Source organism: Perca flavescens, chromosome 12 (assembly GCF_004354835.1).
Source record: "Perca flavescens isolate YP-PL-M2 chromosome 12, PFLA_1.0, whole genome shotgun sequence".
In the NCBI taxonomy this organism is placed as follows: Eukaryota; Metazoa; Chordata; class Actinopteri; order Perciformes; family Percidae; genus Perca; species Perca flavescens.
The window spans coordinates 2,256,298-2,328,386 of NC_041342.1; the positions used below are offsets into that span (position 1 = coordinate 2,256,298).

The following is a 72,089-nucleotide window of genomic DNA, read 5'->3' on the forward strand; positions in this document are numbered from 1 at the left end:
CCGAAAAAAGATCAGCTTCTCAAAACTAGCAGGACCCTGTGCCTGTTTCAGAGAGCCTCCCCGACAGACACCCAGTTTAAGCTCCCCACAAACAAAGTTGTGACAGAGTGTGTGTGATTTATTAGGGCCTGGTTCCCTGCCAGTGAGCAACGAAGGAATGCTGCCATATGTTGTTGGAGCTTCTTTGGAAAAGAAAGGGTTGTACAGTAAATTACAGCAATTTTTTTCGGGTTGAACGGTGGTCGTCTCGCTCCCCCCTAGCGCCTGTGAGCGGAAAAAACACCCTTGCAACTTTCAGTCGGCGAGCTGCCGGCCTCAGCGTCAGGAAGTATGGCGTGATATCAGGTCTAGCACTGAACACATCCACCCATTCAGGAACCGGCTAACAAGGTAGAGATGGTGTTTTTCACACTAGGGTCATGGCTGAGTCGGCTAAAAAGAAGCAGAAAGCTATGAAAGCATTGTCGGAGGAACAGAGAAAGAGGAAACGGCAGACTGACCGAGGGAGGAGTCAGACACGAGGAAACATAGGAGCTTCAGGGGGGGCTCTATAGAGAAACCTGTAGGGGGGGCTCTATAGAGAAACCTGTAGTGGGGGCTCTATAGAGAAACCTGTAGGGGGGGCTCTATAGAGAAACCTGTAGGGGCGGCTCTATAGAGAAACCTGTAGTGGGGGCTCTATAGAGAAACCTGTAGTGGGGGCTCTATAGAGAAACCTGTAGGGGGGGCTCTATAGAGAAACCTGTAGTGGGGGCTCTATAGAGAAACCTGCCAGAAAAAAGAGAGAAAACAGCGAAGAAATGGCCAAAACTGCATATCGCCCCTTTAAGACTAGCCAACAATTGTATATTCTGATTACAGTGTGGTATTAGTACTTTTACTTAAAGATCCAATGTGTAGGGATTTCTCCCATCTAGTGTTGAGATCATATATCCCAATCAACTCTCTTGCACCACGCAGTTCAAAGTAGGTATTATACAGATAGTATACATCTCTATATGTAGTTGGGAAGGGGGGGACTGGTATTAGGATGTGGGAACGGTTGAGCTACATGATCATTTTATTGATGCAACTTTACACATTTGTATTATTGTGAATGTGTTTGTAAAATTGTATATTCTGGTGTTTTGGTACAATGAATCTCTCCTTGTTCTTATACAAGGCTCATGGTGCATTGGGCCTGTTTAAATACAATTACATGACATTACTATTAGGGATCTACCAATTATGAGCCTTGCCGATTATCATGGCTGATATTTGGCAATTTGCAGATTATCTGTATCAGTCTTTTATTTTACTGATAACCAATGGAGTGAATTAACTATAAAGTGTGCTACTGTGGCTCCGCTACAGCTCTGTAAGCAGTCTGCAACACCTGCAGACAAACTGATAGCATGGTAAGACTTCAGGAAGCTAGTTCTCTTTTTATTTATTTATTTAATTCTTTTATTTTTTTTTACTGTGTATTATGTTTAGAGTTTCAGTTTTATTAAATAATTGCTCAAAGCATTTAAACAAACTTTTGTGTTGGAGTTTGTAACACACACAAAAAAAACCTGAATAAAACACCCAAATTCAATGAAAGTAGTGAACTGATCATTTATTTTACTTGTGGAGAGTGTTGTAGGGAACCATCCACGTTACTTTGTTTTGACAATTTGGTTGAAAGAAACCCAAATTCCTGATATAGAAACTTTTTGAATATGGGTCAGATTTTTTAGGGCTTTATGTCGACCAAACTGTAAGTGAGGAGACTATATGAGACAAGATATTTTACTTTTTTGATTAAATAAAGGCATGTCAATAAACTCTACATGTCTGGCCCTTGATGTGATTCTTATTTCCCAGTGTGGCCCTTTAGTGAAGTTGAGTTTTGCTGCATCGGTTCCATATATCGGTTATCGGGTTCATTAACTACTTATAATCAGTATTGGATCAGAAAAAAATCTGTATAGGTCGACCCCTAATTATTATATTTACAAGCTTCAAAGCCAAGAGCAGCAAACTGTTGATTTCATATGTAAGACTTGACTAAAAGCAGCTGTCTGCTTCAGAAAGCTGTAGATTACTGTACCGATGTCTCAACTGGTTTCCCAATAGCTTCCATTACTGGTGGAAGTGTTCATGGCGCACACACACACACACACACACACACACACACACACACACACACACACACACACACACACACACACACACACACCTTCCCCCTGTACTTTAGTGTGTGTTCTGGACATACTCCTTTCCTGTGACATCCTTGAGTGTGTTAGTTCAGACTGTACAAGCAGAGACTGGTGGTGCATTAAATGTGTTGTGATAAAGTCTGCAGCCTGTATCAAGTTACACATTCACTGAACCCCGTTAGAAATCCAGCAAATGTCAATATTAGTATTCAAAGTCTGACATTCAACAGTTCAATCCAGCAAATAATCCAAACAGCATGCACCATGTGATGTTTTTAAAATCAGCCCATTTCTGATGGGATGCGCACATCTATTCTGTTAGCCAGGCCTGAATCAATACCTCGATATCGGATCAATGAGAGTGAACGGCTGTTCTTCTCCTCCTCCTCTCCTCTTCCTCTCCGCTACTCTTCACTTCATTCTCCACTCCTCGGCTCTTTCTTCAGGTCGCACAAAGTTTTGGTCTGCGTGAAGACGCAGCATGTCCTCAAGTTTCCACAAAAGCTTCCTGAGTGTGAGGTCTGAGCGGCCACACTGCCAATGAAATAGGACCGAAGTCAAGAGAGCCACGGCACCGCGAGCACACTTCCGGTCTGACCTGTCAAAATAAAACAACCCTCTATATAATATATATAATATTTAAACATCCACATACACAGTAGGCTAACAGGCCATTCACCTACACATTACATACTTTATCATTCCAATATGCATCTTGCACACTACATTTGCACTACTACTTTGCACTCTACATTTATACAATATATTGTGTTAATGTGCCTATATGGATGTTGTCTCTATTGTACAGTAGCCTATGTGTCAATATATGGCCAATAAAACTGATTCTGATTCTTATATAAATATATATTTATTTTTAATTTTTTGGTACCATGGTTGTTAAAGGTTACTTAAAGGTTAGGGGAACGTTCTCTAAAGATTGCACCCATAGAGGTTGCACCGGTAGGGTAACGTTACGAAAGGTTGCAACGGTAGGGGAACGTTCTGAGAACGTTCGCTGTAACCAAAAAACTAACGTTCCTTAACCGTCAGGAAAACTTTCCATGGGAACCAAAAACTAACCAAAAACTAACCTTCAGGGAACGTTCCCGGAACCAAAAATGTTATGTAAAGTTGTATATTATTGCTAGTTACCACTTTAAAAACGCAGTGGTGTAGCCTAATGTAAATTCATTGTAGTGGGTATACTGTACTGTATATTGGAATCTGCCTTGGGGGTGGGATATATCATAGTGGGGGTTCTGGGTGTCCTCCCCCAGGGAAGTTTGGAGCATCAATGACTTCATATCCTGTATTCTGATACACTTATGCACCGTTTTACAGTGGAAATCCCTTTATTTAGCCTATGTGAAGAAGAAAAACACAGATGACAATTCAAAATATATCAAAAATATAATGGAAAGTATGTTGCATTTTTAAGTGGGTATATGGAAATCCTGGAGCTTTCTTAGTGGGTATACTGCGTATCACATAGACTGCACGTCTACACCACTGAAAAAACGCTAATGTTATAGTAGGAAACTGTGCTAGCATAACTACACCCTAGTTTGGATAGATTTGGTTGTTTCCTCAGTTTGCTCCTATACGTGTAGCCTATAATATATAGGCCTATTTTTTCAAGCTCATCGCTTTGTTCATCAATCTAAGTTAGCAGAGAAACATGAGCGATTGTTTGAATTCATTCCAGAGCAGACTCCAGAGCAGCTCACTCAAAAGACAAATGTTTCTAATTCTAAAAATATGTTTAATGTATCCATTAATACAAAATTGTTCATGTTATGTGTTCAATCCATTTTACACACTAAGATTCAAACCTGGACTTCATTTTCCTATCGTGATAGTTTTATTTTGAAGGCTGAAATGCTACAGATCTTTTTCGGTATTTGTGTAACTTGGCGCAGGGAAAACAATAAAAAGCTGTAATTCACCGTTTGTTTAAGGATGTACACTGCGTTCATTTGATTCTTGTATCTTGTGAGTAGTGTCACCGTTACAGACTGCCTGTTTGTGTGTGTGTGTGTGTGTGTGTGTGTGTGTGTGTGTGTGTGTGTGTGTGTGTGTGTGTGTGTGTGTGTGTGTGTATGTGTGTGTGTGTGTGTGTGTGTGTCTGTGTGTCTGTGTGTGTGTGTGATGCCGGACAGAACACCCGCTGGGCCTGTTTACAGCCAGGAGCCAGCTGGAACTCCGGAGGAATCCAGGAATTTCTCTCTTTACGCAACCAACTGTACAGATGAAGACCTGCATCACGGAGACTAACCAGGGGGAGACCGGAACTAGGTCAGAATAATTAAGAAATAAAAGCTCACATTATCTCTTAATGGGAAGTGGGGTAACAGACTACAACCAGTGGTGTCTCATGTATTGTACTGTATATGTATGGACCTATACTGTATATATGGGCCAGAATGGGCCTTTTGGCACACTTTTATGCACCATTTTGCAGTGGAAATACCTTTATTTTGCCTATGTGAAGAAGAAAAACACAGATGACAATTCAAAATATATCAAAATTACAATTCAGAGTATGTTGTTACGTTTCATTGTGCATTTTTAAGTGGGTATATAGAAATCCTGGAGCTTTCTTAGTGGGTATACTGCGTATACATGCGTATAACGTAGACTATACCACTGGCTACAAGTAACACAAACTCTTGACATTGTTAAGAATATGTTAATTAGAGATGTTTAAATATATATAAAAATGCCTGAGGAGTTGTAGTCACAGCAGTCAATGAGATAAAGATTAAAAAAAGATATATGGTCAATTGAGTTAGGCATATAGGCTACAATGGAAAATAGAAATTTTTTAAAGATATGAAGATACCCACGTGAAGTATAACATTACTCCACAGAAAGTCTTGTATCAGGACAGGAAGTGTCTGTGCAGATGTGTATAACATTGTTTAATCCAATTAGTTATATTACATTTATAAATGTAAAAAGTTCAGAGGGGGAAACACAGCATTAAGTGTCCACAGTTAGGCTATCTATTCACATGTATTGTCTCCATTTGGTTTAAGCAGCACAAATGGTGTTGGCAGGTTTCTCAGTCAGTCAGTGCTTTTATTTTGAAAGTTATGAACAGAAATCCTGATTGTGAAATCCTGTTTCGGACTCCTTTTAACTATGATGGATGGCTGGATGAATTGATGGGATGGATGACTGACAGTGGTTATTTAAAACACTTTAAACGTAAATTAGGCGGAAAGAATGAAGGAAAACTCGTTTTTTGTTCTGGTGAAAAGACTTCTTCTAACACCCTTAAAGGTCTTACTTATTCTGACTTGTTTTAGCTTATGGAACAGCTGTTGTTTACCCATACTTAAAACACAATATTTTAGCACTTAGATGTCCTTAATTTCTCTAATGAACCAATATTAATTGGTCAAATCTCTCTATTAAAGTAATATAAGTTGCTTATTTAAACGCCAATTGGCTTAAGAATTCATGGTTACATGGGGATTTAAGGAACCTATGGAGGCTATGGAAGCCCGTTTCTGTTAATAAAAATAACTATTTGAGTCAAAATTATAAGGCACAAATTAAAAAAAATAAAAGTACTTTCTGAGTCCAAATTATGAGCTACTAACTCAAAGTATGAGCTAGTACGTCAAAAATGTACTTAATAGCAATACTAAGGCAAAGTTTGACTAGTATGTAGATTCCCAGTGGGTGACATAGGCTATCATCAAAGCACAACTCATTATTTTGACTCACCATGACTATTCTTTCCATTCCCAACATCTCAGCATTTATTTATTTTCTCGACCAAAATGTGCATCCATATGGAGGTATTAGTATTTAATAGATTTTGTGTTTATGTATGGTGGGTGTAAGGATTGGCCAAGAGGTGGTAGAACACACAGAAACCGGAGTAATCTTCATGTTGTGTGTGATTTTGTTTGAAGTTTACATAACACCAACAATCAGTTCCGGCTGGTTTTGGGAGAGTTCAAAATAACTATGTACAAAAATGAATTAAACTAATATAAAATAAACTAATAGTAATAATAAAGTTATACTGATGCTTTTGTCCTGTAGCACTAAATGTAAAGTGCGTTATAAATGACATGTATTATTATTATTATTATTATTACTTATGGAGACCATAAGTCAACACAAAAATAATATCTAGGCCCACGGCTATTGGGCAGCATGCTTCCAGCAGGTCTGCACCTGAACTAAACCAACTTCACCAATAAACTACTGTTAATGAGGAGTGTCCAACCAGGAAGCCATTCTACAGAAAAAAACTAAATGTAATCTATTAAGACAATAAAATAACACAGATATGTAAAAACAACAGAAATCATCATTCTTATTGTCCTAACACAGAAATATTAATAATATCAGTTTTTAAGAGTACTTAAGACTTAAGACTATTCCCTGAAACAATGAGAACTCATACCCCTGCACTCTACTCAACATGGTACAGTCTCACTTCCCCTACTATAAAGACCATTGGAAGCTCTCAGCTCCAGTTTGGCAGTTTTGGACCGGGCTTTGGACCCATGACCGTTAGGTAAGAAGGGAGCGTCTCAACGAACAAGTTAAATATTGCCAATAACTGAATTTGAATGGAAATTATTGATACATTAATTGAGTTGTTCTGTAATTAGCATTGTGAATGATGACGGTAAGCATACTGAGATTACCAGGAGTGACTTTTGTTAGCAGGTTAGCATGCGATACCCACATGGATTTACTATGCTAACAGTTTTAAATAAATAATAGAACTGCTAACTAGAACGTGTCTGACCATTCTGTAATGTACTCTTAGGGCACATGTTAAAGTGGGTCAAAAATCCTGTTAAATGTTACCAAAGTCCATTAATTGGCTGCCGACTTACATTACTTTTAAAATGTAAATCCAATTAGAAGTGGGCAATTGCTTTTTGCTTCATTAGCAAAGAGCCTCACATTAAATATAGGTTATATATTATATGTAACAAACTAAAGCCATTTAAGGGGGTTTACACACACACACACACACACACACACACATATATATATATATATATATACATAGATAGATATATATTTTTCATCACACACTTTAAGATTTCATCATTGGTGCATCTCAGAAGATGCTGTGCTGCCATTTATATAAAGAAAACACCACTTCCCATGCTGCATTTCGAGGGGGGCGTCGTCACAGGCTCATGGCTACACGCTGCACAGCGAGCGTGAACTGGACTGTTAATAATCCCTGAATATTATTCCAGTTTTTGTCCCGTGTGCTAGCCGTGTGAGAGTGTGCAGTCAGACAGCATGGGCACGGAGGACGACGCCGCTCTGCTCTTCCTAATCTTCCAGCACCTGAAGGTTAACGGCTACCGGAAAGCTGCTAAGGTGCTGGAAAAACACGTTGCTCAGGTAACAACTTTGATCCCTTTCTTATCCAATAACAGCCTGATTCAGTGTACAACCGACCTCATTTCATTCTATTTGTTGATTTTATTGCAATTTATTTAGCTCTAATGTGCGTGTTGCATGTTATATAAGAACCTGAATGAAATATAAATCAGATTTCAATGTGTTTTCTTGCTCCAAGAGTTGTAAGTAAATTGCATGCAGCTTCTCTCTGTGTGTGTGTGTGTGTGTGTGTGTGTGTGTGTGTGTGTGTGTGTGTGTGTGTGTACACATTTGAAAGCTCATGGCTCCCTGTTCAGGCCTCCTGGAGGAAAAGAACATAATGTTACAGCAGCAGCATGGCTGTAAAAACAAGCCTGCTGCAGGCCTGCTGCTGCACACCCCCCTCTCAAAACCTCCTCACATTTGTTTGTTTAGTGATATAGGTTTTTCAATTTGTATCCTAGAACTGCCCATAATTAGTCGACTAATCGATTAGGTGATCAACAGTACATTAGTGGCAACTATTTAACTATAATTGATTTTTCACGCAGGAGTGCCCAACATGTGCTTGTTAGAGCTTCTCTAGTGTGACTAGTTGCTGCTTTCCTCTGTTACTGTATAGCATTGCAAACTGAACATCTCTAGGACATTGTGATGGGAAATATAAATGAACAGTAATAAGTTGATAACAATTGTTGTTGCAGCCCTAAAAGTTCTGAGTCATAGTCATGATTCACGCACTAGTAACAAAAGCTACACACTGCTCAATTGTCTTATTTTTTTCAGTATATTCAATAGATTTCAATCAAAATGTACTTAAAATCTGTACTGTTCAGGCTTGCTAAATAAGCAACCTATATACAAAGTCACTGTTCGGCACGTTTTTCATAAATGCTCCCTTTAGAATGTCACAATTATAGTATTGTTCTTCCACTTCCATGTCCTAATTTCTTGTGTCTGCTTTGGGGAAAGCTGAGCTGTGGTCAGTCACACGTTTTAGGTTTCATGCTGGTCGGCTAAAAATAAAGTCAAAAGCTCCTGATGACGGTTTTAGGAACAGAGAAAACGGTCTCAACGGCATTCTTTACCAGACATTCCCAAAATTCCAACCTGTCTTCACAGTTAGAGGAAGTTTCTCCCACAGATGCCATATTCTTTTAATATTGAGAGCGTCATCCCCTTCCCCTTTGAACTTTGAATTCATCACAAACTCTCATATTGCTAGCCTTGTATGTTTCTGCATGGATTCATTTCCGGGAGTGTGTGGAATCAAAGTGGAAGCATTCAGGAAATTAGCTTTTTCCCTTTCAAATCAGTTGGGTTACAGGGATATTGTCCAGCCGCTTGATTATAGATGGAACATTCAGGGAATCAGTCAGAAGTGATAAAATGTGCTTTTCACAACACATTTGGAGAACGTTTAGAAGGTTTTAAATGTATTTGTGTGTGTGTGTGTGTCTGTCTGTAGGTGGAGACACCCGAGGAGAGCTCCAACCTACATGATATCTACACAGGCTGGATGAAGTAAGTCTAACGTGTTCCTACGCCTTGCAGGAAGTGTGGACCTTTTTCTTGTTCGTACAATCACTCAAACAGTTCAAAGAGGCACCAGTAATGACAATAATTACATATTGCTCAGATATATATATGCTATATGTACAGAAAATAGTAACAAGTTTAAATACCTTATCATAAGAAATATTAGATGAATTAACATAGAATCAAAGCATTAATCCCAGTGGGAAAGTGCTGTGCAGTCGCATAATTCATGAAAATAAATGAAAATGTGGGGAAAAAAACTAGGGACCTACTCTGAATATACACTGTGCAATGATAGCGGCCAATAATTCACTGTACATTAAATGTGCAGGTAGAAAATAATGTTTACTATACAGTTAGGTGCTAGATGGAGTGTGCATAGCTTTATGGAAAGTTTGATGGTTTAAACTGGGCTTCAGCCAAATGCGTAAAGTGTATTTGCAGTAAATGTTTCTTAGCTCTCCATGGTTTTTATTTCGTACAAAATGATTGAATCGTCTTTTACTCCTGTGTTTTCTTTTATCGTTGGGTTTTATGAGCTGGCTTTGGCTCAGCAGGTAGCACAGTCCAAAGACACGCAGCTTTTAGGTGGATTGGAGACTCCAGACTGTCTCCGCAAACAGGATGTCACTGTTTGTGTGCGGTGTGTCTCTCTGTGAATGCCTGGCTCAGTGCATTCTGGGATTCAAATCCCTGCTACCCTGAAAAGGATTAAACAGGCAGCAGATGAATGAATGAATGACATTAGCCCATGTCTGTGATTTCCCACTGGGAATCTTGCACTAAAATAATACAAATCAAAGCCAGTCAATTATTCTATTGGTCTAAATGTAAGCAGATCCTCCTCAGAACTTTTTTTTTTCTTCCAACAGCTGTTTTTAAAAAAAAATACTGAGAAACCCTTTATTAGACATTTTCTTTCCGAGATACTATTCCGTGGTGCTCATCTTGGAAGTAAAAGTGAATTATGAAACGCTTAAATCAAAGCAGAATATGCAAACTCCACATTTGTGTTCTCTGTTTTCAAGATGAGCTAATTCTTCCTCCTGCTCATCAGTCACATACAAACACTCTTCCCCCCCCGTCAGAAGAATTTATTCTAACATCATCATCATCACGACATTCACAGACATCTGTAGTTCTTGGCTGCTTGACACGTCATCCGGAAACGCCTCAGACTCGTTTTCACTCGTCAGGAATTTATTCCCTCAAACGCGTTACACGATCTGTCAGAAAGGGTTTTCCAGAGGGGGATTTTGGATATCTTCGTTTATCACTGCAAAAATCCAAATATGGTGTCAACAGCTATGAAAACGAATCCTGTATGTGAGTGCTACTGAAGTGGAGATGTCTGGCTCAGAGTCAGAGAAAAACCCATTTCGAGAAAACGACCTTTGAAGATATGGATTATAAAATATTAAGACATTTTCCAAGACATTACAGGTGACTAGGGTAAAAAATGAAGCTAACCCGTATCAACATGAACCTTTCCTAGTTAATTACTTACATTAAGACATGTTTTAGTATTAAGTTTTCTGAAATGTTTTGTTAAAATATGCAAATGAGGTATTATCTAATGCTAACTTTCGCTGAATTTTTAGGAGATTGCAATTCACAGATGCAAATACACAGTGTAGTAAAATAAACACCTTAATGTGTATTTTGGGTGTTTTTTTCCCCCCAATAGTCTGAAAGAAGACATGCTATGGAAGTAAAATAGCCCCAAAAACTCAAAATTGAAAAATTATGGTTTCCTGGGGTGTCTCCCCTTAAGACTGCTAACTTGTTTTTGTGTACCAAGATCTTGGATCTGGAGCTTTTTTTTTTTACCACATCCACAATTTATTTAAATATTTGCCAGCTGTGAGCAGCTGGCAAAGTTCCTTTGTGCATTGCATTGTGGGAGAAAAGTATCCATCACACTCTAAAATAAATCGCAGTTTGTAAGCATTCTGTCTGCTCTGAGGTTTTCCAAACTTGCTCAGGATTAGTATGCAGTATGAATTTGAATACCTGATTCCAGGAAAATATGCATGCAGCATCACTTTCCAGTCTCTCTAAATACGCTGAAGGGTTTCCAAAATCAGCCAGAAATAAAGTGTGTGTGTGTGTGTGTGTGTGTGTGTGTGTGTGTGTGTGTGTGTGTGTGTGTGTGTGTGTGTGTGTGTGTGTGTGTGTGTGTGTGTGTGTGTGTGTGTGTGTGTGTGTGTGTGTGTGTGTGTGTGTGTGTGTGTGCGTGCGTGCGTGCGTGCGTGCGTGCGTGTGCGCGCGCGCGTGTGCTGTAGGCTGTGCTCTCTAGCCCAGCATGCCAAGCAGGAGACAGAAGACCCTACTTTAAAGAAGAAGAGCATTAAACCAGAACCTGCCACCAGCGAAGAAGAGGAGGGCGCAGACACTAAACCCTCCAACATCCCAGAGGAAAACAACGTGGATGCAAAACCTCCGCTTGGTAAGTGTTCCTTTGGCTATTTTTTTGGTTGTTGTTGTTGTTGTAAAAGTTTAAACTATAACCCTTTAACCGTTGTATGTATTGTGTGCCTCAGGGTCCGAGACAGATGGTGCTGAGTCATCCAACCCAGAGCCCCCCTGTGAGGGGAGAGATGCTGAGTCGGTCTCTGAGCAGCTGCTGCATCCTGCAGCTGAAACCAAAGCAACAGACGCAGACAGTGAAGAAAAGAGAGAGGAGGAGACCCAACCGGAGCCAGAGGTGAGCAGAGAGAGGCAGATATGAGCACCTTATCACAGATCATATCTGGGAAAAAAAACCATTGGCACATGACAGTGTATCGGCATGGTCACCGGTTTGGATCCCTGAACCATCTTAAGGCATTTAAACCGCTGCTGCTGCAGCTCTTACAAAAGAGAGAAAATGTAATTTCTTTTTAGTTTTCAGTTTTATTCCAGTTTGAACCAGAGTTTGATGGTATCCCTCTACCCCTAATCTTGCGTAGTCTTGTAGTTAACAAGGTGCAGCTGTTCACCATCCCTGCCAGGAGGTGAGATTGGCAAGAAAAATGGAGAACAATGAACGGGTGGTTGTGGCCATCTAGTGAAAACAATGTGTGAGACTTACAAGTCAAAGAGTCCTTTTTTGTACCTTTTTGTACAGTGTCAAATCGCCGGTAATGTGTTTTATACCTGCAAACTAGTCGCATTTTGGCGAAAATCGCAGTTTTGAATAGGAAAATGTCATCCACGTGAATCGTGTAGATCCAAAGAGTTTTTATTTTTGGGGAGGGGGGTGTTTAAAAACAGAACAAATGGTGCTGGGCTGGCTGCCACTCGCATGAGGCCAGAACTGGAAGTCATGATGGGGAAATTAAAAAAGTGGCAAATAGTAACTAGTCTTGAATGTTCCGCAGCAGCAGGAAACCAAACACCCACACATAGCTGTTGCCCAGTCACTGTAATAATGTGCTAATAGATAGACAGTAGCTCCAGTGTTGTTATATGCCTCTGAAATACACACAGACTTTTTTCATGTCTACTTGTCTCGTCTGTATCTGTTAGTTTGTGTTCGTTTGTTATTTCAAGTGTGTGTGTATACGCCAAGTCTTGTCTCTGCTCTTTTCTGTGGGCCCAGTGATGCAGTATGTAATGCTGTTTGAACAGAAACTGTGTGTGACAGAAACCTAAAAAAGACAAATTGTGTGTTTCTGTGGGTGGGTGTGTTAATGGCTCTTTGTGGTTGTGTCTACAAACCCCTGATTGCTTTGCTTTGTGTCTGACAGCAGAATAGTTGCGTTTTCTACAGATTTTTCTCTGTGTGCTAAAAACGAGTTCAGAACCACAACACTGCACTTTACTTTTAACAGAACAAATATGTTTCCACTAAACAGAATTCAATTAGTTTTTATTTGTGGTTAAGTTTTGTTCTCCAGCTGGTCAGATTACATCTGGCCCGCATGCAGAAGAGAAGATTAATACATTCTGCCAAAGATATTTGACGACATGACTAGGGTTTATTTTTTGTGATACTTTTTCGTATGCTTTTGATTTGTAGTTTCACAATGTTTAGTTAAAATGAATTGAAGCCTGATCTACTTTATTCCTCTGTGCCAGAGAACAGAGAACCATGAATACAGAGGCTGTAGTTTAACTCAATCCCACCTGCACCATCCTGCTGCTGAAATAAGTCACCAGGGCACCAAATCTGCAACAAATGCACCATTTAATGTAGGTTGAGTCACCTTTGCTAAACTACAGTACCCAGCTTTTGTGGAAAATTACTATACAAATCATGACCAGTTTTTAAAGGTACACATCTTCAGTAGGAACCCTCAGGCAGGGTAGGGAAGTCAGAGTATTGGGAGTCTGAAGGTCTTCTCGTGAGATTTGTTGGCATTAAAAAAAAAAAAAAAAAAAAAAATAAATATCGTCAGCCTTACCCCCCATTTTCCACTGGACGCGACTTTGCTGCGTTCCGGCTGTGTTCTGGTTTTGTTCTGTCCTTCGCCATACCACACTGGGAGGGTCCTCCTTCCCGACTCGCAGATTACCGTATTTTGTCTCTACAAGTACTTTACAGAACAATCGCATCTTTATTAAGCTAGTATCTACCTTCCACTCCAAGCACTCCTACAGTTGAACTGTGGTATGTCTGTGGCCAGGTTAGCTCAGTTGGTAGAGCAGGCGCACATATATAGAGGTTTACTCCTCGAATTTGCTGCATGCCATTCCCCTTCTATCTCCCCTTTCATGTCTTCATCTGTCCTGTGGAATTAAAGGCCTAAATGTCCCAAAAATAATCTTAAAAAAATACAAAATACTCCATGCCTTCTCTTTTCTGGTGTTGTCTTTCTGTGATGTCTATTGTGTTTTTCCGCCTCAAAGATGGCTCTCTCGTCGTCCGCAGTGTTGTAAACGATATTTGGAGGGGGGGGGTCTTTTGATAAACTGACTGGATACTCTCACTGTTTCACTTCCTGCCCAGCTGTCTGAACGCCCCGCAGCTCATCTGAAAATAGACCTGGGGCGTATCTTTAGCGGAGCGGAGAGCTGCTTCACGCATGCTGCTGGGACGCGCCGTGACGCGGCTGCTGGATTGTCAAACATTGACTTAAATGGCTGCGATTGCTCGCGGGGGTTGCGACTAGCCCAGAACGCAGCGCAGACGCGCCCGGTGGATAATAGGGGTTATCATCTCTATTCCCATTTTGCAGGGAGCAGTAAAAATATGCTCAAATGTTGGGATGAATTTGGCTTTCTGAAACCAGCAGAGATCCTTAATTCTGTGGGGAGAGGTAGCAGGGACACATGTCTTAGCCTTCCTGTGTGTTCTGACTGCCTGCCTGTACATATTCTGTAGCTAGCTCCTGTTGACGTGTCTGCTGAGGCATCTAACGAGGCAGAGAGTTCCAGCTCAGACTTTAAGGAGGAGGCTGGCCCCGGCCCGGTCGAGCCCGGACAAGCTGTCTCTGATCGGGCTGGGGATGGGCTCCCGGCCCCGGCCGCTGAGAGCAGCGCGGAGCACAAAGAGGACGACGATGAGCTGAAGCAGGTTAGTGACCTGAGGCTGAATCCAAACTATGTGACTGTGTAACATCCTTCCTCCAACAAACATAAATAATGCTTACTTTTAACTATTTTGCTTTCAAGTGCTGCCAAGATTTTCATCTTTCATTTTTGGCAGTTACATTTTCACGTAAATCTACTCACCTGTCCTTTTGGCCAAAGTTTCTCGGATCTTAATGCCTGCATTTTCTTTTTCCTGCCCTCGTACAGAAGAGAGGATGTCACTCCCAATTTTTCCATAAAGATATGCCAGCTAAATGTTGATCTTTATCATTAATAACTTTTCTGAGTTGCTGGTCTCCACTATTTAAGTTTGTCCTAGATTAGAGCCAGTACAGCTTCCAGTACTGTATATTCTCATATATATATATATATATATATATATATATATATACAGTGTATTCTCTACTCCACCAAACTGCTACATAAATGAGCTGAAATGTTCATCAGTTTTAACCCCAACTCATAAAAAGAGGAGTATTTGTTGAGTCCTTGCACAGCTTAGCCTTTTTTCCCCTCAGCTCACCCTGTGCACATCTGAATCTTATTTTGCAGAGGATTGTGAATGGCTGAAGTGCATTGTTTGTGCTGTTTAGCTTCCAGTAGGAAACAGTGCACGCAGTTCTCTGCTGAGTCAGTCTTTATATTCTGGCATGTGGAGGTTTGGGATTTAATGTCGGCAAACCTGTTGGTAGGAAAGAAAATGTTCAGATACTTACAGATACTCTTATCGATTGATACTACTATTTAAAAAATGGACATTAAAAAAATCTTTTTTTTTGCAGCAATAAGTTCAATTATTTCTTAATTATATATAATAAGGAAGGAGTAATTGCTATATGTTTGGTCTAACCCCTATAAGCAATACAAAATTAGTTTTATCTGGTGGTCAGAACAGCTCACACTACAGTAAGTTCTGCTGAGCAGCTTGTCACTACGTGAATGAAACGTTGTCGATATAGACTATGAAAGACCCAACTTATAAACTAAAAACACAAATAAAAATAAAATTATCCTTTTAAATTCTCCCTACAGGAAAAAGATAAATGAATGAAGTGGTGTATTACAGGTTTAGTTTTCCTTCCTCAGGAGACGGAAGCAGCCCCAGATGAAAGCTCTGCAGCTGAACAGACAGCTGTCAATCAAACCGAGGCCTCAGAGGACGAAGACAGCGCTGCCAAGGTACACTAATGGTTGACATGTCACATTTCTATAGGTTTCTAGATTTATTTCAAATGGCATGTTGGACACATATCTCTGGGTCTCATTTTGTAGCTAATGTCCACATGCCAGTCCTGCAACTCGGTGCAGCTTTTTGCTGTATACACTAGGGAGGATCCAGTCTGTGTCATGAATAGAAAAAACAAGAAATGAAGCAACATAGTAAGAGAAACTCTCCCTGTCTGCTGTATCAGAAAAGGGTTTATTGCCACAATAAGTTAGACTCATGTGGAATTTGCCTTGGTGAATGGTGCATACATAAACATATTAACCATTAATCTGAAATGAACAATGAATACAGAAACAAATATGTACATACAAAATAACTTTTGCATAAGAGAAAAAGTGGCTGAGGCACGGTTTGAGTGCAGAATGTGCAAAAAATACATAGTATGTGCTATGGGCAGGTCTGTTGTTGACCTGTTGATTTGTGTTGCAGGAGCCCGGCCAGGGCGAGCCCAGCACAGCTGACCTGACACCTCAGGAGACCAATGACCAGCAGACAGAGAGGGAAGCCCCGCCCCCCGCAGGTAGGAACAACCAATGAGACGTGTGTTGACCAGGTTGTTCTTTACATGTTATGCATGGCATCCTCTCCGTCTCTTTCTCACCGCGCTGACGAGAATCACACGGCGTTGTGAAGAAACTGCTCAGACCTCTTTTTTTTTCCTTTTATGGCCTCGGCAGCGCTTTACAAAGCCGCTGATGAAAGACCAATGGGATGGTTTTACATTTTATTATGAAAGTCTAAACTTAAGGATGCTTGGCAATCAGACAGTATCAGGTGTCCACGTTGGTTTCCACACTTAAGTTTTTAAAAATGGTATTACCAGTTGTTGCACACACATAAAAGTCATTGCAAGGTTGGAGATAAACAAAAAGTTAAAGCTTGTTTTGTCCTCCGTTAAGACTTTAACTTATTTTTTTTGCCATCAAATAAGATAACGTAAAGAATCAAATCCAGAACTGTTGGAGAAATTTGCACAAGCGCCGGCAACAAAACAACCGACCGCGGTGCTGTAAGATGACGTAGTATGAAGAGCGAGTAGTATGAAATAGAGAACTGCATTGGGATCCTGTGGGTCCCATGGGACCCAATACAAATATCATGGGAGCGGGTGGTTTTAACAAGGGCTGCGGCTGGGAGAAGGCGGTCCTGGGATTTAGGGCCGCTGCTCCTGATCAGTGCTGTAACCGACTGTTAGGTTCGCTTAGCTAGGTTTCATAAGAAAATCAGCAACACACGCGGTGCATCCAGTTAAACACCAGCCAAACGCTTTATTTACACCCCTCTACTCCCTCTCTCTCACTTCTTTCCCGGGGCACTTTAAGGTGTTGGGATGGTACAGACCAAATTTGAAGTCCATCGGATGAAATCTCTAGGAGGAGTTTGTTAAAGTATAGCACCTTGACTTTTAGGTCTACTTCCTGTTGCCACTACGGGGCGCTATGACTTTGAGCCAATATCGGTGTGTATATGTCGTCAGGGTTTTACACCCACTTCCTGTTTCGATGGCGAAACACACAAAATGGCCACCCCGCCACGGCCATGCCCTATGATGAAAAGTTTTTCTTTTAACAACTTTTCATCTTTAATGTCTTAAGATGGCACAGACCAACTTTTGAAGTCGATCGGTGGAAGTCTCTAGAAGGAGTTTGTTAAAGTACGACATGTAGAAATGGCCACAATCGCACTAATTTCGAACATTGAATTCAAAATGGCGGACTTCCTGTTAGGTTTAGGGAATGGCTCCGATAAGCTTTTTTGTACGTCTTGACATGCTACTTATGTGTACCACGTTTTGTTAGTCTACGTTAAATGTACTGCATGGGCTCAATTTATGTTGTGTAGGGGGCGCTAGCAAGCCATTTTTGTGCGCCTATTCCCAAAACCCTTAAAATACGTACATTTTCACCAGACTTGATGCGACCGTCAATTTTGGTGAGTTTTTGAGTATGTTAAGCCCCTCAAAAAGGCGATTCATTTGCCGTAATAATAATTCCTTCAGTATCCATAGGGCCTTCGCCGCTGTCGGTGCTCGGGCCCTAATAAAACAACGTGAGCAAAACAAACCACAGCCAACAACATGTTCTAAAAAAATACAATGCCACTTTGCCCTTATATTGCACTAGAATACTAATTATTGCACTTGAATGTAATTATGCACTAGAACGTTATGTCGCTACTTATCACAGACAGACATGCATATTTATTAATACCATACAGTAAAATAACGATATAATGACGATAGAAAATCAATAGTCAATCTATTGACAATCAATCTAATGTTTGCCGTGCGGGCGGGACCCAACACAAAAGCTGCGGGAACGGGCAGGAGCATAACACACACACTGCGGGAGCGGGTGGGAATGGTGAGAAATCCACCGAGCGGGCAGAAGTGGGATTACAAAACAAGTCCCACACATGAATACCGATGAAAGGATATTAATCGTGTGTAAGGAGGTTGTTGGGGGGGCGGATGGGTCAAACAACACAGGACTTTCAGCCAGGGGACCGGGGTACATAGCAGAGCCGATGAACCGCAATCAGTGATTCTTCTAGGGATGTAGCAAGTCCCCGCCACTGTACTAAACATGCGGAATACACACACACACTAGGGATGGGCATGATTACTCGACGATCGATAATTGATTATTAAGAATTTTGACGATGACGTTAATTTGTTATCGATTAAACTTATACTGGTTGCGTTGTGTAGTGTGAGTCTTGAAGCAATGACATTAATTTCACAGTGTGGCAGCAATTAAACATTTTACCACTCGGGGGCAATATTTGACTCCATACTCAGTTAGTGCGATGCACAACGAGCAGAGAAAAATACCCAAGGGACCTGCAAGTTCATTGAGATGGATAATGGAACCAGCATATCACATTTCATCACGACGTACCATCACCAGACTGGTAAAACTCACTACGAAGAACGGAACAAGGTTCCCCGGGCTGGCCAGGTTAGCGCGGAGGTACCTGTGCATCCCGGCAACGCGGCTGTTTTGGGCGGCTGGACTGACGGTCACCAGGTAGCGGTCACGTCTGACCCCAGATCATGTCAACATGCTTATCTTTCTCAACACACATCAGTAGACTGGTGCAGACATTGTATGCAAGTTAGCCTACTGGTTATTTTTTATTAGGCCTCGTCCGTGCCTTACATTTTGACAAAACCTGTCAGATCTAAGAATTATGTTTTTGGTTAAATTATTATTTAATATGATTCTTTTTATTTATTATTTTGGAACAAATGAGGGACTCTGTTTAAGAACACCGGCTCGCAGCTGCAGGTTCTGCTACTTCAGAGCATATATCTATAATCTATATCTATAACCTCCAGTTTAACTGCCACAAGTTGTTCTTTTTGTAATTAAGATCTCATCAAGGAAAAACACGCTGTATTTTTGTATTTTCACTGCATTTTTAATTTAGAAAAAGTTAAATAAATAATGAATTTTAATATAAAAATATTAATGACTAATCGATAGTCAATCGTTAATTCTCCTGATGATCGACGAAGAAAATTTAATCGAATGCCCATCCCTAACATACACACATTACACACACAGACACAGATTCCTCGATTTACAGGATGTACTTTATGCTGAAAGAGTGGTCTCTATGAATATTTGTTTGTTTTTGTAATTTGGATGAACAGACCTTTTAATATGTTCCACCACTCCTGAAATACCGTTCCAAAAGTGCCATTTTATTAAGGAGGAAAAAGAAACTTACTGTATTTCGTTTTTTGTTGGCAGCATTGTGTCTCTAGCCGTTTGAGTGCAAAACGTTTGGATCATTTCATTTTGTCTGGGGGGGAAAAAGGGGGAAAAGAAAGTAAGACATAAAGTTTAAGATTTTACCTTGATGCGCTGGGACTCAACGCCAACACTTGAAGAGTTTGAATGGCCCTGGCAGCTCTGTTCAGACAAGTTTTCCACAACGCCAGCCACTTGTTTTACATCTCAAAGGGTTTTGTAAAGCTTGTCAGAGCTCATTAAGCAAACTGGAGCAATGAATTAGTCATCTGGAATACAAGCACCTCATTTAGCAAAGTGTTTGAAATGATTTCATGACTTTGGTGCAGAAATTAAAGTTGAAGAGACATGTTTCTCAGCAGGCATTTAGACTTGTCAAACTCAGGTGTAACTGATGACATTATTTACTCGCTTGAACAGTAATTAGTTCTAGCTGTCCTTTTGTTGCCACGATGAGTCCAAATGTCTGCTGTGACAAAGGCTTATGAGCGACATTCGTTGGAAACAGAGAAACGAGAGTGGACGGATGTTATCAAGATTTATTCAGAGACAATAACTTCAGCAGTCTGGAAATAGATTTTTATGAGCCATGCTCTGCCAACATCAGATTGACATCTGGGGTTTTTAGTGAGATGTATCAACAATGTTTGGATGGGAATTTTAGCCAAACATTTCTCATATATTCTTCAACTTTGGTTTATGAAAAATGAACGACATTCCCATTAGTGTTAGCATGCGAACACGCTTAACTAAGATTTATTTTTTATTTATTTAGGATCCCCATTAGTTGTTACCATGGTAACCACAGTTGTTACCATGATAACAACTATTCTTCTTGGGGTTATTAATTCCACATTATAAATAAAATATAGTTCTACCTATACCTTCACATTTCCTTCTCAACAAATGTTTGACACAAGTAACCAATGGACACGTACCAGTGTACAATAGGGTTGGGTATCTTTATTTTTATTTTTTCTAAATGGTGCCGATACTTAAAGGTGCAATATGTAATATTGTGTGTAATACTGGCAGCTAGCGGTTAAAATAGTTACTGCACTACCAATTCAAAATACTGGAGAGTCGTCTCCCCCGCCCCCTCCTGCCCAGACTCGAAGTTCACGGGGGTTGCCAGGCTGAGACCGCAGCATTCACAACAATGTAGCTGGACGCTTTTCTCCCATAGCCAGACATTACTCCACAGCACAGCGGAGTAGCTAACGTTAGATGCTAGTCTCACATAGCCAGACATTACTCCACAGCACAGCGGAGTAGCTAACGTTAGATGCTAGTCTCACATAGCCAGACATTACTCCACAGCACAGCGGAGTAGCTAACGTTAGATGCTAGTCTCACATAGCCAGACATTACTCCACAGCACAGCGGAGTAGCTAACGTTAGATGCTAGTCTCACATAGCCAGACATTCTCCACAGCACAGCGGAGTAGCTAACGTTAGATGCTAGTCTCACATAGTCAGACATTACTCCACAGCACAGCGGAGTAGCTAACGTTAGATGCTAGTCTCACATAGCCAGACATTACTCCACAGCACAGCAGAGTAGCTAACGTTAGATGCTAGCTATATTGACAGTCATAAAAGCCCGTGCTCACGTGGAGCTCTGTAACCAACTAACAGACACACTTTTCCGGCTTAAAATTACAGTATTAACCGCTAAAAACACAACAACCTCACTGTCCTCTCCACACGCCAGTCAGGCACACTTCCTCGGCTTAGAATTACAATACGAAACGCTAAAAATACCACTACCTTGCCGACGGAACACACTTCATTGGCTTAGAATTACGGCAACAATCGCTAAACACACTGCAAACTCATAGTCTCCTCTTTCCGATTTACAGCCCCCCTCTCGTGGCTTAAAATAACTCACCGTTGTCGGCTCCAGCCGCTGAACTACACATTGTAAACAGCCATGGGCTGCTTGCCTGGTCCTCCCGGTAACGTTAACAGTTAGCAGGGTTAGCATGGCGGCGTTAGCCAGGACCAGTCGGGATCACTTTACTGGCTATGTCTCAATTGTTTTTGCGAGTAACCAACTCGGTTACTCTAGCTATATAATTCAATGTGAGTACACAAATGTTGAAATGACAAAAAATGCCCATCCCTAGTAGCTGTGATAAATTAGCGTGGAGCTAATGCTTACCGGTTCAGGAGAAAATAAGCCAACTCTGCGTCCTTTTGGGCTCTAAGCTGTCTCCATCTTTCAAATACATCTCCAATATTTACCAGGGGGTTGTTACGTCTCTGGTCACGCAACTGTTAGAAACATGCTGTTTTAATTTTTTTATATCATGTAGAATCTATCTCCGTTGATCCTGTTCGTTTGTTTGCTGCTTAAATGGCTGTACTAACGTTACAGCTGTAGCGCGCTGGGTTTACGTTTTTACAGGTATATATCTGGCAACCCGGCCTGCCTGTCAAACTGGGCCGTTGATAACAACACACAGATCAAAACATAAACATAAATTCCGTCACGGAATGTAAATTTCAAAAAGAAAAAATACTGAAATTAGCATTGTTGTCAGAAAAGATAGTATTTAAGTTTAACATGTTTCCTTAATATCTGATGAGGCATTGGTGTAATTTTTGGATTTATTACAGTACAAATATTACATATTGGACCTTTAAAAAAGAAAAGAAAAAAAAAGTAATAAAGAAAAATGACTGTAGGTGACCTTAAAGAACGGCTTGTTTATTGCTAAGGCCATATGGTCAAAATGTAATGATTTATTAAATGTCCTAAGCAATAGGCACAACATTTTTTGTCACATACAGCAAACATCTCCTCACTATCTGCGAGCTGCCTGTCCCCTCAACACACTGTAAAAAACCGCGGTCTCTGTAGACAGCCCAGGCTCCACAAACAGCAACAAAAACTAACGGCACCAACCTGCACCACCAAACAGGATTTTGGGGTGGGGGTTGGGGAGGTTAGTGCGCGGAAACACGGAAGGGAGGGGGAGGGGGAGGGGACGGGATGAGGAGGAGGGAGGGAGGGGCGAGCTAGCCTCTGTTTAGTTTGACAATACTTTGAACGTCAACAAGAATAACATCTCCCCAACATTGCTTAGAGCACCTTTAATATTGTAATAAGGGGGGGTATCAAAAACTGAGGAGGACATGCTGTTGGATGCTGTCCTCCTCTCCTACTTTAATGCCCAACAAATCTATCTCTTTCTCTCCCCGACCCTGTCTTTCACTGGTTGAAGCCTGAAAATATTGTAAACAAATTAATAACATAACTAGTTCCACTGGTGGGACTGTTGAGCTCTGTTTCAGACTGATACCTCCGGTTCAGACTGGTCCTCATCCTCAACACGGCCCTTTTACAGTCGCCAAAAATACTTTTCAATACTCAATCTGGATTGAAGCAGCAAACATTCAATGTAACCGTAAAAAATGACATAACATTATTTATAATACGTTTGATTCACAGCTGCTACATATAGTGTTTTGACCTCGACAACCCAACTGCATTTTACCGCAAACTTGCAACTAGTTAACTTTCTAAAGCAGGCACAATCACTTGTTTGCTAAAAGTCGGCTCGGTGATTATGAATGTGTGATTGTGTAAAGGTGTTCATGAGATAGATACCAACCTTTCGTGAACTTGTGAATTTCGCCAGCCGTCTTCTCTCCTTGATGGAGACAGACGCTGAGTGCACGGTGGGCTTGATGGTGTTTTAAGCCTCCAACGTCGCCCTACAGGCAGCTAACCCTCACCTAAAACCTTAAACATAACATTGCCGCGCTGCCTGAAAGGCGACGTTGGAGGCTTAAAAACACCAAACACTGCACGGTGGGGGGGGCTGTGTGTGTCTGTGTGAACGAGACCCAAGTGACAGAGAGATGGAGGAGAGCAGGGAAAGGAAATGCAGAAGAACGTGTTTTAAATAGCGTTAAAAAATAATTAATAACAAAACGCAATGTGCAGCGGCTGGTGTTGATAGTGAAGCGCACCGCCACACATTAGTCTGTGTGGGAAACACTGAGGCCTATATCATCATGATACTTATGTCACCATAAGATATTATTATGATTTTAAACATATTGCAATAATTTGTGATGTATTGCAATTCATCACTTTTTTTCCAACTTCAAATATTTCCCATTTTCAAGTGATGTGGGACATTCGTTTTATCTAAAAAGATCCATTTCTCTGGGTGTTCATCTCACTTCAATTGTATTGCTGCAAAAGCAGTCAAACTGACCAACACATATATAATAAAAGATCGTTACTTGGCATCTGTGTATTGCTACAGTATTGCCACGAAAAATATTGCGATGCTATGCTGTATCGATGCCCCCCACCCCTAGTAAACATTATGCTTTCTAAACATCAGCATGCGTTTAGCTCCAAGCACCGTTGTGTCTGAATACAGGCTCACAGAGCCGGCTGCAGGGCTGCAGAGACTCTGGCTTTAATCACTCAGAATCCCATGAGAAATAAATGAACCCCAAACACATTTATTGTAAGAAAAATGCGGAACATTATTTAAAGTGCTCATATTATGCTCATTTTCAGGTTCATAATTGTATTTAGAGGTTATATCAGAATAGGTTTACATGGTTTAATTTTCTGCACATTGCTGCAGCTCCTCTTTTCACCCTGTGTGTTGAGCTCTCTGTTTTAGCTACAGAGTGAGACATCTCACTTCTGTTCCATCTTTGTTGGGAGTCACACATGTGCAGTACCTAGGTAAGGACTACTAGCCAGTCAGAAGCAGAGTATGAGGGCGTGACCCACGTTGGTCTCTAGGCTGGACTACAATAGAGCTGTTTGGAGCAGTTTGTGAACAGTGTTTTCTGTTGGAGATGGTAAGTCCCTTTGGGGGGGACTTTGGGCTTTTTCACTTTGGAAACCTATAACGTGCACAAAAAAATATGTAACACAATAAAGGAAAGGGGAAAAGCCCAAAAGCATAATATGAGTACTTTATATAAAATTGAACTTGGCCTTGTTTTGCTCCTGTAGTGTCCCCAGTAATGTTGCTGTACTGCAGTAGTTTGGATGTAATAAAGTATGTCACTAAGTGTCAGCTTTGGTAAATACTTGATACTCCTGAAGCACTAATAAAATAAAATACATTAGATGAAGACTTTATAATGGCATAATGGTGTTTTTTAATCTTTTTTCAGACCCTGATTCTGAAAATCCTGATGAGGAAGAGGAGGAAAATGAGGAGAAATCTGAGGTACCCTAAAACATTTAGTTGGAGGGAGTGTTGTGGCCAGGCTGTAAACTAACCTGAAAACAAGTTACTCTTGTGGGGCGCCTGGATACCTCACCTGGTTGAGCATGGGCCCCATGTACTAAGGCTCATTCCTTGATGCAGTGGCCGCTGGTTCGATTCTGACCGGCTGCATGTGATCTCCCTCTCTCTTCCCTTTCACATCTTCAGCTGTCCTGTATAGCAAAGGCCTAAAATGCCCTAAAAAAAAAGAAAAGTTGGTCTTGTTAGGAGCGAATTTGAATCTAAACACAAGAACATATACAAAAACAATTAGTAATAATTATAGTAGTAATAAGTTAGTGTGTGTGTGTGTGTGTGTGTGTGTGTGTTGACTCAGAGCACAGAGGGCAGTGACCTCACCCCCCTGAAGCCTGAAGACCAAACTGAGACATCACCCCCCCCAGAGGACCCCATCTCTGACACTGGTAACAGTTACTGTACTCTCTTCCAGTACACCACGCGTTAATCCTACCCAAAACATACAGTATACAACCTAACCTTTGTTAAACACAGTATTATCAAATCTCTTAATATTTAGGAATATACCCTGAATATGTTTTATTACTTTGGAATTATTTTTGAAAGTTGGCCGTAATTTTGTATTTATGGTCATTTATATTTCTCTTTTATAAGTCTATATCCACCAGGAGTAAATATTTTTTTTTATAAGTAAGATATGATTGTAATGTTTAGTGAATTTAGTACCAATGGTGATTTAAGTCACACTGATGATGACCCTGATGAAGTCAAGATAGCCAAAAGTGTGTGTGTGTGTGTGTGTGTGTGTGTGTGTGTGTGTGTGTGTGTGTGTGTGTGTGTGTGTGTGTGTGTGTGTGTGTGTGTGTGTGTGTGTGTGTGGTAGAAGAGCAGTGTTTCCTTTTCATGCCACTTTCTACTTCTACTCCGCTACATCTGAGAGAAATATTGTACCTTTTACTCCACTACATTCATCTGTTACAGCTTTAGTTACTTTAGTTACTCCACTACATTCATCTGTTACAGCTTTAGTTACTAGTTACTTTACACATTAAGATTTCTGCACACAGAACACATGTAGTTTATAAATCTGATGTTTGATTCTAAAGTAAACTCGCCAACAATATAACGACTACAAGTCACGCTGAGATGATGAGACCATTAAACACACAGCTGGTTGGATCCTTTACTCTTTCTACAATGGGAGGATTTTTTTTAACTTTTAATACTTTAACTTAATTTTCCTGATGATACTTTTACTTAAGTAAACATTTTAAATGCAGGACTTTTACTTGGAGTATTTTTACAGTGTGGTATTAGTACTTTTACTGAAGAATCTGAATACTTCTTCCACCGCAGCAGAAGAGCAACTCGACCCAGAAGTCAACATCATCCTCAACATCGAAGTCAGCGACAGCGAGGCGGCCGAGCCAGAAACTGTCCAAGCGCTCCCTGAGGAGGCGACAGAGTCCGGAAAAGAACCCCCAACTCCCAAGAAGAGGAAGAAGAAAAACAAGAGTAAAAAGGATGTAGAGACACCAACTGCAGATCCCCCGAGCACGGACTCATCGACCGCAGATACATCCAGTGATACTACTCTGACCACCAAGACTGGCAAAAAGAAAAAGAGAGCAGAGGAGGTGGCAGAGGAAGAGACGGATCAGAAGCAAGAGGAGGAGGAGGAGGAGGAGGACTTGTCTCAGGCCACTTCACCAGAGAAGAAGAAGAAGAAGAAGGCTAAGAAAAGGAAAAGGGAGCCGAAAGAAGTGGAAGAGAAAGACGAGGTTACTCCTGTCGCTCCCTCAGACAAGAAGATCAAAAAGAGAAAGGTAAAAGATGTAGAAGAGGAGCAGAGCGAGCCAGCAGGAGTGGAGGAAGAGGAGAATCTCGTGAGTCCGGCAACAGATGAGAAAAAGAAGAAGAAGAAAAAGAGGAAAAAAGATGGCAGACAAGAGGTGCAGTCTGATGAGAGAGCAGCAGGGGGAGACGGAGACGCAGCAAAGCATCTGGAGGTCACAGGTACTCCAAATATACAGCACCTCCTTTAATCAGCACGGTTGGTTGGTTGAAGTACAAGTTTGTACAAAAAAGTTGTACAAATTGGGTATTTCCATTTTAGGCTACTTTCTACTCCACTATCAGGGGAGAACTTTGTACTTTTTTACTTTACTACATTTATCTGACTGCTGTAGTTTGTAGTTACCTTTTAAGATTAAATACTTGCACAAAAACCGTATGAGTTTCTAAAATGATATTCTGAGGCTCAAACTCCTAAAACTTCAATACTAATAATAATAATAACATGAGCATTACAACCCGAGGCGACATTCTGCTGCAGAAGGCTGCGTTCAGACTGCCTGCATCGGCCGTCGGACCGTCTGGCAAAAAGGCCGATCACGTCATGTGGCGGTGGCCAATGATGTAAGCGGAGATCAGACTGGTCGGTGTGTTTGAGCTGTGGTTAGAGGCGGTGTGAGAGGACTGAACTGACAGGAGTCTGTGTAATAGCTGAATGTTTCCTGCAACAACAACAAAGCACTCGCTATGTCTCACTCCTGTCTCTCTCTCTCTCTCTCTCTCTCTCTCTCTCTCTCTCTCTCTCTCTCTCTCTCTCTCTCTCCGGTGAAATGACGCTGCCTTCGAGTGCGGTCGGAAACGTTGAAATCTCTAAACCAACTGACGGGAAACGGTAATTGTGAAAGATAGGCTACGTTCACACCGCAAGTCTTAATTCTGATTTTTTTTTTTGTTGCTCCAATTTGATTTTTTTTTTTTTTTGGGCTGTTGACATGACCTTTTAAAAGGTGGCCTATATCAGATTCCAGTGTGAACTGTTTGCGGTTTCGAACTGACCCGCACGCGCAAAAGAACAATGACATCAGACTAGGGATGGCGAAAACTAAAAAATTTCTTGACCGGTCACCGAGCCTCATTAACCGGTTGAAACCGGTTAACAGTTTAGTTTTAAATATGCTACGCTATTTGAAATATCAGCCATTTTGAGCCGCGCCTGCAATTTCTCAACTCTGTTGCATCTCTCTCTCTCTCTCTCACACACACACACACACACACACACACACACACACACACACACACACACACACACAGAGCCCTGGCACCGCCCTTCCACTCAGGTCACGTTTTTTAAATCCCCTACAGCGCGAAACAAGTCTCGCCAATGCGGTGCAGAGGAGCTTGTATGTAATCGGAGGACAAATGGCTCCTTAGTTTCGAAATAGTTTGGGTACAAGCCAGGTGATCGCGTTTAAAATAAAGTTGTTTGTCTAGCGTTAGAAGCTCATTAGAAACATTGCCGCGGCTCATTTGAGAAAATGACAGTTCGGAAGAGACGCCGCTTTAGTTTGAGTGTAACAATAATAAAGATGATGATCATCATCACCTTAAATGTTACCACTGAAATGCAGATGTAATGTGTTTCCAAATATAAGCCCATCTTATGCGGAAAATTGCCTAATAGACTGCAACAGGATACAACCAATGGATAAAACAGGCGAATAGGCCTAACAAAATTAATTGTTTGGTTCCGGTTTCCGACCAACCCTGTCAATTAATGTGCGACCCAAATTTATTTTATGAGCTTTGGGAAGAAATGATACTAATTAAATAAATACACAAATAAAAAGTTTAAGGCGAACTATAATTACATTTTTGTACAGCCCTCTTGCGATGCAAGATGCCAGTTTTCCTCCAGCAATGAGGACGGCGCCTTCAACCAGCCCTCACCGGCCACGGCGGCCAGCTACAGCGCTACTGCGCCGCCGGGGAGCTTCAACGCGTTAAACAGGGCCGATGAAACCACTCATGAACTATATGTTGTGTTTAATGTCGTTCAAGAGGATGGCAACGTAGCAAGCAAACCCGATCAAATGAAAGGTAGACCCCCTTTAGAGAGCTCTAACGTTACAGCAAGTCCCTGGGGCTCAGTGGAGGTGGCTAACAGCAGTGAAGCTAATGACAACTTCACAACACAATTAATTTGGATACAAGCGTTGCATTATGGAAGATAGATGGGATTCTGAACAGCGATGCACACACACACACACACACACACAGCAGAGCCGAGGTGTCTGCGTTACTTCACGCAGCACATGTAACTGGCTAGAAACGATATCTACAGCTTATACATTATTTACTTCCGCTGGCGCAGATGAACTAACGGTCCACTAGTTAACTGTAAGAAGCCTACAATAAACCCTCCATGATTAAAGAGTCAGTATTTATCAAAACCCACCTACCTGTTCTACAGGCAAATTTAAACATGTAGAAACCGATATTTCAGTCTACTCTTCATGCGCTGTCCACTCTTGCGCTGTCCGCGCTGTGCAAACAAAGCTCTACTCTGCAAATAGCGACTTTACAAACAAGCTAAAATGAAAGATGTCTGTTTCTTAGTTTGCAACGAATCTGGATTTTTGGACAAACTCTTGTAAACGTAGCTGCTGTCTAAACGAACCATCCTCTCCGCTGGAGCGGTAAACCTGTGGCTGTATTATAAGACCAAAACAAATACATGTGGCTACTTAATATGCACGTGAATTACAGGTTTTCAATTTATTAAGTGACAACTGTACATGTAGTAACAGGTAGGCTATGTTATGAAAATATTGAGTATCCATCTCTACTGTAAAGGCAAAAAAAAAATCCTACTTATCCTTTGCTGCCACTGGGAAAAAAATAAAAAATAAAATCAATTCCCTATCAACCCATGACCTCAACAAACTACAAACCGGAACCAAACAATTTTTTTTTTTATGCCTTATGAAACGTGAGGGATTATTTCACTTCACAGAAAAAAAAATATTGGAATGAGATGGCTAACTGTAGTAGCGTTTATTCCAATATCTATAATTGCCTAATTTAGAGATCACTTTTTTTTTTTTTTTAACCGACTAACTATAATTTATGGTCATCGGTTAAAATCCCTACATCAGACGCAGCACGCCGTTGCACTAAATTTAGGGAGGTTATGGAGGAAGTCAGCATTTTCGCTTTTATTTCAAAATATTTGTGTAATGGCAGACGTAACATTGAGCAGGTGCTGAGGAGGAGGAGAATGAAGAGAGAGAGCCAAATTGGCTATTTTGGCGTTTTACGGAGTTATGGCTGCAAATTCACTACAGAGTCTACAGTCTGTGTGGATGCCTACTCGACGTTTTTAATTTTACTGGCTGTCTAGGGCTAACTCCCGCCAGTGCATAATTGTTGACAAATGTTGATGTAGATTGACGTAAAAGTCGCATCAACCCCCCCCCGCCTCACCACCCTGCGGCAGGTCTCATTTTGGTGTGGTTGTTAGTGGCTTACTTTACTCTACTTCTTCCTCTCTGAACTCCTTTTAGACGGCGACTCCTCTGAGCTCTCCTCAGCCAAAAAGAAACACCGCCTCAAGAAGAAACTGAGCCTGACCAAGAGACTGAGGCGCCACAGGCAGGAGGAGACGGCCATCATGAATCAGAAGTGGAAGGAGAAGAAGCTCGCTAAGAAGTCTGTGGACTTTTTTTCCCCTTTGGCATCCTTATGTCTAAAACGTCCCATTATGTACACTCTTACTACTACTTTGTCAGCTGTTGTAAGTGTATGTAGTTCAGATTCAAATTTAATGAAATAGAATATAGAATATTTTTGGAAAATATACATTTATTTCAGTACTTAAACAGTTACACAAACAAAAGGGCCAAACAATGGAAAGGTAAAAACTTTCAACAGAAAATGGCCGCAGAAAGTAAGATATCTTTACCATAGTAATGCCCAAATGCTTTTTTGGAAATATATATATATATATATATATATATATATATATATATATATAAAGAAATGCATAATGTGTATTTTGATGAAATGTAACAATTATGGAATAATAAGGATAATGTGATATATATATATATATATATATATATATATATATATATATATATAATGTTTTATATATATATATATTTACCATTTTCCTCAGACTAAAACGGATGAAAGGGGCAGCAGAGGAGACACCTGATTCTGCTCAGCTGGATGACGACACACCAAAGAAGAAGAAAAAGATGAAAATGAACACGGAACAAGAAGAGAACTCCTCAAAGGAAAACCAACCGCCAAAGAAGAAAAAGAAGAGATTGGTGGAGGTGGAGGAAGAGGATGAAAGCAGCACTGTGCCCGCTGAGCCTCCTGAAGTCGACTCGTCTCCACTTTCAAAGGAAATCAAGAAGAAGAAGAAGAGAAAGATGAAGGCGGGAGAAGGCGAGGAGACGGCTCCCGTGCCCATCACCGTGAGCCAGGATGGACCTGCAAAGAAAAAGAGTAAGAGACTTTATCATTGTTAATCCTTTCATTTTTTGATTGTTTGATCAAGAAAATGTTAGAAAATAGTTCCCAGTTCATAATAGTACCTTTCCGTCCGGAGGGATTTTTGCAGTTCCTAGAACATAACATTCCTAGAACCCTTTTTTTCCTCATGTTCCGACTGGACAAATTTGGGGATTTTTAAGTTCCTATGACCACAGTTCCTGTAACTCTTTCAGGGCAGGCTCTTTTCACTGTTCCCTTCTCAGCATCGGGACCTAGGTCAACCAGGGTTGGGTTTATGGTACAGACAGACCAACAATGGGACAATTTTAACAGTTTTTGCCATCTTATTCACCACTAAATTCACTTCTGACAACGTTTTAGGCGAGAAATTAAATGTTTAGATTTTGAATATAGGCAGTCTTGCGAAAATTGATGCCGAATTGACAATTTGCTTCAAAGTTTTCGGAGTTGAGAAGCTCCATGAAGTGAGGTGACAGCCAGCCAGCGCCTGCCCCGGCCGCTAGCTCGTCACTGGGCCAGTCCTGCTCAGAGACCCCGCTGTAAGCTGGAGGTCTCTCACACACACACACACACACACACACACACACACACACACACACACCCGCTGTAAGCTGGAAGTCTCTCAGACCGCTCTTGTAAATAAGAGGCTTTTATTTCAACGGGAACCTGCAGGCTTGACAACCTCGCTGGCCTGCTGTCTCTCACACACACACACACACACACACACACACAGACAGTGGACCAATTACAGATGTGTCTGCGTCGTTGTGTTGTTACATTTTGAGAGGTGCACATCAGGCTACGGCGTAGGATCGGTATCTCCACGTAGCTATGTACGTACGCACCCCGTTGATTTAACAGAGAAGCATAAATTGGCCTTAACTCACACTTGGCCCACTTGCCTTGAACCGTACCTGAGAATGGTTGTCTCACTCCCTTGCGACCTTCTGATCATCTCGCCGTAGCGCTAGCTGAATAGCTGCGAGCCTACCCTTTCCAACGACCTCTTCCGTGTCTTCCTAGCCCTTCCAGAAGCTTAGAAATCCATCTGTGAAGACGGGACTTTTCGGAGCCTGTGCGGAGACTATGCACGCAGTTCCAGAGCGATAAATCCACGATTGAACGGCTATTTTCTGTGTTTTGTACCAAACCGCGATCTACTGTACTTTTCGCTAGCCGGCAGCCATCTTTGATTTGGACACTTAGACTGACAGCTGTGTTGACCAATCACATGAAGTAATGTGCCCAAAGAGTTTGCTCAGTGAATAGAGAGCCTTTCGAGGAGGGTCTTATTCCCTAGGTCTGTGTGTGAGTGTATTAGGAGAATAAAGAGACCAGGCAGGGACTGGCGAGTGAAGCCTGCAGGCTGAAATTATTTGGCTTACTGATGTCAAATTTCAGACAGATAATACATTGAAGATGACACGACTAACTTTTTGGATAAAAGCATATGGACTTTTATGGGAAAAAAAGCTACATAGTTTTATATTTGTGGTAGTTACAGAGTTTATTTCTGTTTCCCCTGATTGCCAACACCTAGAAGAGCAATTTTCAAAAGCCAAAAGTCTTGGCCATTATTGTTCTCTGTGTGATTTCAACATACATTTCTGTGAGATTTCATTTCCATTTACTCTTTTCTTTTGTCTTTATAGTCATTTAACAATGTATATATTCATGTGACATCCCTGCAGCATGCATATCCTGATAGCCCAGGTTCTCCTGAAAGAAATGGTCTATAACTTGATTGTGCATAACAGGGTTGAGATTATACAAGCATTATTACACGAGGAGACCAGGCGGACAAAAGATGGGGGGGGAAAAAACGGCTAAGACCTCAGAGGGTTAAAAGTATCAAGTGTCCTGACAAGCCTGGAGCCGATCACTGAAACCTGTAGCCCAGGGCTTGTATTCCCCCGGTTCCCACCGCCAAGAACCAGACCGGAACATTTAGTCCAACTGAACCGTGCCCAGGCATGGTACGGAGCCATAATACTAGTCAAAGGAAGCGGACTCTGGGGTCAAACGTGCTCGGCGCCGGTTTACTGTAACTGGGCCGAGTCTGAATACGCCCTGAGCTGCAGCGGTTCGGACATAAATTAGTGTTTTAGAAAATATAGATTTTATTGACTTATGAACGTCTGCATGTGGTGAAGATATGATGTGTCACGTGTGTTCTGTGCTGCCTGATGTTTGCAGAGAAGAACAGATTAAAGGAGAAACTGGAAGAGACGGAACCAGCTGCAGACCAACAAGCTACTTCTACAGTAAGAAACCCCAACACATCAGACTTCTCATAACAGTACTGGCATTAGAAGTTGAGTTGCCACATGTATGCATGTTTGACTGCCATGTACAAGGAGCTAAACATTTGGCCAAAAAAGTGTTGGGCAGGGCATTAGGCTCACTCAATAACTTGTCATTTCTGCATTTATTTATATTTTAACCAAACTTTATTTTTCTTTCTGATATTTCCAGAAAAAGAAATCCTCCAAAAAGACGATCATCTCTGATTAAATGTGGGTAAGTTGAACGTTTTCACCTCCCGTTTATGAAGTTACTGAAACGGTTTTGTGATATTATCTTTTAGATCCATTCAATGTCAATTCAGGCTCTGCAAATTTTCAATAACACAGTAATCTGTGCTGAGAGCTGCATACATAGATAGGCCTGTCACGATAACACATTTTGCTGGACGATAAATTGTCCCAGAAACGATTGCGATAAACGATAATATTGTCGTCCTGAGACCATTTTCATCTAATATAATGATAATAATGCAGGTACACCTTTTCAAATATCAAACTTTTATTTCCAAAAAATATTTAACACTGGAACTGGAAGACATTTTAAATATCCACATTAAATACATAACCAAAACCAATAAATAAAATGGACTCTGTCTCTGTTAACAAAAAATGCACTGGAATAAAAACCTAACACAATCATAAACAATAAATAAAATGGAATTTTTTCCGGCTGCGATAATTTCCATTTAAAAATGATTGAGCTCATTTTTATTTATAATGCGATTAATTGATTGATTGCATATTGCGACAGGCCTATACATGATCATCTCACCTATGATTAAAACGCATTTGCTGAGATGGACTTTTTATTTTGACCCCTAGGGATTTATGGTTAACAATAGAATGCATCACAGTAGAACATAATGGAAAAAGATGAGTGACAGACCCAGAAGTGACATATAAAGTTGCTGTATATAAGAAGCACGTTATGTCCTTCTCATTTCTTTCTCTCTCCTCCCGCCCCGTGTGTTCTCTGATCAGACATCAGTGAAGAGTGATTGGATCTTGGACCTAAAAGCCCCCCCCCCTCCCGAAAGGACAATCTGCATCATGTTTGTGCCTTTACTCTGGAGTTGCTGCCTGGGATCAACATCAGTGTTCAGTAATGGCTCACTGTCTTCAGCTGGAAAACTGTGAAAGCAATACAACTAATATTATCAAAGAAGGCAATTGTTTGCAATTGTCCCATACTAGTGAAATGCTAAACAATACTTATTTTTTAAATGTTTTCTGTTTTGATGGGTTCAGTAGATGAGTCTTATGTTTTTAGTTATCAGTCAGTTCAACATTTTTCTACTCTGTTTGGTTTTTAAAGTAGAAAGGTGTGCTTTTACTTTTCGTGTAGTCATAAAGCTGTGAAGTTCTGTTTTTGTTTTTGGGAAATGGTTTTGTTTACAGAGTTCTGTTTACACACTTTTCTTATTCATCCTAGACATATTAACTATGCATCTGATTAAATCTTGCTGCTTGGGAGGAGTCTGAACTACTGGGATATTTGTTGGTGTTCTAAAAGCCAACATGTGTGAGAGAAAATAAAACTTACTTTCATTTTGCAGTAGCAGTGAGTTTTGCTAGTTCACCTTCACACTGTTGCACACGTGGCATTCACGTACTATGGGAGTTACCAGTTTTCTGCATTGAGTACTTTTACTTCTAATATTTTAAGTACAATTTGCTGATGATACTTCAATGCAGGACTTTGGTATTACTACTTTTACTTAAGTAAAGGATCTGGACACTTCTTCCACCACTGGACATATCTTACAGAAGTGCCTAAAAAAGCTAACTTACACCTCACGGTAATTTATGCTACATTAAAGCATGCTATTTTTTTTTGCATTTTAGGAATTTATTGGATAGGACAGCTTAGACATGAAAGCAACATGGCATCATGACTTTGCGTAAACATACACGCCACTTTCCTAAAGCCAAATGGCGTGTTATATGTACGCATTTTGAGCTATCCACGTTTATGTCTACGCTGTATACAGCGGATGGAAACATACACATTATGGCGAGAACGTGCCGTACTATCACGAGAACAGTGTCGCACGCTTGTGAAGTAAAAAAAAATTAAAGGTTGGGTTTAGGAAAAGAACATTGGGAAAGGCTTTAGTGACACACAAAAAAACGACAAAAACACAATGTTGACCGACGTGACACGCTTAGAAAACAAACGGTTGGGTTTAGGGAAGAAACATTGGGGAAGGCTTAAAGAAAAAAAAAAATGCGGGATGCAGTCCCTGCTCTCCTGGGTGAAAGTCCTGTGTTTTACCCATCTGCCACCCCCCCCCCACCAACCAACCTCAACTTGATTATTTTTGACACTGCTGTAACACTTGAGATTCAACAGATCTATATATAGACTGGGAACTCTTTTCCTTCCCCTTGTATTAGATCATCAAAAGCACATTTCTTGCTGTTGACTGAATAACTTGTTTCCAACTGGATAAAAATAAAAAATCTCCATCTGACTCTAACCTTTTTAAGAACCACACATTTTAACACGTAAACTTCTAATGACTCCAACTGAACTAGAGGATGTTTGTTTTTGGCTCCGAGCTTCAGAAGAGAGAAAAGTAAAAGTAGTTTAGGATTGGTATTGATTCATAGAACTGTGAGGAGAAATTAGGTTTTTTACACACACACACCCCCACACACAGTGGTGCAAAAAAAGGGGGTATGCGCTATATGCAGCGCATAGGGGCGCCAAAGCGATGGTAGAAAAGAAAAAAAAAAGTTAAAAATATTTGTTTTGGTGTTTTCTATATGTAGCTGCTTTTGTGCGTTTCTAAATCGTTTCTGCATTTCCTCAATGTTATTATATAACATTGTAGAGGACTAACAGGCTTGAGTAGGCACCCTGTCTCATAAGATTCCATCATAGATGAGAAGAGGGGAGCGGGGGGGCGCTAACCCCTAACCCTAACCCCCCTAACCCAGATGAGAAAAAAATGTATTACAAGTTTTCTGTAATTTAATGTAAATTACATATGCAAATTAGGAATTATCTAATGAAAAATGCACTAATTTGCATATATTTAAAAAAATGAAATCTGAGTATTGGATAAAGCCACGTTCAAAATTATTTTTTCATTGTGTTCACATATTAGATGGGAAAAAAATTACAGAGGGATTTATGGATATCTACTTTTGTTATCCTGTAAATCAGAATATACTGTCAATAGCCTTAAAACGATTTTCGCCATGTTTTTTGGAATAAAATGTTATATAAATCAGGCTAGGAATAATATATTTACAAATCCCTCTGTAATTGTCTTCATAATATAACTAGGTACAAGACTGGAAAGTATGGTGTATAAAGGTGCTACTGAAGTGGAGATTTCGTTCTTGGAGTATATTTAGGTTCAGCAGGGAGGAGTAGGGAATGGTGGACCCAAAATGCAGAGGCAGGCAGGAGAACGTAGAGGTGGAAGGTTTATTAGTTCATAAAAAACAAAGTGCAAACAACAAAGGGAGTCCTGAAAGCAGCAGGCAAAAAACCAATCTGAGTGTAGAAAACAAAAGCAGGGAATCCAAAAAACAAGAACAGAAAACAAACCAGTGACTACAGAACAAAAGAAATCCAGGGAGCAAAAAAACCAGACACGAGCAAGCACTGGGAGACACGACAGGCACACACAAAATGATGTGACATTGGACAAGGGGAACACAAAGACTAAATACAGAGGGTAACGAGAAAACAAGCAACAGGTGACACTAAGGCTGGGAAACAGGTGAACCACATTAGGGAAATCACAGAGGAGGGAAAAACACCGGAAGTAATTCAGACAAGACAGAAAACCAGACCGTCAAAATAAAACAGGAAACAGAACATACAGACACAAGGCAAAACAAGACAGGGACTACAGCTAGGCGAGACAAGGGAGGAAACACTGGTTACAACAGAAAACAGAACAAATACACAACATAAACAGGAAACAAGAACAGAACCTCAAAACCAACAGAACTCAAACCCCAAAACCATGACAGTATGAGAGAAAAGTCATTTTGAGAAAACGGGTTTTAAAGATTTTTATAGCTAAATAACTAATAACTGTTTTTGTCTTTTGAGGTGATTTTCGACGCATTTATTTTGACATTCTGAACTACCGCGGAAATGTCAGAGCGCGTCACGTGACCATTCTAAGCGAATGGCGTTGTCAGGAATTGTCAGCAGCCAATGAGATTGCACATGTAGCGCTAAAGCCCCCCTTTTACTTTCACGATTGGTTGCTGATAAAAAGGAAATGACCATATTTGGATCCGACAGCTTTGTAGACCAAGGGGGTAAGCTTCGCTTCAGAACTCGAGCCATCTATGGCGCCATTTTGTTGCTAACTGGCCATCACCTCCTGTTAGCATTCCGCTGACCGCCATTTTTTTTTTACGTCACTTGACTGCGAATAACTTTACATCAGAAATGTTTGAAGACTCTATTTGTCCGTTGTTTAGTTCCAAAGAAACACGACAATGTATAAAAGGCTTCATTACCTTGTACCTCACGTTATGGCTCCGTAGCAGATGTTTTTGTAAATATAAGCTAACGATTGTGTCATAACCAAGTGACTTACTGTCGCATAGTAGAGGAATTACCGTATAGTACAGGAGAAGCTCGCAGGCAGTTTCGACTTACATGAGCTGTTTAGGTTTAATTACTAATGTTAACTGGCATGTTAGTTAGCAATAATTAGCCTGTGCTTATGTTATCTCCTTACATATACATACGCTCTCCGTATCTGTAAGATTGGGAATGATTGAGATTTCTCTCGGCACAGCTACCAGAAGACTTACAACTTTCAGACACGTTGCTCACGTCACATTCTCTCAGTTGGAGGCTGCGCAGTAAAGCTGGCCATCACCGGAAAAGTGCTTCTAATATCCTTCACTGGTCTCCGTCCAGAGCAACGGGGTCTATTGGTCCATTATATACTGTCTATGTTGTAGAGCAGAGAGAGAGCTTTCCAACTGTATATGAGATGACAGGGTGCAGACAGCGATTGCGAAGCAGCGGGATGATTTAGAACGTCAACTTTTGTTGAATTTAGGAGAAATCTACCGACGGTAACAGACAAAGTGTAGTAAAATAAAGACCTTAATGTGTATTTTTGACTTTTTTTCACCACATGTCTGAAAGAAGACATGTTACTGAACACAAATAGCCGAAAATCTCAAAATTGACCAGTGAAAAAAAACGATGTTTTTGCCTGCTGTGTCTCGCCTTAACAGACTAGCTAGCGTTAGCTAACACTGGGAATGTAGCAGCCAAATGGGGGTTTACAGCTAGCTTAGAATATGCAGAACTGAGGTTGCTGAGCTGAAAACTGGAAAATATAAGGTAGCATGTACAATAAATGACAAGAATCTGGAAAACATAACTAATGCTATAACTCTGGTACCATGGAATTATTAATATATTAATTAATATATTTTGTGTTACCATTAGCTGTCACACATACAGGCTAGGCCTATAGTTACATCTGTTGGGTGACATGGAAGCTGTAATTACAGGGTCACATCCAGGCGCGGATTAATGCACAGGCTTTTGAGGCTGCAGCCTAGGGGCCCCACGTGTGCAGGGGCCCCGGATTAGCCAGACAATTAATTATTATTTTGAATTTACGTCAGCGCAAAAAAAAAAAGACCCTAATTGGCTCATAAGAAACATTTATTTTTTAATTGGCCCATTGTTTTTTCAATTGACTCTGGGCTGGCCAAAAAACACTTTAGTCAAAAATATCACATAGACTATTTTTTGAGACAGAGATGGAAAATATAACAATTAGCCTATGTCTGACAGCGGGGACGTAGTAAACACATTTGGACTGTTCCAGATGAGTTTAGGTTTCCTGCCTCACGTAGTTCACATTTCAGGATGTGTACTTGTCTGATTTTTGTCCAAGAAATTATTGCCAGTTTCCAATAAATACTTTCTCTTCAAAATGCAACCTTTTCTTTTGTTAAATGTCATGAGAAAAGTGTCATAAAAAAAATGTCATGATAGGTCTTTATTGTCATTTGTATGCAGTACAACAAAATTCTGTTGGAGCCATTCTCTCCAAATAGCAGCATAGAGTAAAAAGATACAAATATCGGGGCGACCTTTAGCTCACCCAGTAAGAGCGTGCGCCCCATCTTGGCTGAGTCCTTAACAGTGGCGTGAGTTGGAATCTGACCTGCGGCCCTTTGCTGCGCATCATCCCCCATCTCTCTCCCACCTTACCGGTCTATCCACTGTCTCTCTGAAATAAAGGGAAAAAAGCCCCCAAAAATAATCTTTGTTCTCTCTCAATTTTCAATTTCATGTTGCTTTATTGGCATGACAAAAAAAATACATCTGTGTTGCCAAAGCATAAGAACAAACACATAAAATGACAAGGAGTAAATACATCTGATGTAATAATAATAATACAAGTAAACATATTATAATTATCTCTCTCTCTCTCTCTCTCTCTCTCTATATATATATATATATATATCTCTCTCTCTCTCTCTCTATATATATATATATATATATATCTCTCTCTCTCTCTCTCTCTCTCTCTATATATATATATATATATATATATACATACACACCAGCACCGTGTAAGTATTCCCTTAGGTGACTGGAAAGAGCACAAGTACATTTTTCCGAGAGTAATGTTAAGGTAATGAAAACGTGCGCTCATAATGAAAGCAAACCACAGCACAATAAAAGGCATACATATGTCTTGTGGGAGGTTTTTGTTCAAATTGAAGACTTAAGTTATTATGAATATTCATAACGCACCATTACGCTGATGGCTTTGTCCGCAGAAAATGCCATTGTGTGCATTTAGGCGGGAACCCGGATACAGTTTTATGATGAAGGATTAAAGTAAAGAAGCTGCTGACTGCAGATCATTGGTCAGACTGTAGCTTACAACGTAGAGCCCGACCGATATATCGGCGGGACAATATTAGGCATTATTCAAACTATCGGTATCGGCATTTATAATCGCCGATAAATGAATATTTTAAAAAATAAAATAAAAATGGACGAAACCCCCTTCAGCCATGATTGGCGTTGCGTAGTTTGTCCACCAGAGGACGCTCTACAACCTCCATGTTGGCAACTCTCTTTGATTTTTTTTTTTGATTTTTTTTCAAAGGACTTTAAGTTTTATATCTTAAGTTTGTATTTTTATATATTTTATTTATCAGAACTTTAATATATTTTGATGTTCCTCTGTTCAGTTTATTTTTAAACTGCATTATCATATTATTTTAGTGAGGACTTATAAATAACTACAAATAACTAATGTTAGGGAAATCTGTTTTGCGTTTTGTTATGCATTATTGGATTTTTTTTTTAATATATATCGGCCGATATATCGGAATATTGTATTTTTAAATCACCAAATATTTGATGATTTAACGGCCTTAAAAATCCTTTATTGGTCGGGCTCTAATAGAAAAACACTGATTAGGCTGACTGACTGGCATGCTGCATGATCCACGTTTATTTCGGGCATACCACCTGGTGTACCAACTGGTGTTCCTGGACAATCATCATCATCATCATCATCTATCATGAAGCTGCTCCATTAACCCTGCCTTTTCCAAACGTGTTACACAAACGAGGTGGCGTTCTATACCGTTGTGTCAAATTTGACCCGTTTTCTACGTTTTACAAAAAATCAGAAATATGGGTTTCTTTCAACCAAATTGGCCAAAAATAACATGGATGCATGCATGTACGTTGTATGAAACCACAATGTTTTTCGCAGGTAAAAGCAATGATTACTTCCATTGAATTTTGGGTGTTTTATTCAATTTTATAGCATTTGAAAAAAGAAAGATTTAAATGGTTTTAAAAACTTTGACATGAGTCAGTCTGTGATTCACTCAACATCGTCTGATCCTAACTATTAGTCATAATTCATAATTTATGCTTTTTTTTTTACTAAACAAATTGGTATTGTGTCATTTAAATTAGGTTAATTGATGAAAAAAAGGGTAGACAAGTGACAAAAACGTCGGAAAAAGCGCCAACATTTTTTAATTTTGACCCGGAAGGACAACAAATTCATGATGGACAAAAGAATAGCATCATCAGGTAATGAGCGCAGTGTTCAAAGAGCACCAGTGGTGCAAAGTAGTATTTGAGGTAAAAAAAATTTTTTTATATATATATATAAATAATATAGTAGGATTGCACAATAAGAATAGAGTAGGCTCCTTCCCTACTTTCTACCCGTCTTATTTTCAGCACCCATCTCAGCCAACAGCCATCTCCGAGCTCGGCGAGAGTTTCTTAAGTACCAACACATTCTCAAAATACTGACGCGGTCCGGTGCCTTTGGCGTTGTTATTGGCGCTAAAAGTCTCCTTAAGCATCAAATCTAAACGTGCTTTATCTAAACGCGCTGGGTCGGGACTGTTGGTGTCACTTTTGACGCAGTTAGGTTTAGGAAAAGATTGTGGGTGGGCTTATAAAAAGGTATGTTTACGTCACACGCGGGACAAGAACAGGACAGTTGGGTTTAGGAAAAGAAGAACGGGACAGTTGGGACTCTATAGCTAACTGCGCCACCTGTTGCCAAAGTATCGTCACTGACATGAAGATGGAATATAATGAAGCTGACTAGCTCAAAGGTTTCACGTTGCCTTGAGTTCGAGCCCCCCCGTGTGCCAGACTACCAGTACACTACATTCATTTCAAATGAAACATTGCAGTTGTTACTAAGTGGAGCGTGTGAGCGCTGATCGTAGTTACGTGTCATCTCCAATCCTATCTGGATTTGTAAGTGGTGCTGTCCTGAGTTGAAAGAAGTTATTATCGAGATAATAGGAGTGTGTGTTTGTGTCAGCCACTGTCCATTTCCTAAGGTTGTGAAATGCAAACATTTTTTTACTACTTTTTTTTTTAAAAGGCAAGCAGCACCCACGGAAGAAAACAAATCGGTGCTTATGATAGAGGAAGACTGACAGCTCTGAAATACATATTATAATTTATTTACACGACTGTCAAAGGGAGACGGGTATCTCTCTGCCCTGTCTCCCTCTCCTCTGCCTGCTCCGTGGCCGGTGTGTGTAAGGGACAATCTCTTGTGGAGCATTAGAACTTTGAAAAGCCACAGGTTCCAGTTAATCTTCTAATGGATACGTGTGTTGTGTTATTCAAAGAAACGATCGAATTGTTATTGACCTTCGAATGAAGGTCAATATGATTTTTTTTTAAGTCTTGTGTGCACAACATATGAATTATAATGTATTCATATTTTTATTTATTGTCAATTCTAATTAAAGGGTTAGGGTGATGGTTAACCCTTCTTGTCGGTGTTAGGTTTCTCTTTAATCTCTTTCTGAATCTAAGCTGTTCATCTACAGACTGAGCGCGTTCTGTCCTGATAAAGATATTGATGAACTGAAGTCCTGAGACTTCCTGATAAACTGTGTTTGACTAAATATTGAGCTTTATTGTCGTGTCTTATTCAATCTGCCAGGGGACATAACAGCAACAGCAGACAGACTGTCAATGGTGGACAGGAAACGATTGCATTAATATTATATCTTTGATTTTAGCCAAGCAGTATGACATCTTTACTGCCATACTGAAGATTAAATTATAACCTTGGTGTTTGGTCTTGATTTGAAAGTTTACACTACCACCAAGTATAAACCAATTAAAATGAGTTGAATGGCTCAAGCCTGTTCAGATTCAAAAACATGTGGCCGTTGATAAGAAAATAGGCAGAATTTTGGATGAAGCTTTAAAGTGCTCATATTATGCTCATTTTCAGGTTCATAATTGTATTTAGAGATTGTACCAGAATAGGTTTATGTGGTTTAATGTTCAAAAAACACCATATTTTTGTTGTACTACACATGGCTGCAGCTCCTCTTTTCACCCTGTGTGTTGAGCTCTCTGTTTTAGCTACAGAGTGAGACATCTCACTTCTGTTCCATCTTTGTTGGGAGTCGCACATGCTCAGTACCTAGGTAAGGACTACTAGCCAGTCAGAAGCAGAGTATGAGGGCGTGCCCTGACAGTACCTAGGTAAGGACTACTAGCCAGTCAGAAGCAGAGTATGAGGGCGTGCCCTGACAGTACCTAGGTAAGGACTACTAGCCAGTCAGGAGCAGAGTATGAGGGCGTGCCCTGACAGTACCTAGGTAAGGACTACTAGCCAGTCAGGAGCAGAGTATGAGGGCGTGCCATGCTAGCAGCTAGGTGAGCATTATAACATGTGTTCCAAAGTGACCACGTTGGTCTCTGAAGTAAAGGCTGGACTACAATAGAGCTGTTTGGAGCAGTTGGTGAACAGTGTTTTCTGTTGGAGATGGTAAGTCACTTTGGGGGGGACTTTGGGCTTTTTCACTTTGTAAACCTATAACATGCACAAAAAAGATATATAACACAATAAAGGAATGCTAAAAAGCATAATATGAGCATAATATGAACTTTAACAAAGTGGCCATCATGTTTGAATCAAGGGGTTTGGGAATAGCAATTAAGACAACCCCAAAAAATGATTGAGCTGTGAACTCCCACATTAGACATCTGAACTAAAACGTGCAGTTAAAGCTATAGTGTGTAGTTTCTGTCTCCATGAGGAATTCTAAGTAATGACAACAAGACTGTCAGCGCATCCACATGATACAAGCCTTCCGTGATCGCACACCCCCCCTCCTCCACACAGTTGCTAGTAGCCAAGGAGGACACGGAGGATTAAAAAGCATGATGGACTCTTCAGAAGAGGTCATTATCTTCACTGGAGTTTCTGTTTAATTAGCTTTGTAGCAACTCATCTGGCAATGGCTTGAATGTAACGGACGTTCATTAATATCAAAAAGTTAGGCACTATCTTTAAATACTTCCACATCTTAATACAACATAATAATGTTTGGATCCAACAAAATAATGAGAAACCTTTATTTCTAATCACCGGTCACGTCTTGTCATTTAGAGCTTACGTTTTATAGATGAGATATGGAAAGGACAGGAGGTCAAGCATGTGCTGGAGCAATTACCGATATCTCTACAATAACTGATGCATCATACACACTACACACACCCTACCCAGATGTTTAGAGGTGTTCACTTTCGGCAACAACATCAACATATTCAGCTCATCTACAAACCAAATGACTCGGCGTCTGCTGGGGCGAAACCCTAACCCACAGAGCTGCAATAACTGCCAGTAATTAAAGCTCATTTCACGCCGCTGCAGTTCGTGATGCTGCACACGCCGAGTTATTTGTCAAAATTAGTTGAGATGCTCAGAAATCACATCACACATGTCAATCAAAGCACCGCTGATCAGCAACACTGATGCTGACTGCCAGAATAAGGGGTTGGAGGTTGTTTTTTTTTCATGGCATTAATTCCTTTTTTATATCTCGTTTTCTCAAACAGTTTGGGTTCCATTTTGTATGTAATGAACTACATAAATAAGCTTGATCTGATAAATATTTTAAGAGCACTGCAGTTATTTAGGTTTTCACTCTTTGTCCCTATCTAATTAAGAAAATCATTTAATTATGCAAATGTTTAAATTTTTTATATTAGATCAAACAAGTGAGTAAAAATCAAGACTAACTGTATTTCTAAAGGAGGTCTGTAAGAGTCCTCCTGTCCATCCCCTCATCAACTGGCTCATCATCATCATCATCATGCTTCAGATTTAAAGTTGTTTTGGCTTTGTTGTCGTTCTCTTTTGCCTCATATCTGCACATAGTAAACATAATTAAGAGCTACAGTACAGGCCAAAAGTTTGGACACACCTTCTCATTAAATGTGTTTCTTTATTTTCATGACTATTTACATTGTAGATTCTCACTGAAGGCATCAAAACTATGAATGAACACATATGGAATTATGTACTTAACAAAAAAGTGTGAAATAACTGAAAACATGTCTTATATTTTAGATTCTTCAAAGTAGCCACCCTTTGCTTGTTTTGATAACTCTGCAAACCCTTGGTGTTCTCTCAATGAGCTTCATGAGGTAGTCACCTGAAATGGTTTTACCTTCACAGGTGTGCCTTGTCAGGGTTAATTAGTGGAATCTTTTCCCTTATTAATAAAAAAGTTTCCAGACTTCCTGTTGGGTTTAGGGTATTACTCCAATTAGATTTTTTGTACGTCTTAACATGATACATATGCATACCAGATTTTGTGAGTCTACATTAAAAATACCGCAGGGGATGTTTTTTAGGGGGGGCTAGCAAGCCATTTTTGTGCGCCTATTCCCGAAACCTTTAAAATACGTACATTTTCACCAGACTTGATGCGACCGCCAGTTTTGGTGAGTTTTTGAATATGTTAAGCCCCTCAAAAAGGCGATTCATTTGCAGAAAAGAATTCCTTCAATTTCAGTTTCAATAGGGCCTTCACCGCTCACCATCGGCGCTCGGGCCCTAATTATGTGAATGACATATGGTTATTGTCTTGTGTTGCTAGGTGAGGTGCGTTGTAGCTCAGAGGAACCATGAAGCAGATAAAACATCACGCCGGCAGGAAAGAAGGAACTCCTCTTTACTCTGCTCAAACGGTTCTGGTGCTGCTCCTCAAACCAAACCAAGTCCAAAAAACAACTCTCACATTCTACTCACACATATAGGATTAGAGCCCGCCTCTCCAGTTCAAACTGGCCAATCAGGTCATTACTCAGGTCAGTTATCAGATGTGGTACATCATTCAGTAATTAATATTTATCCAAACAAAATCAACAATTTGTTTCTGTGAATTGATGTAGGAACGTTAAATATAGAAAACCTAGTGAGTAATGTATTAACAAAGTAGCAAAATAGTTAGTGAGGGAGCGGGTGCTTCTTGACATCTTGTAATGTGAATACTTGCGAATAAGCAAACATTTACATAGTGGTGGTAAACACTTTTACTTAGTAACGTTACTTAAGTTTTATTTTACTTAAGTTCAATTTTGAGATACTTTTTTATTTCATGCTACGACCTGTGATTGACCAAAGTCTCCTATCCCGGGCTAGATTTTCTGAAACCTAAATACAGAGCAAAGAGGAGGTGCAGAAGGTTAGTTTTCCATCAGACCGCTTGCATTGTAACATGTTCAAAAGCGTAAATGGTATTTTTGCCCAGCGACGCCAAAAATAAAGTGCCCTGCCACAGCTTTTATGTTGGTTAGCACCAATTAGCTTGGCGTGCTAGCATCAGTTGTAACTGCGTAACTTTTTGATATTAATGAACGTCTGTTGCATTCAAGCCATTGCCAGATGAGTTGCTACAAAGCTAATTAAGACTATCAGCTCCACACAACTCTCTCTGGATTTCTCAGTAGGACTATGTTCAGAAGATTGGGGTGTCCGGTGACTTTCCAGCGTAGAAACTCCAGTGAAGATAATGACCTCTGGGAGACAGAAACTATGCCCTATAGCTTTAACGTTAAATGGCCATAAAAAAAAGTAAATGCGTATAACTGCCAGTTAGCTAAAACCTGCGACAATCCCAAGTTGACTCACATGAAATAATTAGCGTAGGCAAATTAACATCAGTCAGCTTGGTTAACATCCATCCATACTGTATGGTAACGTTTCCTTAACTTCATGTTACATTTTGTTCTAATTAGCTCACAGCTGCTACCTGGCATGTATGCTAGTCAGTGATTGCAACATGGACCTTTTTCACAGCAGACATGTTGACTTGTCATAGTAGGAGAAGCACAGCTGAAATTGATAACCTTAACGATGGCTCAATTCCATCAAGTGTCCCGGTAAGCTATTTCAGTGAGTCAGCATGCACAATACCAGGGTCTCTCCTAAGTGGAATGCAGCCATCAGTAATGGTTTAATACCAGGACCTCTCCTAAGTGGAATGCAGCCATTTGGAATACACCTGGTTTGGAATACACCAGGTTTGGAATACACCTGTGCTTTTCCTACTATGACATGTAGACATGTCTACTGTGAAAAAGGTCTATTAGTGTTATCAGGTCACACACACACACACACACACACACGCACACATCCAGCTGGATGTCTCTTACCATCCCTGCTGTGAAGCTTCATTTTGATTTGTTGGTAAAGAAAACTAATGCAATCCAATAAACCATACAAGCTGAATTGTGTCCCTAAGTGAGAGACCTGAACGATGTATTGACTGGATAGACATAAAGAAATAACAAATGTGTACGACCTACCACCTGTGTTAGGGTTTTTATTCCTCATTGTGAGAGTGTGATGCTCATTTTTCTGTATATTGTTTTATTAGGAAACACAAACCTCTCAGCAGTTTTATTCCAGCAGGTATAAATGATCCAGCAGGGAGCACTGTTACTGTGTGTGTGTGTGTGTGTGTGTGATGGCAGATGCCTGCTGAGGTTTGTACCAGTGAGTTTATTTGTCCTGCTGAGTGAGTTATCCACCAAAGCAGCCGAGCAGGGAGACAAGTCTATCCAGTCGGCTTTAAAGCCAATACAAACCTGTGCATAATAACATCCCACGCTGTTTTACGGTCAAATTAGTCCATTGAATAGAATTTAGACATTTTAAGGTGTTTCCATTCATTTTCGCACAACATTCTACCTACAAATGATTCATGTGGCGCAAGTTGTAACAGTGCTCATATGCCAGCTGCAATAAGACGACGATGCTATCAAAACCTTGCTATGATGATGCAGATAAATTATGGCATTTCTTAGATTTTTGCTATCTATAAAATAGACGTTGTATTTTGCTCGTAAATCAAACTTTAGAAGTCTCTCGTCTGCAAAGAAAGCGGAAATATGTGGCGGAAATGAAAAAACTTTGTTTTATGGCGAGTTGCAACTGTAATATGACTTAAAATGTAATCGCAACTCATTATTTTGTCAGCAAATAATGTTTCCATCAGTGTTTATCCCATAAGCCGTTTACCGATTAAAGAGAAAATCAAACGTACAAATTACATTTACATTTCATTACAATCGATTTTCTCCATAAGGCATTTTTCATTTGATAAAAAACATGGAAGGCAACATGGTTTATATTGTCTACTGTATAAATATACTGTGTAGGGATTCTCAGCACAGTCTCTATTTAAATGGGCACGTAGTAAAGTAGCCATGTCAACACACAGCGTTCCCCCGAGCCTGTGACAGATTACTCATGCCGCTGTGGGAACACGTTGTGTATGTGGGTATATGTATTTGTTATGAGCCTTTATTAGAACCTCCAAGTCCTCCAGACATTTCATTTACTGTATATATGCATCATTGTCTGACAGCCCAGTCTATACTGAACCCGTTTATTTCCAACCATCTCTCGGAGTAATCTCTAAGCTGCAGCAGCGCTCTCCTCTCTGCTGACGTGACTCGCAGGTCTGCTGTGCTGCGTCTCCTCTCCCATACACTTTCCATGCAATGGTCCTTTCTTTTATGGATTAGATGAGACCTGGGAGGCTGTCTGCCTTTTTTTTGGAAGCCAATCAACCCGTCTGCCTGCCTTTGCATTGTTGTTCAGCAGAGTCTCAAAACAATTTTTGCAACAATTTCAGCAGGACAGTAAAAAGCAGCCGCAGATTGCCTCGTGTACCCTAACGCCACAAAATATCACAAACAATATCACAGTTGTCAAGGCGATAACTCGTCTTCTCTCCAGCAGTGTTGGATGGAAGATAAAGTGGAAGAACGTGGTGCAATGACACAGACGCCACAGGACAGTGACATTACCCAGCATGCACCGCTGTGAGCGATGGCTCGTCTTTGTCCTAGCCAAGGATGTAGTTCAAATATCTTTTTTAATATTGCAGAAATAGTGAAAATGTTTGCAGAGGTTTATCGACTCGGCCACAGTGGTAGGATTGTGGCGTCTGGAAATCCCCCTTTGAACCAAGACTGTGAAACAGAAGCTGAAAGAGAGTCGCTGTGGAAGGGTTCATGCTTTAAGATGATTTGAAGTGTCTTTAAATGAGAATCCTCTGAGTATGTGTTGCGGCGAACTGCTTATTTCCCTGTAACTGTTATCAAAGGGAGACACAAGGGTAGGAAAATGGAGCTCAAGAGAAGAAAAAAAAATGGATGTCAGTTGTGTTTTGCAGAAGACGGAGGGATTAAACAAGGGAAGAGAGACTGACCTGTAATAAAATCTGGATTTGAAAGAAAGCTGCTTCTGATTAAATGCTTAATGAATGTTTACTGTGGTATATCAGGCCACCTTTCTCTACAGTTTAATACTTATTAAAGCGTCTTAGAGAGTCAAAGGGCTCGTAATGCAGAGAGAGAGAGAGAGAGAGAGAGAGAGAGAGAGAGGAGGTAGAAATAAGAGATGCACTTCCTCCACCGGGAAAAAATTCTCTTCACTAAGAGATTTCAACGCATTCATACGAGTGTAGGATATCGTACAAAAAGTTATGCACAGCAAAATGTATAATATATGAAAACTAGGAGACCTCCAGCTGGTCACGTGACATCGGCTACAGAGCTCTGTGCTACAGAGCGGCCGTTGCTGGTTGTTTGCGCTCCGCGTGGTGCTCCGTCAGGTTAGCGGTAGTTGGTGGTTAGGTTACCCGAGAATAGGTGACTGTGAGCCGGGTACAGAGCACCGCGAGCTGTCAGTCATTTCGGCGGAGATTACAGTTAAATATTTTTGTTGCATCTCTTTTCGGTGTTGTAATTTGTAGACGTCCCTAAGCACTCTTACTGCCCGGTAGTAGCAGCAGCAGCAGTAGCAGTAGCAGCAGAGCAGAAGCCAACTAGCAAGTGTTATTTACATAAACTTCTGGTGTACTTACAAACTTTCCAATCCATCGTTTTATGAGTGAATAACCTATTTGTACTAGTGTAGACGTTTGGTATCATTTCGGGAATTATTAGTGGGGTCATTTACGAGATACAAACGTGGGTCCATTAGCCCCTGCGCTAAGCTTTTCAGCTGATAACGCTACTCTACGCTAACTCTCCCAATGTTAGACCCAGCTGAAAAAAGCTTCTGGGGGGGTGTTTGGCTCGAGGTCATGGTGCAAAGGACCCTAGGGTGAAATTACTCCCAACCATCACTTTAAGTTTAGGCACCAAAATGAAAGTTAAGTTTAGGAAAAAGAAAAAGATTTTGGTTTATATTAAAACACTCCCAAGGAACACACATTTCCTGGGTGAAAGTCTTTTGTTTTCCCCGGGAAGTGAACTCTGCTCCCTGGCTTCAAAGTCCTGCGTGTTAACACCCGCCCAGCCACCCCGACCACCCCGACCACCTCCCTACACGGCCAGCCGCGGTCTTATACAGCAGCACTCAATGTGGTGAACCCAGCAAAAAAAAACAACTTATAAATCATACGAATTACGGTGCTTAACTTTTCATAGCTTTTTGAACGTATGGTTCAGGCTGGAGATTTAAACTTTGGAAAATAGCCCAAAAAATATAGCAACCTTCCCAATGTTAACACCAGAAAAGAAGCTGGAAATTCTCCTAGTATAAGATTTGGCATCTCACCGCCCCCAGATTTGATTTCTAACATAGTTTGATGTTACCTGCATCATTTAGTAAATTGAGTCCCAAATATCTTTTGTCACAGTCTATCAAATGCTTGCTGAGCTCTCTAATCTTTTCCTCTTTATCCCTCATTTCCTTCCCTCATCCCCCCCACCCCATTTTCTCCAGCAGAATAACCAGAACCTGTCTTGGGTGTTACAAAGTAAACCTCTGCTGCAGTGTTCACCGTCAGGGTTTTATTCTAGAAGAAGGAATCAGATATTCCAATATATCCATATTATATCAATATTGTGAGTAAATGTGGTCTTAGATTTTATATATCATAATATTGTTATATGGAGTGTTGTCTTTTCCTGGTTTAAAAGGCTGCATTACAGTAAAGTGATGTCATTTTATGAACGTAGACTGTTCTAGCTGTTCTATTATTTGCCTTTAAACACTTAGTCATTGTATCCACATTACCAGTGGTGGAATGTAACTAAGTAACTTTACTCCAGTACTGTACTTAAGTCCAAATGTTGAGCTACTTGTACTTTACTTGAGTCTTTTCTTTTCATGCCACTTTCTACTTCTACATTTCAGAGAGAAATATTGTACTTTTTACTCCACTACCTTCATCTGTTACAGCTTACTAGTTACTTTAGTTACTCCGCTACATTCATCTGTTACAGTTTTAGTTACTAGTTACTTCAGTTACTCCACTACATTCATCTGTTACAGCTTTAGTTACTAGTTACTTTACACATTAAGATTTCTGCACACAGAACACATGTAGTTTATAAAATCTGATGTTTGATTCTAAAGTAAACTAGCCAACAATATAACGACTACAAGTCCAGCTGAGATGATGAGACCATTAAACACACAACTGGTTGGATCTTTTATTACTCTTTCTACAATGGGAGGAGAGTTCTGCATTGAGTACTTTTACTTGTAATAGAAGTACATTTTCCTGATGATACACATAATTTTACTTAAGTAACATTTCAATGCGGGACTTTTACTTTTGAGCGTCAAACACTTCCATTTTCTGCATTCTGGTGAATTTTTATTCAACAATATGTGCCTTTTCTGCATAAATTTATGTCTTCATTATTATTATTATTATTATTATTATTATTATTATTATTATTATTATTATTATTATTATTATTATTATCCTGTATTGTTCAAAACTTCCTGCATATTCTAAACATCACATGTGTTTTTCGGTATAGTTTTTTAGTAACATTTATTTACAGATAACAAGGGTAAGCTATATTCATGTTTTGAGTCCACTGAGCGGTTATTTTGTACCTCTTTTGGGAAGTGGGTTGTCTTTCATATTGTTTGTGGGGGACAAATCTACCACTTCTAAATATTGGCGGGTGAGACATATCCCCTGCACCAAACCCTCCCCCTCAAAAAAAAAAAAATAAAAACTAAACAAAACAAAAAAAACCTATGCCTATGTACAGCCCTGTAGTGAACTACTGGAGTATTACATTATTGAAGTTATCACCGTGTTATCCTGTCTCGTAACCACAGGCAGAGTTTGGATTTGAGTACAGTGAGCTGAATATTATAAGACAGCCTGAGGGGAGAGGAGACCAGAGAGGAGACCAGAGAGGAGACCAAACAGACTGCTGCTGTGGACTTGCAGTACTATTCAGTTCAGTTAGATCCTTTACTTCAGTGAAAGTACTAATACATAACTGTAAAAATACTCTGTTACAAGTAAAAGTCCTGCATTGAAAAGGTTACTTAAGTAAAAGTATGTAAGTATCATCAGGAAAATGTACTTAAAGTATTTAAAGTACTCAATGCAGAACTCTCCTCCCATTGTAGAAAGTGTAAAGGATCCAACCAGCTGTGTGTTTAATGGTCTCATCATCTCAGCTGGACTTGTAGTCGTTAAATTGTTGGGTAGTTTACTTTAGAATCAAACATCAGATTTTATGTGTGCAGAAATCTTAATGTGTGAAGTAACTAGTAACTAAAGCTGTAACAGATGAATGTAGTGGTGTAAAAAGTACAATATTTCTCTCTGAGATGTAGCGGAGTAGAAGTAGAAAGTGGCATGAAAAGAAAAGACTCAAGTAAAGTACCTCAACATTTGTACTTGGGTACAGTACTTGAGTAAATGTACTTAGTTACATTCCACCACTGCTCTGACCTCTCTGATGCAAGGAAAGACAATAAAAAGGAATACCTGGCAACATTTCAGCATCTCAGACACCTCTGCTGTTAAAAAACACAAAGTTGACAGAAAGCCCTTCAGTAACACGCTGGAGAGAGAGAGACCACAGAGCAGCTAACCCTTCACAGGTCCAGCTATATCTCTCTCAAAGCCGGGTTTCAACCCCCAACAAATGGAGGAGAAAGAGAGAGCTCCCATCAAGACCTTTCTTAAAGCTCAAACTCTGTGTTAAACTGTCCTAGATGAGGGAAGCTGGCCTGGGTTTACTGGGTTTTAGAGAAATCCTCTTACTGCCAGATAATATGTGCGAATGCCCCGAAAAAAAGATTAATGTAAACTTCAGAACAAAGCGGCACGCTTTCAACCTGCACTTCCTGTCTCTCTGACACAGAGAGAAAAGTCTCCTCTCTGAGCAACATGGCATCATGACTTTGCGTAAATATACACGCCACTTTCATAAAGCAAAATGCCGTTGTTATTGTACGCATTTTCAGCTCTCCACGTGTGTGCCTACGCTGTATGCAGCTGATGTAAACATACCCACCACGTGGCCTCGCCACGTTGCGTGTTATCGCGAGAACGCGACGTACTATCGTGAGAACAACGTCACACGCCTGTAAAAAAAAAGAAAAAAAAAAGGATTGGGTTTAGGAAAAGAACACAGGGAAAGTCTTTAGTAACAAAACAGTGACAAAAATACGGAAAATAACGACAAAAACACGCTTAGGAACTTGGGTTTAGGAAAGAAACATTGGGTAAGGCTTATTAAAAAAAAACACGGCTGAAATGGCTGAAAAATCGCCACACGCGGGACACAAACCCGGCTCTCCCGGGTGAAAGTCCTGACTCTGACACAAACCGGGACACAAACCCGGCTCTCCCGGGTGAAAGTCCTGTATTTTACCCATCCACCACCCCAACCTACCTCCTTACTCAATCCCCCGTTGCTTTATACTACTCGCTACGGCGGAAATTGACTCGCAATGTAGGTCAATGGCGGCCGATTTGCGTTGATTTACACGCAAAAATGCGATTATGCGTCTTGATAACACGCAAAAACGGAATACAAATTGGCGTGACATAGATACACCAATTCATGAGATCAGTCTGCTCTGAGACTGCTGAGCCTAAATTGTGCTTAAACATGATTCACCAACACAATGTGTATTGAATAAACACCCATATTGATACATGATTGATAGTGAATCTTGCTAAACGTATGTTACTTAGAAAGAAAAGTGAATATCAGGGATGCACCGAATCCAGGATTGGGCTTCAGATTCGGCTGAATATTGGGCTTTTTGACGGGGTTGGGTTTCTGCCGAACCTTTTTTCCCACAGAACCGAACCCTACACTTGCACTACGCGCGCTACGCTGGTCGCCGTAATGACGGCGGCATTGATGACGGGGAGGTGTTTCCGTAGGTGGAGCCTTCAATGCAGTAGGCTGTGAGAAAGTAGAAATGGAACTGGTGAGCAGAACAAGTGTTGTTTGGCAGCACTTTCAGTCAAAAGGAGGCCATTCAAGTCCAGCTCCATGTTCAATCTGCAATGCTGATTTGTCTGGTAGTGGCGAGGACCCTAAACTATACACAACATGGCTGCTGTTACAACATCTGGTATGAAACATCTGAAAGAATACGAGTTGTGCATGAAGGAATCTCCAGACAGCAGCCAGAATGCAGCAACTTCAGGTACAGCAAAGGAAAGACAGTCCCAGCTAAAAACTGGAGTTACCCAGACAGCGCCTCTCCCGGGCTGTCAGCTGTTCTCTCGGTAAATGAGTCTCCCTACAGTGGGAGCGGAGCGACTGCCACTCGTTAGCTAACGTTAGCTTTCTAATTTCACCCCCCCAACATGCCTTCATCATACACTGGTTAGCCAAAATTTGCAAAATTGTCACTCATCTGGCGATAGCGATGTGTTTTCCTACGATGTGAAAAGAGCGTGTGAATTCAACATTAAGTTGTTACATGTAACTATTTTAGAGGCTGTGGACGTTGTTTCCTTCATGAATGTGTTTCCTGTGTTCATGGACTGAGGATGGGAGGAGGATTCGGTATTGGGTTTCGGATTCGGCAGAATCTTAACCAGTGGATTCGGTATTCGGCCGAACCCCAAAAATACAGTATGTGTGGGACCTGTACATGATCTGGATCCCAAAGTATAACTACATAGTGAGGTTACATCGGTCTGATGTCTTGATTATATGGCAGACAATTACAAGACTAAACTTAACAAAACTACATAATAAAATATAATAAGAGTCTACTTTTTCCCCACACTTGCTCTCCAGTGTTCTTACAGCATTAACATCAATATAACAGGTTGATCGCTGCCCTTCCACCTTCAACATAGAAAGTTTAACAATCCAAAAACACTTGATCATATTAGATATTCGTCAATTAAAAACACAATTTAGCGTCATATATATACACACTCACCTAAAGGATTATTATCAGCTTGTTATTAAAGGGAGCTAAGGCGCCACCCCCATCACAATTCTAGATATATAAATTAACCGTAATGTTCATCTAGTCTCGCTTTGCCAGACCCTCCTCCAAAGCGCGCTGAAGGAAGGTCCGGCTAGTCCACAGAGCATTCCTGGACGGGAGGAAAACGTGCTCTGGTTTATTGGCATTTCTTTAAACCAATCAGAGTTGTCATGGACGGTGCTAAACTCTGCACAGAGCCGCTGCAAAATAGTGGTGTGAGAGAGAAAACTCCGATTGGACAGATAGTCTAGCTAGCTGTCTGGATTTACCCTGCAGAGATCTGAGGAGCAGTTAACCATAATCCTCACAAATCCACCAAATTTAAAATTCCAACTCAAAGAAAACAGAAGAATCAGCATTCACACAATAATAAGAATAATAAAGACAAGAATAACAATACTATGAATTAAATGAATATTGAATCAGCATTCACACAATTAGTGTCTCTGACAGTCGGCCTGCCGAGCTTCTCCTCAAGTTGCCAAACTCAGTTTTTGTTTTCTTCTCCCTGTGACCTCAAAACTATCTGGTCCATTGACCCATGTCAGCGCAGAGAGAAGATGCTGCAGGATACCTCCGCGTTGCTGTGATTCATTTGTCGCCAGACTATCTAAATCAGATCATCTTTGTCCTTGTTTGTTTCCATAAGGGCTGTTCTGAGTCTCTGATGTGGTCATCTATAGCCACAAAGCCTTTTTGCATTTTCTGACTTAATTTTCACACAGAAGAAATCCCACAGAGGATGTAACAATCTCGGCTGTGTGAACCTCCTAAACTGAGATGAGACCAGACACAAATGACCCTTGTAAAGCTGTTAGTTTCCTTTAGCAGCATGTGTCTGTTTTTTTGAGCGTGACATTTTTTTTATCATTCTCTGATGAGCCATTCAGCACTGTGGCATTTAGAAAGCACAAGTTTCCAATAAGAGTGGTTGGTGAGATTGTTTTCAACTGGAGAAGGCAGCATGACTGAAGGTTGCGTGTTTGTGTCATTTAACAAAGACAATGTGAGTAGCAACAATGAAACATCCCATTGTCCTTTCTTTGAATCATCTTATCAGCATTCAGAGAAGTGTGAAACATGTCTCTAAATGTTGGGGAGAGCCAGTAATTAATGCATGAAATGTTTGGTTTGCATCCTTTTTGGATTGACATCCTTAGAGAGAACATTTAAAAGGTATGAGTGTATAGAAATAGAAACAGGACCAAGTGTGCAGCAGAAGTACAAGTTTGTAAAGTCAAATGTGTAACAATTTAGCAAATATGAAATATGCCGTGTCTGATTTTTTGTGTGACATATTATGAGGCAAGGAGCAACGTTCATTCATTTAGTTTTTGGCCACCTGGCAAATATAAGTCTAATATAGCACTGTTTTGGTCTCCACCAATATCCTCTTTAGCTGCTTAATGCTCCACCATGTTCACCACTGTGCAGGTAGCTAACAGTACAGTGGGTTTGTAGAATACTGAAACAAACTGATTAGAGCGAAAACCAACAAATGAGCTGAAAGACGCTTAATTGATTAGTGCATTCCAAGACCTATCTCCACAGCTCTGTGGAGTAAGGTCTGGCTACACCACAGATGCATTCTGGGATAGTAGAAAGAAACGGGGTTGTTTGCGTTTCTTTAAACCAATCACGATCGTCTCAGGCGGTGCTAAGCTCCGGACGCAGCAGCGGCTCTGCTAAATAGTCTGAGGAAGGAACTTGTTCTGGTGGAACATTTGCATCCCACAAAAGAAAATGCCTCATACAATATTAAATTAGTTAACTGTTAACACAATACAGTAACGTGAGCTGTTTAAATTAGCTGATACATGGTTAAACCTCATTATCAACACAGGGAATGGAAGGTGAGGGACATCCGGCGCAATGTCAGGCAATTATCCTGGAAATGTACTTCTGTTGGTCCAGACTAGTGCAGCTTTAAAGGGGTTATAGAATGATTATATAGGGTATTTTACACTGTTCCTTAAGGTCTCCTAATGGGGTATGTAACATTGGTTGGGCTGAAAATTGCCCAAATGCTATTTTATTAGGCCCTTAACTACCCTGTGAATATGGCTCTATTTGGAACAAGAGATTTTCTTCCAAATATGGTATGCTCATGAATATTCAGAATGAGCAACGTGCTGATTGGTTTGAGCAAACTACATAGAAACACATGGGAGACTGACAGCATGTCTCATTGCAAAGTTATACATTGTTTGTCGGGCTATTACGTTATTAAATTCACTTCTGAGACTTTTTAAGCGAGAAATCAACTATATAAAACTCAAATATGGGCCGTTTTACGAAAATCTATGGCTTATTGCAAATTTGGTAAGACTGTGTGTCGGAGTTCAGCTGCCGGTGCTGCCTGTGTTGCTGCCTCGCTGCATGGCCTGCCTTCCTTTACACACCCCGGCCTGCTCTGAGCTCGATTGAGCTCCGTTACGGCTTGCAGCCCACAGCACTCGATACCCGCGCAAAGTCACCGTTTTGGGGTTAATGGACCAAACGCTGGTGCTCTGACAGAACTCCAGGGCCTGCAGCTCCCCTCTTCCTTCAAGCTAAATGGCCCGTGTGTGAGAGTGATAGCGCGGTCAGCGAGCTTGTTACACCAGCAATCTCTTACAACAGTTCCAGTTAATCTTGGCTGGCTGTCAGCATAACTAGAGTAGCTATATTTACAGTTTGAATTTTGTCACGCCACTTATACAACATATCTCTAAAAGTCTTATAAAGCTAACAACAGTGTCCGATTTCAAGTTAATGAATTTTTGTGAAGATTAGGGGTTTCGTTAGCTATGACTGTCCCTTCAATCCTAGCTATGTGTAGCTAGCTACAAATCACGGATAATTAGCTTCATTTTTGGCGTAATTTCTGTATATTTACAGTTTGAATTTTATCACGCCACTTATACAACATCTCCCTAAATGTCTTATAAAGCTAACAACGGTGTCCGATTTCAAATTAATGAATTTTTGTTAACAGTGGGGGTTTCGTTAGCTATGACTGTCCCTTCAATCCTAGCTATGTGTAGCTAGCTACAAATCACGGATAATTAGCTTCATTTTTGGCGTAATTTCTGTATATTTACAGTTTGAATTTTATCACGCCACTTATACAACATCTCCCTAAATGTCTTATAAAGCTAACAACGGTGTCCGATTTCAAATTAATGATTTTTTGTGAACAGTGGGGGTTTCGTTAGCTATGACTGTCCCTTCAATCATAGCTATGTGTAGCTAGCTACAAATACAAGGATAGTTAGCTTCATTTCATGGCGTAATTTCTGTATATTTACAGTTTGAATTTCATCACGCCACGTATACAACATCTCCCTAAATGTCTTATAAAGCTAACAACGGTGTCCGATTTCAAGTTAATGAATATTTGTGAATTTCAGAGGAATTCTAGGAGGAGCTAGCTCTCATTGATAGAGCTACATCCAGCCGCAGGCTCTATCAATGAGACTCGCGGACAAGCGGCGTTTATTTCCCCAATCGTTTGTTTAAATAACTCAACACATTATAATTACACACATTAAAAGATTAACTGGAACCTGTGGTAACAGATTGCTGGCGTAACAAGCTCGCTGACCGTGCTCTCACTCACACACACCGGGCATTTCGCTAGCAGGAAGAGGGGAGCTGCAGGCCCTGGAGCTCTGTCAGAGCACCAGCGTTTAGTAGTCCATTATCCAAAAACCGGTGACTTTGCGCGGGTATGGAGTGCTGTGGGCTGCCAGTCGTGACGGAGCTCCAAGTACCTCAGAGCAGGCCGGGGTGTGTGAAGGAAGGCAGGTCGGGCGGCGAGGCAGCAACACAGGCAGCACCGGCAGCTGAATTCCGACACACAGTTGGACAAAATTTGCAATTAGCCATCCATTTTCGTAAAATGGCCCATATTTGAGCCTTACATAGTTGATTTCTCGCATAAAAAAGTTTCAGAAGTGAATTTTGTAATGGAATAGCAGAGATCTGCGCGACCTGGATTCGGAAGACTACCTGATCTCAGGTCAGTTGTGTAGCCTATGTAAATGTTGGGGCGTGACCGTTCTCTTAGTACACCCATGGGCTGACAAAGGTTCCGGTTTTTGGGAGGTTGACGTCAACTTCCAGCTTTGTTGGGATTCGCCCGTTTTCAGCGGCAGTTTCAAAATATGAAATTTTCATAGTAAAGGGGTATCAGTGGGACTTTGAGCTTCTATGTATGTCCTATTTACCCACCGAACTGTCGTTATTCAGCTATGACAGGGTAAAATCGGTTTTGCATTCTATCACCCCTTTAACAAAAATAAATACAACAGAAGAAAATCTGTATCATAGTTGAAGTCACAAGTCTTACACCGCCAGTGGAAATGAGACTAACAATCTACAGCCCTTCTAGCGCACAGCTTTGAGCAAAATGCTAACTGTGCTAACTTGGTCACAATAACAACAATAACATGCTGAATTTAAGCAGGTATAATGTTTATCATGTTCACAATCATAGTTCAGCATGTTGGCTTGCTAACGTTTGCAAATTAGCAATAAACACAAAATAAAGCTGAGGATGATGGAATGCTTTCAGTTCTGCAGGTATTAAATCATAAATCAAATTATTGGACAAAGAGCATTTTGACCTGCAAGTGGCGCTAGAGGAAAATAATCAGACAGTCACTAAAGTCAGCTGGATTTATCCTCTTGAGAACGTGTACATCTGTACAAAGATTCACAGCGACCCATCCAATAGTTATACAGTTATTTCAGTGGTGGACCGATCAACTGACATAGAGATCCCTAAAGTCATACAGCTAGCCAACTCTGATGTTGGGTGATAAGGCCTAACTGGCAGTCAGCCTTCCAGTTCATCCCAAAGCTGTTGGATGGGGGTGAGGTCAGAGCAGACCAGTCAAGATAGATAGATAGATAGATAGATAGATAGCCAAAACCATTTCTTTATGGAGTTTGCTTTGTCTTGTTGAAACAAGCGAGGAACAGAACACTCTACTAACCCTACACATGAAAAGTTGCCCCAGACAAAAGGTGGTGTCCACATACATTTGGGAAGAGTGTGTATAGAAATGCACTTGAATTGCTTTAAACTCCACAAATGGGTTAGAGCGTGCCAGAGCAGGATTTGTAGTTATAACAGGTGGTCAATGGCATAACAAGGTCATGTTTCTAAAGTTTGAAAGCTTAATTAATCTGCTGTGATGGACAGGTCTGTTTCTGACTCCATGTCCACAAAAGAGAGAGAGAGATTAGTCTGGCTGTGGGCGTAATGCTGCTAAAGTTTACAGATCAATCTCTCTGATTGGATTGTATGTAAGCAGGAGATGAAAAACAGCCAGTAATGTAGATAAGGGATAAAGAGATAATGACATTCTCCAGCATCTCCGCAGGCTGTAATATAAATGCCAAACGACTTGGAAAGAACCTGGAGGTCTAAACGTAACCAGGGAATTTCTATTTGATGCCGATAAGAGAGAGAGAGAGAGAGAGAGAGAGAGAGAGAGAGAGAGAGAGATGAATAGAGATCCTCTGGGAAGCCTCACAAAGGGAAACGTAAAACTGTTCCCCTCCGTCACCTTGACAGTCCTTCTCCAGCTTTCTCGTCCTCAGTCAGCTTTCTCTCTCTCCCTTCCTCTCAGACAACGACTATCTCACATAAACTCTTCTTAACCACTTTCTTTCCTCACCTTACTCCAGCTTCTTAATTTTCTTTTTAGGATTCAACCAAAATGCCAAAAACAAATTACGTTTTTCAAAGTATTTTGAGGGTGTTCTTTATGTGTTGGCACAGACATCTGGTGAGCTAATGATCAGACAAATAGCTTCAGGCTGTTGAACAGCAGCAGCTGTAATACTCTCAGCTTCAGCAGCAGCATCTGGATGAGCTCCCACTGAGGAGAAACAAGTCCAGAACACTGATACCCCACCAGGACCACCCACCCGCCAATGATCAGTTGAACTCTGCTGTTTTCACATGGAAATGTTTCATAGTTCCTGCAACACTAACACATACCCAAACAACACTGAATGTACTGGACTACCTCGTGTATATTTCAATTGTACAATTACAATATTGTTATTAATATATTACCATTGCACTGAACTGCCTTGCACTATATATATATTTAAATCTTAAATCTCAGACTGATATTACACTATTCCTTCCCTCTCTTCAAATTGTTATTGTATATTTTTTGTAATTTTATAAATTCTATTGTCTTATTATACTGCATAGTTATTACATGTAACAGTATTTTTTTATATTTCCTATTATGTTTTTATTCTTTATATGTTAAGTGAGTGTACTTTGAGAGCAAAAATTAACCAGAGTCAAGTTCCTTGGCCAATAAAGCTGATTCTGATGGACTGACTTATATAGAGCTTTTCTAGACTTAACGACTACTTAAAGCACTTTTACATACTACGGGAACCATTCACACACACACACACACACATTCATACGCTGGTGGCCGAGGCTGCCGTACAAGGTCTCATCAGATAAACATTCACTCTCTTCTTGTGGAAGAAGCACCGATTCGCTAGTCAAGGGCTAGCACTCCACCAATCAGATTGGTCCTTGAGGCCGACTCAACAAGTCAAATCGGCCAAAATGGATGCCGACGACTCCTCCGACTGACGACGGCATGGAACACACCGAACAGACTCGAGTCACCGACCTCACTATCCGACGGCCGATAATCGGGTTGGTGTGTCAGAGCCTTAAAACGTAATGGCCACCGTTTTATAACACGCAGTAAACATGGTGAAATGAAAATGTTTAGGTGACAAAAATACTAAAGAAGGGTCAGTGGTGGAATGTAACTAAGTACATTTACTCCAGTGCTGTACTTAAGTCCAAATGTTGAGCTACTTGTACTTTACTTGAGTCTTTTCTTTTTGTGCCACTTTCTACTTCTACTCTGCTACATTTCAGAGAGAAATATTGTACTTTTTACTCCACTACATTCATCTGTTACAGCTTTAGTTACTAGTTATTTTACACATTAAGATTTCTGCACACAAAACACATGTAGTTTATAAAATATGATGCTTTTAATTTTAAATGAAACTAGCCAACAATATAGCGGCCTAAAAGTCCAGCTGAAATGACCAGACCATTAAACACACAACTGGTTGGATCGTTTCTAGTTCCTAAAATGGGAGGATTGAGGACTGGGTGTGCAACACACAATGAGAAAGTGAAAGAGTCTAGAGGAATAAAAGACATTCTAGGAGTGACAGCGGTTTATAGAAGAGCAGGAAGGAGTCAGAGCGAGACAAGAAGAGACAGAAGAAGGGATGTGGAGGTGAGAGGGCAGAGTGGTGTGGAGGAGGAGGAGGAAGAGGAGGAGGAGGAGGAGGAGGAGGAGGAGGAGGAGGAGGAGGAGGAGGAGGAGGAGGAGGATGAGGAGGAGGACTGACGTGGCTTCAGAGACCCAGCTGGAAGTTCACTCACTGTCTGTCTGCAGATAGAACCATCCCAGCCCCGTCCTCTCTGACTGAAGGCCTGCTATCAGCTGACTGCAGTCTGCTGTGGGAGAGAAGGGACAGAAGAAGAAAGTGAAGCAGAGAGAAAGTCACAGTCAGGGTTCAGCAGCTTAAAGTTCATTATGCAGATTGCGGAGTTAAAATGTCTCCATTCTGCGAGTCTAATTTCTCTTTCATGGCCCTTGTTAGCGTGGAGATGATCCATTACTGGCGAGCAAAGAGCAGCGGGGTCAGAGCAAGAAGAGATTAACAAAGTGTCTCTGTGCACGCTGCACTCTTCTTCTCTGGAGAACAGTGAGCGAAGGTAACAGAAGGCTGCATGTTGGTTTATAACCGAGCTTCCTGTTGGGTTTAAACATGTCATTTCATGTCTTGTTAATTTGATAGAGACAGATGCTACCACATAGACACATTGAACAACAAATTGGCAACATCACAACATGATGATGCACAAGGTCAAACACACACACACACACACACACACACACACACACACACACACACACACACACACACACACACACACACACACACACAAATAATATGCCCTTTATCTTCTGCAGCAGACTGCAGTAGAAACTGTAATCTGATTCACTAATTATAATCAGTGTTTGCTTATGCCAAACAAAGCTGCACTGTACTGTGTATATATATATTATGCTAATATAACCTTAAGATAGTACATTTCATATCTACAGCTGCTGCCTGGGCATTGTTCTGCTGATTAAAAACCAATGTAGATGTGCTGCGTGGGAAGGAAAATATTTGAAAACTCGAAAAGGTCAGATGGAGATGAACGTGTTAGTCACATTACCGTAGAAATATAATAAATGAAATATTCAACTAAGTATTTCAAGCATTTAGGATGATTTACAGTTCTAATGCGTATTCTCTACCACCATCCATCTGTAAATGATTTGCATATAGTTTCATTATGAGGACTAAATATTTAAATGATGCACCATGTTCTCTACATTAATGCTTGGATACTAATTAGTTGATTACAGTGCAGTGAGTCTGCTGAAAGGACACAGAAAACAAAAAATATTCTTTTGCTTCTGGAGATGAAGACGTTCATTGGTAGAAATAACTAAGTACATTTACTCAAGTACTGTACAAGTTCAATGTACTTGTGTATACTTGAGTATTTCTAGTTGTTTGCTAATTCATACTTTCTACTCCACTACTATCTCGGAGGGAAATATTGTAGTTTTTACTTCCGACAGCTTTAGTTACTTTACAGAAAACAAGTCTTCATCCCCTTCCTGTCCAGATGTGTTGATGTTGAATGTTTGTGATAAACGACAGGATGAGTTCATTTCTTTATGTGTTGAGACAATTCTCCTTCTTCATAAGATAAATAAACTATTTAAAAACCCTCTTGAAATGTCGGGGAAACCTATCTATAAAACACACAAAGCATTTGATGGGTTTGAAGCAATGATATATAGACTTTTGCCTTCTCTTTAACCTATAGTTACAGGTGAATATCCTATTTTCCATGTACACACAATCATCGGGAAACCAAAGTCCTACAACACATGACCAGTACATGCTTTCACCAACCCGTTCTCACTCCAAACTTGAAACATACGGATGCTTGGGCAATGGCTCTCAGCGTAAGATACGCTGCAAAAATCATCCTTCATCGTGTGTGTAGAACGCACCCAGCAGATCAGCAGCTATGTGGTGCTGTAAGATGACGTAGTATTAAGAGTAGAGTAGGATGGAAGCTCAAAATCCCGCACATGGATGTTGGTTGGGGGGGGGTGGATGGGTCAAACAACACTTTCACCCAGGAGACCGGGGTTCGTGTCCAACGTGTCACGTTTCCTAAACCCAACCGTCCCGTTCTTCATTACCTAAACCCAACTGTCCCGTTCTTCGTTTCCTAAACCCAGCTGTCCCGTTCTTCTTTTCCTAAACCCAGCTGTCCCATACTTATCCCACGTGTCACGGAAACGTACCTTTTATAAGCCCACCCACGATATTTTTCTTAACCTAACTGCATCCGAAGTGACGCCAATAGTCCCGACCCAGCCAGTTTAGATAAAGTTCAGTTCAGTTCAGTTCAGTTCAGTTTATTCTTTGTCCCAGAAGGGCAATTTGTGTGCAGCAGGAAGACATCACATGAAAATATACAACACAAACCACACAACAATTCACTTAATAAAAATAACAATAAAAACAATAAAAACAGCCGCTTCAGCCTGAGTTAAGAATGAATAGTAACAGAGTTTTGTTGGACACATAATGAAAGTAAAAAAAACTACAAAAACTCAAACAATAGATGATAATAATAATAAAGATAAGTAAATAAATACAGGGGTAATTAATATAAGCAAGGGCTACTACCTCCTCTTAGCTGAGTTAAGCGCCTGAATGGAACCAGGAATAAAATAGTTTTTGTATCTCTGTGTAAGAGCCAAGGGGGTGCTAAAACCTACGCCAGAAGGTAATAACAATTATTCTCCGTACAGAGGGTGAGTGATGTCCTTGCAAATAGACATGGCTTTTTTTTAAATCTGTTTGTTAAAAATGTCCTTAAGGCTGCTGAACTTCACACCCACTACCTTGCTGGCCACATTCACAATTTTTAAAAGCGCATTTTTATCTTTGATGGTGAGGTTTCCATACCAGCAGATGTTAGAAAATGACAGGACCGACTCAATAAAAGCCCGGTAGAACAAAGTCATTAATGTTTTATCCAGCCGGAATATAGCAAAAGAGCAAAGAGTCTTTGTTGGCCTCTCTTGCACACAGAAGCAGTGTTCAATTGAAATTTAAGCCGTTTGTCAATCAAGGTGCCCAGATATTTGTAGTATGGCACCATTTCTATGTCCTGGCCCTTGATGACACTACTACAGGGGACATTGGGATGACGTCTTAGATCAATGGACATATCCTTACTTTTTGTAATGTTTAGATGAAGGAAAGCATTCTCAGACAAGGCAACAAAATCATCAATCACTGGACCATGGTCATTTTCATGTGCGCTATGAAGGCTAACAATAACAAGTCATCTGCAAATGGGTAATGTGTCTATTATCATGATGGCTACAACAGTTGTTGGTGTATAGGATGTACAACAGAGGGGATCCACTGGGGATCCAGTGGATGATATTAACTCACTGGAAAGCTCACTGTTCACCCTCACCCTCTGACATCTCTGAGTGAGAAAATTCTACCAAGCTCGGATCAAGGTTAAAATGACTGAGTAATTTCTCCGCTAGCAAATGAGGTTGTATGGTATTGAAAGCAGATGAGAAATCAACAAAGCGTAGCCTAGCATCCCACTCCCCTCTAGATGCTTATATAGGAGGTTGAGTAAGGTGATGGTGGCTTCTTGTATCCCCCTCTTGGCCCTGAATGAAAACTGATATGGATCTAAAAGGAGTTCAACTTTTATACGTTTTTCTAAGGATTTCAGCGCGTTTAGATCTGACACTAAAGGAGACTTTTATCGTCAATAACAACGCCAAAGGCGCCTGACCAAGCGTCCGTATTTTACACAATGGGAGTGAGAATGTGATCATGTCATGCAGTCTTAACAACGGGAAAATATAAATTAAAAAAATACACAGGATCAGCAGGAAAATGCATCGTCACAAAGCTGAACATCTGCATCTTGCAGTGGCTGTTCTAGGGGGAAGGGGGTGGGGGGGGGGCAAGGACGGCAAGGACGGCCAGTGCCCCCTTGATATTAAGCCTCGGCCCGAATTGATAAGGATCACTTCAAGCCGCTCAGATTCATTTGCACTCACAGTGAGACCCTATCTTCCTGTTTACTGCAGTCGGCGTATACTCTGAGTTCAGGAGACTGGAAAGTGGTGATTAGAGGCTCTTCTGAAATTTAATGTGGGTTTCAAAAGTCAAGACATGAAGCAGACTGACACTGTATTGGAACAGTTGGAAAATTGTATCTATTTAAATCATTTTGGTAACATGTTGTTTGTTGAAATCCCTGAAAACCCTTAAAAAGAATCATTTTAACACTGAATTTGATGTATTTGTGTTTTACATACAATACAATACTTACACTGAGCATCGTTAGCACCCTTATTTCCCTCTTGAATCCTGGAAGCTTAAGGCCTGGAAAGGGCTTTGCTATAAAACATTTGGACTAATAGAGAATGATATCAGCAGTGTTGGTGTGCTCTGATTGCGAACAGTTAATTAAGACTGAGTGGGAGTGCATTTGGGGTCTTGGCTTGAGAGGCGACGTATTAACTGATGGACTAGATGCTTCTGTTTACTCACAGACAGTGGATTAACGATTATCCATGAGCCACTGAGACATGCACACAGAGTCATGGGTGGTCAGCGAAGGCTACAAGGTAACAAGCTGTGAGCCAGCGGCCTTCTGGGAAGAGGCAGCCGTGACAGACTGCAGGCTGAATGAGAAACAAACATTAAGACTGGTGATTAATGGCTGCTGGTGGAGGAATATAAAAAGTAAATGCTATTGTGGGAGAAGCAGGAAAGTAGCAGGTATTATAGGAATATTGTTGGAGAAAAATAAATGGAGTTGCAGAATTATTTGTGGATCCATATGTTTTTTGGTATTGGGCTGCAGAGTAATGACGCGGTCTGAGAAACTGGACAGAAATGACCCAACAAAGGGCCGTACTGAGGAGATGTGAGGCTCCGGGGAAATCAACATAATCCAACCTTCTCACGTGAAAACACAGAGCGCCGGGCCACAGTGATTGCCTTTCATCTGGCCCTGTGGATCAGATGGAAAAATGAGCCTGCGACGGTGTGGACTAACACAGAGGATTGAAGTGGCCTGTAAAAATCTACCAATGTGTGTTGGACTATAGCTGCTCTGGGGCTTTAGGCCTGTCTGTCTCATTTGCTGCATAGGAGACAGTCCTGACTGCTTCCCATAGGAAAGCTTAGGAGAGCGGCTGTGTATTGCTCTTTAATGGAGGCGTAAAAGTGACGTAGGGCTGGGTACCGAATTCAATACTTTCTAGGCACCGACCAAATTGCTTCTAAAGTATTGAGTATCAAAAAATGCCTTGTCATTCAATATCAAATGTCAATCCCTAAGGAGCAAATCTCATCAGCGTTCAGGAACCGGTATCAAAGTCAGGGTATTGGTATAGGTATCGAAACATTTTGAATGTTACCCAGCCCTTACCAGACGTGCATTTCCCAACTAACCAGTTGGTCCTCATCCCTGAAGCCTTTTTTCTTGTAATGATAAATTACATCTATAACACAGAAAACCCCAAAGAACCCAAACAGAGACCTTATTAAATGCAGAAGTTAACAGGTGCCTGGATAGCTCACCTGTTAGAGCGCATGCCCATACATAGAGATTTACTCCTCGACACAGTGGCTGCAGGTTGAACTCCGACCTGTGCCCCTTTGCTGCATGTCATTCCCCCTCTCACCCCTTTCATGACTTCAGCTGTCCTATAAAATAAAGGCCTAAAATGCCCCCCAAAAAAGACCTTTTACTGCTTAGGAGATCATTCTTATAAAAATCTTGATTTATGTGGAATTGCCCCTTTAAATCACATACTTTTGGATAAGAGAATTAAAACCAAAACATGGTGATGTAAAATACGTTTAATGAAGCATAAAGCTCACCGTGGTGCGGCTTGTCAAAGTTTGTTTTTCGAGTGCGGGAGGGGCTCGTTGCTGCCAGATCACTGGGACAGTGGAAGAGGAGTGACACAGCGTTTTCATGTGCCATGTGCTGGTGACACAGCAACAACACACTACCAGAACATGGCCCCTGACACCATCAGTACAGCCTGGGGAAAAGTGGTTATCTGTCAATGGCGGGTGAGTGACAAGTCGCTAAAATCACATAGCAGCAGCTTATTGTAAATGGAAGTGTCTTATGTCAAGAATCAGTAAGAATAATAATCAGTATATGCCGGTGAAATGTGGTATATGACAGTGGTTTCATTTTTCTGCTGCAGAGCAGAAGCCACAGAAGCATTTGCTTGGACATATGCTAGGGTGTTACAGAGCACGGTGATGGGAGCAGACTTAAAATGAAATAAAATGGTCCCAGCAGAGTTCATACTGGAGCGATGTGTGACATAATAAATAGAATGACACAATCATCCTGACAGAGAGAGGACTGCCAGCAGCACATAAACTGACTGACTGTGATGCAGACATTGAAAAGGAGAAAAACAAGTAAGTGGGGGTGGCAGTAGCTCAGTCCGTAGGGAGTTTGGAAACCGGAGGGTTGCTGGTTCAAGTCCCCGTATGGACCAAACCGAACCCCCCCTAACCACTCAGTGTGCCTGTTCAGCAGTCACAGCCCACCCACTCTGACATCTCTCCATTAGTGCATGTATAGGCCTGTGTTTAGTGCAGAGTCAGTGTAACGGTTCAACAGACAGCAGGCTGGTCCAGATGTCATTTACAGGAAACAGGAATACTCTTCACACATGATGGAAAGAGTTGCAATCTCCGACTGCAGCGGCTGTGAACAAACAGCCAAATAATGCTGAGATGAATAATAGATCAGATCTCATTATGACTGCAGGTGTTTTCTTTCAGCCATGTGAGTATAATGTATTCCCTATAATTAGCCATGGGTCTGCGTGATGTGTGTTAAATACATGACACTGTTCATCCGGGCAGAGAAAGTGGTTTGGTGTGACACGGCACATTCCTACTGATCTTTGCCATGTGCTCTGGTGGTTTTACTGGTTTTCATTGATTAAAGGGAAGAAAAGAACCAACGGATGAAAAATACTGCTGCAGCCGAGATGATACGACTGCAGCTGGTGTGTGCATGCACGCGTGGACAACACATGAATTTATCTCTTGGTTTCTGTGAACACATTTGATTTTAAGGTGGATTAAAGGTGCTCTAAGCGATGTTGGGTGACGTTACTTCTTGTTGACAATCAAAGTATTTTCTACATATTTTCTCTAGGTTTCTAAGGGATAGTCCTGGGGTTGCATATAGTATTCTTACCCATATCATAAATCTTTCCATAAGACAGGGTGTTTTTCCAAACGATATGAAGAATGCAAGAAGAAGAATGTTCCTGTTTTTAAGAAAAATAGTAGAGATGATGTTGGAAATTATAGGCCAGTATCAATTCTGTCAACTATATCAAAGATTTTTGAGCGTCTGGTGTATGAACAGGTGGAGGAGTATCTCATCAGGCTTGATCTATTATATGAGCTCCAGTCTGGCTTTAGAGCTGCATATTCGACAGACACCTGTCTCATTCACCTTTTTGACTATGTGCGTCAGAACTTTGATCAAGGGAATTATGTTGGTATGCTACTACTTGACCTGCAAAAAGCATTCGATACTGTGAACCACAATATTTTGATTTCTAAATTACAGTGCATGGGTTTTAGTAACTCAGCACTCATATGGTTCACTTCTTACCTAACAGATAGGACTCAAGTCTGTGATGTTGAGGGGACCCTCTCTGATCCACAGAGTATAACATGCGGGGTGCCCCAAGGTTCGATCCTGGGGCCCCTATTATTTTTAGTATATATAAATGACATATCAGCTGCGGTACGGTGAAAGTTGCTATTATATGCTGATTATTCTGCTTTACTTGTCCCAGGGTGTAATGTAAAAGACATTGAAAATACTGTTGGCATAGAGCTTGAGTCTGTCAACCAGTGGCTGGTAGACAATAAGCTCTCTATGCATCTGGGCAAGACGGAATCAATCCTGTTTGGTACAAAAAGGAAGTTGGCAAAATTAAATACTTTAAAGGTGATGTGTAATGGGTCTGAAATTGTATCCAAATCAATGTCACATATTTGGGTTTAACATTGGATCAATCACTTATAGGTGAATCCATTGCAGCCAAGGTTTTAGCCAAATGTGCCTGTAAGTTGAAGTTTTTATATCGCAAGACAAAGCTTTTTGATTTCTCTGTAAAGAAATTATTGGTATTAACTCTGATTCAATGCCAGGTAGATTTTGCTTGCTCTGCATGGTTTTCTGGGTTGACTGTAAAACTTAAAAACAAATTCCAAGTGCTGCAAAACAATGTTATTCTGTAACTATTAAAAGCACCCCCCCGTATTCATATAGGTAGGGAGGCATTTACAAGAGCTGGTCTACTACCTGTACATCTAAGAGTAGAACAACTTAAGCTGAACCATATGTTTAACATTGTTAATGGTCATGCCCCCAAATATTTATGCTCTAATGTAACCATGGTCCACACGAAACATAGTCATAATACTAGGGCCAGCATCCGCTCTTGCATAGTTGTTAGAGCTACTAATGCAACTACAAATTTTTTTACATTGGTATCATGGCATGAAATAGTTTGCCTATGCTACAAAACTATCATCACGAGGTCAAGCAAATTTTATGGAACAAGGTGAATATTTATTGATAAATTGGAGAGTTTTTACAGCATTTTTGTTTTTTATTTAGTTTGTTTTTACGTGATTATTTTTTATTTTACCCCCCTCCTCATATTGTATGTCTGGTTTATTTGCTTCTTGTATATTGTTTCCTGTGTGTAACACAAAGAACCGTGCTGGAAATAAGTATTTTACTTTAGCATGTTATCCTTTGGATTACTGTTTTATTGTCTTGATCCAGAAATATATCAATCAATCAATCAAAACAAAACGGAGGCTAGCTCGCCCCTACCTCCTCCTCATCCTGTCCCCTCTCCCTCCCTTCCGCGCATTAACCCTCCACCTCCCAAATCCTTCTTGTCGGTTTGATTTTGTTGCCGTTTGTGTAGCCTGGGCTCTCTACAGAGACCGTGTTTTTTACAGTGTGCTCAGGGGACAGGCAGCTAGCAGATTGTGAGGAGATGTTTGCTATATATGACAAAAAATGTTCCTGCCTAAAAATATCACTTAGAGCACCTGTACCAAGGTAAATGATGTAAAAAAAATGAATGTAAACATTTACATCTTGGGATGTTGAGGAGGCAGAAGTGTAGAGGAGTTGTGATGAACGGATCACTGAAAAAAGGTTTTGTATGACAATGAGTTCACACAATCAACTCAACTGTGAGTAGAATGTCAGGCCCGCTGCCTCTGTGTAGCAGTGCTCTGTTCTCTCTGTCACTAGCTGTGTTTGAAAGTGTTCCTTATCACAGA

General features: G+C 40.7%; 2 protein-coding genes across 4 annotated transcripts in view; one reads left to right on the top strand and one right to left on the bottom strand.

Moving 5' to 3' along the window:
- Positions 1–2,716, bottom strand: part of LOC114565286 (arylsulfatase I) — a 19,833-nt gene extending 17,117 nt beyond the window's left edge. The window contains exon 1 of the mRNA XM_028593236.1: positions 2,524–2,716. The gene's annotated coding sequence lies outside the window, so the exon portion shown is untranslated. The remainder of the gene's footprint in view (positions 1–2,523) is intronic.
- Positions 2,717–6,656: 3,940 nt separating this feature from the next.
- Positions 6,657–35,014, top strand: LOC114565765 (ABC transporter F family member 4). Of its 3 annotated transcripts, none has more exons than XM_028593996.1 (16): positions 6,657–6,723; positions 7,427–7,577; positions 9,025–9,080; positions 11,381–11,544; positions 11,639–11,802; positions 14,404–14,595; positions 15,699–15,791; positions 16,270–16,360; positions 24,759–24,814; positions 25,191–25,278; positions 26,189–26,848; positions 30,190–30,334; positions 30,804–31,141; positions 33,347–33,414; positions 33,626–33,670; positions 34,438–35,014. In XM_028593996.1, exons 2-15 carry the CDS (start codon positions 7,473–7,475, stop codon positions 33,662–33,664), a joined length of 2,259 nt encoding a protein of 752 aa, XP_028449797.1. In that variant the 5' UTR covers positions 6,657–6,723; positions 7,427–7,472; the 3' UTR covers positions 33,665–33,670; positions 34,438–35,014. The 3 variants fall into 3 exon arrangements, with proteins under 3 accessions (XP_028449797.1, XP_028449800.1, XP_028449799.1); XM_028593999.1 differs by having other exon boundaries at positions 26,192–26,848; XM_028593998.1 differs by having other exon boundaries at positions 6,658–6,723; positions 7,446–7,577.
- Positions 35,015–72,089: the final 37,075 nt, after the last annotated feature.

What these genes read in the sequence shown, in the direction of transcription:
- LOC114565765 (XM_028593996.1), top strand. Translation starts at nt 7,473, where the DNA reads ATGGGCACGGAGGACGACGCCGCTCTGCTCTTCCTAATCTTCCAGCAC. An exon ending in TGGAAAAACACGTTGCTCAG is followed by an intron (nt 7,578 to 9,024) that starts GTAACAACTTTG and finishes GTCTGTCTGTAG; the next exon opens with GTGGAGACACCCGAGGAGAG. An exon ending in GGAAGCCCCGCCCCCCGCAG is followed by an intron (nt 16,361 to 24,758) that starts GTAGGAACAACC and finishes ATCTTTTTTCAG; the next exon opens with ACCCTGATTCTGAAAATCCT.